This window comes from Pan paniscus, chromosome 9, assembly GCF_029289425.2.
Source record: "Pan paniscus chromosome 9, NHGRI_mPanPan1-v2.0_pri, whole genome shotgun sequence".
Taxonomy (NCBI): Eukaryota; Metazoa; Chordata; class Mammalia; order Primates; family Hominidae; genus Pan; species Pan paniscus.
This window is the reverse complement of record NC_073258.2, coordinates 44,150,341-44,222,429: the sequence shown is the minus strand read 5'-3', so window position 1 is coordinate 44,222,429 and position 72,089 is coordinate 44,150,341.

The following is a 72,089-nucleotide window of genomic DNA, read 5'->3' as shown; positions in this document are numbered from 1 at the left end:
AATAATGATAAACAAATAAAATAAATAGAAGTGTGTAGCATCCCCCCTTTTCTCTCTCCCTCCTGCTCCAGCCCTGTAGGACTTTGCTTCTCCTTCACCTTTCACCATGATTTTAAGGTTCCTGAGACCTCCCCAGCCATGCTTCCTGTACAGCCTGTGGAACCATGAGACAACTAAACCTCTTTTTAAAAATAAATTACCCAGTCTTAGATAGTTCTTTAGAGTAATAAATTACCCAGTCTTAGGTAATTCTTTAGAGCAATGCAAGAATGGACTAATACAGAAAACACTGTTCACTCTTCTGTTCCAAAACACCAACCACAACTAACTCCTAGTGTTGTCAGATTACATCTCTCCACCGGTCAAAACCTCCATTGACTGCTACTGAAGTTAGAATAATATTTACCTTGTTTACTGCTACCATGTCTCAGCTGTCATCTCTAATCCTTCTACCCTGTCTACCATGCCCCAGTCACACCGTTCCTCCCTGGTTTTTACACAGTTCTGCTCTAGCTGCATTCACTCTTCTCTTTGGAGGGAATGTAATCTCTGAGATACCCGCACAGCTATCTTCTTCACTTTCCTCTAGTCTCTTCAAAGGGCTGATTCCAGAAAGGTCTTCTCTGTCTTCTTCTGAAATAGCATGATAATTCCTTTATCAATTCCTGATATTTTATATTTTGGAATGTTCAATGTCTACTCTTACCTACTCCATGCAGAGCCTTCTACCTCTAACTTGCGATTGCTACATGTGCTGCATTTGGGGACAAATACTCATAGATGGCAATGACCCACAGTCACTGGTACTGAAAAACTATTTCTAAAAAAATAACCTGACCTCATTACACTGGTATGACTTTTTAGTTGATGAAAAAAGAAGAGTGTATTTGAATGGAGTTTATAGTTTTCCAGATTGCATAAGTACTAGTATATTCTTCCATTTCATGTTTCATTGAACCTAAACAGTCCTTATATGTTCCCTCTGCACTTGTGATCTATAGAAAGTATTTCCTCCCATAGCTAATAGCTTCTAGCTCATTTTTAGAACAGAGAAAAAAGAGAACCAACATTTATTGCACTCCAACAAACAATCATGTGTTTAATTTACATGCACATGATCTCAATTTTACAAGTGAGGAAACAGTTTCAGAATTGTCAGGTAACTTGCTTAAGGTAAGTGGTAGGTCAAGGTTTGGAATCCACATCTGTATAACTCTAAAACCACTACTATTTAAATTATTCCATCCTTCTTCTTTCTTCCTCATACTTCAGAATCATAACGTGCCTCAAATCAATTCTTAAGATTTACAGGCCAGTTGTTGACATTGTAGTATCCTCTCTTTGAACACTGGAATTGAGCAACTTCAAAGAGTCATTGGACCAAGGTCTTCATGCTTCAAATAAACCTGCATCAAAGAAACCTGGCTAGAAGACAAAGATCATGCTTTATTCCCCCACAAAAGGATTATGTTTAGATTTAATGTTGATGCCTCAGTTAAGTGCTCACTTTGAAAATCAATACAACATCGTGTGCTTGGTTGGCTCAATACCTCTCAGTCAACATTAATAAAAAAACAGCAACAAAACAATGCACTTTGACTCTTTATTGCTTGTCTCTGGATCTTTTGGCCTCCTAAATATTAATCAAGCATACTTATTCCTTATACATAATAGCAACTATGTAGTTCATTCAATAAGTGGGTAAACTGAGGCAAGTTGGCCTATGGCAAGATATACGCATGCACCTTTGTTCTCCCAAAGAAAAAATCAATGTCCAACAGTGAGTGCTAACATAGCTTATGTAACATTGAGCAGAAGTCAGCCCCGGCAGGAGAGTGCTTTTTTTCCTTATTCCCTCTAAGATCATGATTGTAGAGGCAGTAAATGTGAAGAAAAACCATAGGTCAGTAAGAATGTACTTTAATTAGCAACTATCTGTTATCCCAACTTAAAATAAACTTGAACTACAATAGTCCACAAAAACAGAAGCTTGAACACAGAGAATCCCTGATGAACGCAAAAAGAATTGTGTTTCTATTTAAGACAAGTGAAAGGTCAACTCAAATGTGGAGGTAAGATTACTAGAATTGCTTTCTCCATTATGGTTGGATGAGAGTAGCTAGGCTGAAAGAGTGTGGGTGGGGTCCTACACACCATGTTTTGTGTGTGAGTAATTTACCTCACACTCCTGTCAGTTACCATACTTTTTATTTTAGGGTCCTATTGCTTGTAAGGTGCATCACCAACTTAATGACCTTAAGGGGAGAAATAAAAAGGGACAAAGGAACACTAACTCACTAAATGAAAACATTGACTGTCAGGTGAGTCCGAGTTTAGAAAACGTTTTTTAAAATCTGTACATCTCAAAATTAAAGAATGCTGTATCAATGCCTGATTAGCACCTCTTGGAAAGGCTCTTACAAGAAACACTTGGAGGAATGTCATTGTTAACTGTAATTCTTCCTGGATTATAATACCTACATAAAGAGTCATTTTACTCTTGATATTCATATTAGCCTTCTACCATCAATCGAGTATGGTGCGTATTTACTTAAAGTCATCAATGGGTTCTTGTAAACTGTAACTTTAAGCAAAATGACATATAATGAAAATAATTTTACCATAGGCTAATTGATATAAAGAAGAATTAAGTTCCTGCGGCATATTTCTCATCATAAAAACATCACCATACTTCTAAATACAGATGAAAACACTTACAATATTAAACATGGAAATACATGTGAACTATACATACATTTAAAACAATTAATAAAAACAAGTGAGATATTATTTACCTACTTATTCCAGTTAAAAATCATGGATGTCCAGAACCTATCCCAGCAGCTCAGGATGCAAGGTAGAAACCAGCCTTGGACAAGACCCCATTTCTTTGCAGAGTGCAAGCACACACACCCACACTCACTTGGACTGGAACCATTTAGACACAATTAACGTGCACGTTTTGGGGATGTGGGAGGAAACCAGAGCACCCAGAGAAAATCCATGCAGACACGGAGGGAACCACCAGGCTTTACACAGAGAGTGGCCCCTGTTGGTAGCCATTTTTTTTTTCTGTCATCTATATTACAACGAAATGACATTGAATGAAAGGATGTTATTCAAAGATCTCCTATACTTACTGCATGCCTAATACTGCCTAGGCACGATTTAATTTAAGTTAATTTTAAAAGTTATCTTATGTTCATGGGAAAACTGGAGCTTAGGTAGGTCAAGGAATGTCCTGAATATCATATGGTCAGTGACAGAATAAATATACAAATCCAGATGTGGGGATTCAGAAGTCCTTACCTTCACATTACACAAACACTAAGGTCTGTGTTAATTAAAATTGCTTAATTGTATGCAGTAGAAACTGACTAAATCTGACATAAGAAGGAATGGAGTTACCAGAAGGATATGGGAATAGACATAAAGGAGGCTAGAGAACCAGAGAATCTCTGGTCATCCAAATTGAAAAAAATTACTGGCCATCGTCTTTGACTGCTACCATTGCTATGAATTCACTCCAAACATTTTCAGCCTTTTGGTTGCTGTTGTTAAATTTCAAAGAAAGAGAACACAACTGTCCAAACTTAGGCTATCTTCCCATATTTTAGTTGTGGATGAGCAGTGTCCTATGCTTGACTGTTCTTCCAAACTATATCCAGTGGTGAGATGAAAGCGACACCTAGCACATTGCATCATTACAACAAGGAGAGAGAACAGATGCTAGATCGTAAAATATCAAGTGATTATTGGAAAATCTTTGTCAGAGGGTTGCTTTGAAAAGTCAACAAAATTATATTAAACCAGGATAGGAGACAGATTGAAATTGGAACAAAAAAGTTGTTGTGGTATGTTTTGGTCCTGAGTCTTTACGTCATTTTAACTTACCAATACATCACAAGGCCATCCCTCCTGCCCCAGTCCTGACCTTCTTCCCGATCACAAAACAAAGAGGTTTGGCCTTCTGATTTATACCTGGATATCACAGAAGGCATGACCATCTTAATAAAATATCCAAATTGTCATTGCGTCTTCTTTAATTCATTTTTAGAATCAATTAGTAATTGATTATCTACTAGGTGCTAAGCAATGAACTTGATAATAAATACATTTGATCCCTGTTTATGGAGTTTGGATTCTAGAGACATTGGATAAGAAAACCCCAAGTAAATATATAATTTTAAAATTTTAAATTAAATTCAATATGTCAGAAAATCAGAAACCATCTGTGTATGCACATATATATGTGTATTTTTCATTCACGTAAATGCATTTTTATATTAAAGACAATTAGATAGTTATCAGTATCTCAAGAGTTACATTTTAGAAAAAAATGCATATTTTTAAACAACTAAAATGTAACATAAAGCTATTTTCTGAATGAAACCATTGATATTAAATTTGAGTCCATGGCATAAAATGAATTACCATGTCTCATGAAGTGTTTTGTCAAACTTTTGACTAGAGGACTTGTTGAGGTCCCTGAAATGTTATTCTCATTCTACACATTGGAAAATTAGGGTATTAGATCAGTCGACCTTTAAGTTTCCTTGAAGTTTCAGAATTTCATGTCTCATTATATTTATGTAACAAAATGACTCCATAAACTAAATTCCAATGTGATGATATATACAAGAAAATTCTTTAATCTTACAAGCCAGAACAATATAATAGAAAGCACTGTAAACAATAAATGAATTAATCTGTTCAGCAAATGTTTATTCAGTCCTAACTCTTTGCATAGTTTCTCAGGACATGGCACGCATGGACTCACACGTAATACCGAGAGAGGACAATTCTGAAGGAATTAAAGCTGTTCCCTAGCCAATATCCAAATACAAAGTTTCAAGAGAGATTTATATTTCTCTGAGATGTGAATACTAGGTCTGGAGATGCCTGCTCCCTATTTGTTCAAGTGATTTTGATTAATGTTACTTAATTTTTTTATGGCTCTTATCTTTTGGAGGTTGCCCAATAAGTTCTTAAATGTCTCAGGAATGATCTTCTTTCCTTTAAAAGGACACTATAAAATGGAAAGATTAGACTATATATATTTTTATGTTCCAGGCTTCAGTCTGATAATTAGTGAGGAGGTAACAATATAAATGAAGTACTGTGATTTATTATAAAAAAGAATTTGAATTTCTAGTAAAGACAGTAACATGTCTTCAAAAAAATAACAAAACAGAAATTTTTATTCTTTAAGAATGAGATCCTTAGCCATAGTATTCAATATTTTTGCAGTATCTCTAATACAATCTAAAGTAGAACAGATTTTCTTTCCCCTAAAGCTTTGAATAAAAACTTTCCCATGAACAGTATTATTTTCTCTTTGAAAGAATATTACCTATCCCATTTATCTAACTTTTCAGTTAGTATTAATAATAGCATTTAAGCAAGGATAAAAACAAATAAACTCATGGACACAGGAAGGGGAATATCACACTCTGGGGACTGTGGTGGGGAGGGGGGAGGGGGGAGGGATAGCATTGGGAGATATACCTAATGCTAGATGACGAGTTAGTGGGTGCAGCGCACCAGCATGGCACATGTATACATATGTAACTAACCTGCACAATGTGCACATGTACCCTAAAACTTAAAGTATAATAAAAAAATTTAAAAATTAAAAAAATTAAAAAAAAACACAAAAACACAAAAAAACAAATAAACTGCCCCTAAAATAAGCTTTAGTTATCATTAGGTACCTACTGCTGCTTATGTGAGTATCAGAACCAGAGATGGAACCCTGGGGTGCTGGATTCTAGCCATTCTCTTCTTGTTAAATCATAGTTGGCTCTGATATGAATGTAAGATGTTGGGCAGATGTTATCAAATATGCTTCAATGAGAGGGGATCATAAAGCTCTTAAGTCATTTATGCTTCTAAATGTCAAGTAACTAAATTGATATTCCCATCTGCTTGGAACCTTACTGGGGAGAAAGGAAAATGAGGAATGGAAATTCTAATTCTCTTTCAAAATGACTTCAGTGTGTTATCATGCCAGGGACATCTATTTTTGATGTTTCAAGTTTAGAAAAGAGGGATGGATAACTTTAGCGGCTCTTTTAAATTTTATTTCTTTGAAATGCCAAATAATTATGTGCATTCTCCACACCCATGATTGAAAGCAACGGGGTTGTTCTTTAAAGGCAAGAGTGATAAAATGTTAGGTTTAAAACGGCAATGAGTCTGCCATTGTTGTCAATTCTTTACATACTTGCCTGCCTTTCTTTGCTTTTCTTTCTTTCTTTCTTTCTTTCTTTCTTTCTTTCTTTCTTTCTTTTCTTTCTTTCTTTCTTTCTTTCTCTTTCTTTCTTTCTTTCTTTCTTTCTTTCTTTCTTTCTTTCTTTCTTTCTTCCTTCCTTCCTTCCTTCCTTCCTTTCTTTCTTCCTTCCTTCCTTCCTTTCTTTCTTTCTTTCTTTTTCTTTTTCTTTTTTTTTTTCATGATCAAAGCTGAGGGCCCTCTTTTTCTTTGCCTCTGTTCTCCCTACTAGCATGATCTTGATTTTCCTCCCTGGGTGTAAATTCTGTGCTCCATTAACCATTCTCCAAGTTTATGCAATAAATGGCATAGAAATATAGATGTGTAAGACTTTATAGCATTTAAAGGATGAGAAACCAAGTCGCTGAGACCATTATTGTTGTCCTCTAAGAAAGCCCTTATAGCTAATACTTACTAAATAATTGCCATAGCCAAACACTACTCTAAATGATTAAAACATATGGTAACTCTTTTAGTCCCCCGTACTATGAGGTAGCTAGCATTATCATTTCCATTTCACAGATGAGGCAAATGAGACATGGAGTGCTTAAAAATTTCTCCAAAATAACAGAACTAGACAGGGGAAGAACAAGAGGTGGAACCCAGATTTTCTGGCTCTTAGCTTTTGTATGAGTTTCCTATTGCTGATATTATAAATTTAGTTACTGCAAACTTAGTAGCTGAAACAATACAAATGTATTGTCTTACAATTCTGGGGGTGAGAATCTGGCAGTGGTCTCACCGGGGTTATGGCCAAGGCATTTTCAGGGTTGTGTTCCTTCTCAAGGCTCTACTAGAGAATCCGCTCTCTCTTTACAGCTTCCAGAGGCCGCTCACTTTTCTAGGCTCATGCCTTCTTCCTCTGTCTTCAAAGCCAGTAACATCAGGCTGAGTCCCTCTTCTGTTTCCATCTCTCTGGTTTTTACATTTTATTCCCTCTTCCTCTTTTAAAGATCCTTGTGATTACACTGGTCCACATATATAACCCAGGATAATCTGTCTGTTTTAGTCAGCTTATGAGAACCTTAACTCCATCTGCAACTTTAATTCCCCTTTGCCTTGTAATGTCACACATACACAGATTCCGGAGATTAGGATGTGGATATCTTTGGGGAGCATTACACTGCCTGCTACAGCTTTTACATTGTACAACCTTTTCTCACTAGGATTGCCTTAATAGTATTAGCTGTCTCTTAGAGACCAGGTTAGGTGTCTTTATACATGTTTTTACTTGGTTCTCACAGAAGGCAGGCAGCCTTCTCTCTTATTAGCAGATGAGATAGGTTCTGAGAGGTAAGTACCTTATGAAAAGTAAGGGGGTGGAGTTAGAATCTACATTTATCCACTTCAAAACCTTGTTCTTTTTTTGTACTGTGAAATTTTGACTAATTTGCCTATTCTTTTATTAGGATTTTTAATTAATAAAGTACTGAAGAATTGAACAACTCCACCTTTCCCTTTTATAAAGAGGAAAAAAAAAAAAGCCTGTTCCCAGTCTTTCGACAATTCAAGAGCTTATTCCTTGCTTTGGTAAGCATAGTTGGCTGAGTTTGCTATGACCAGCATACTAAAGGCCCTAGATAAGATTATAGTTTCCTTGATGATGCAGGAAGCGACCCAATATCAGGAAAACTGTCAAGGTTCATAGTGATCATAGTATGGTAATGAGAAAATAGCTCCAGAGGCCCAAATACGTCATGTTGTAGTTGTCCTCATCTGTCTTCTGCAGATTTTGGATTTCTTCATCTGTAAAATGGATATGATAACATATACCTTGAATGGTAGTGAGAATTAGAGATAATGCATTTAAGACAAACTATCTCACAAAGAGTTAATCTTAATAAATGGTAGAAATCATTGTGATTTAAAATATATGTCTGATATCTTAGCTTCTTGTAGGTCTGCTTTCAAAAAAAGTGTAACAATAAAAATCCAAGTGTTTGGAAAAATTAATTAGGTTTTAGTTCTTTTTTTATGAATAATGACCACTCAGAAGACTCTGAGGCATCCAGGGAAGCCATGGCAGGGACCATCTTACTCAAGGTTTCCTGAAAATGGCAGAGAACAGCATTGAAGAAAACTGTGGCTCAGGCTCATGCAGACTTCTGTTTGAAGTTCGACCCCAAAGTCTTATGAAACCCTGTAAGTCTAACATCTCCTTTGATTTCTTTTCTATTTTAACCCTCAAAGTACTCTATAAAACATCAAATCTAGGACATCAGTGATTATGAGATGCAACAATTGTGTGTGTAACATTAGAAGAAAAGAAAAAAAAACGCTGAAAGCACCTATTAAATCACAAAATGTGATTGATTGTGCAATAAGAATTTTGGAATTAATTCAAGACAATGCTACATATTTTAATTATTTATTTTGTTTTGGTGTGTGTCCTTACACTATGTGGTAATCTTTATTAGGGTAAGTGTCTCTTTAATGGTGTAATACCATTATTTTCTCAGCATCAAAATCAGTGCCTGGAACACAGTTGATGTTTAATAAACATTTGTTGAATAAATGGCAGGGGGTGCTTCCCAGGGGTATGAGTCATAACCTTACCCTCCAAGAGTTCCTTGTATATTCATATAAATAATAAAATAGAGTACAACAAATAATAAAATATCTTAGCATATAACTTGCATTTTCATAAAGCAACTTGACATACATTGTCTCTTTTGTTTATTACCTGCATTGTGTAACTCAGGTTTAAGAAAGGAAAGCACCTTGCCCATGGCCTGGCTGTGGTCAAGCAAAGACCCAATGCTAACTGAGAGACAATATTTTTTTTCTGTACCATGTTTCAAATTCTTGTAAAAGAGAAGTAAACTGAAGAACTGTTTTGATGAATTTACTAACTGTTGCATTGAATTAGCTGGGTCAATCTGTGGAAGTGTGCCAGTACTGGTGGATTCAGGAGCATGGCTGACTGTATGGTCAGTTGTTTATAAAAGTGTTGACCCTTGTGCTTATATGTCACATAAAAACCAGCTGGTGGCTGAGCGCGGTGGCTCACGCCTGTAATCTCCACACTTTGGGAGGCCAAGGCGGGCAGATCACCTGAGTCCAGGAGTTCAAGACCAGCACGGCCAACATGGCGAAACCCCATCTCTACTAAAAACACACAAAAAATTAGCTGGATGTAGTGGCTCATACCTGCAGTCCCAGCTACTCAGGATGCTGAGGCAGGAGCATCACTTGAACTTTGGAAGTGGAGATTGCAGTGAGCAGAGATCATACCACTGCATTCCAGCCTGGGTGACAGAGTGAGACACTGTCTCTAAACAAACAAAGAAACAAACATACAGCTGGAAAATCAATGAGATATGATGGTCATGAAAATCAGCACATGGCCTAGGGAAAAAATAAGCCAAGTTCAGGCCCAGGCAAAAGAAAAAAAAAAAAAAAGTGGATTGAAAATTAAAAGGTTTTTAAACATTGAACACATAAATAGATAGATGAAAGATGATAGAGATAACACTTGTCTACAGACAGGTATGTTTTACAAATAAACACACAAGTATATGTTATACTATATAAATATGCATACGACAATATTTTTTATACTTAAATGTTTTAAAAAGAGTTTTGTAAAAATAAGTGAAGTGTATAAATTTTTCTAAAGATAAGATCCCTAGAACCTTTTCCTTCCTATCTCTCCAACAGTAGCAACAATCATTAACAATTGGTTGTCATGTTTTTACTCATGTCTAAATCAACTTATACCCATACACACACACAGCTATACAATTGTTTTTCATTTTTAACAAAAATGATATCCTACTATACATACATTTTTCTATAAATAATTTTATTCACTCATTTATCGTATATCCTCTTCCATGAAAATATATACAAATTACACTCCTTTTTAAAAGCTGTATGCTATTAAATAGTATGAATGTGTTGTGATTCATTTAACCAGTATACATTATTTCATGTTTGTACTTCTATAACTGTATGTAATAATCAACTGTTGCATAAATATTTGTTAAATATATTCTCTTTGTTTCCCTTTATTTATTGTTTTCTCATGAAAAGTCTCACACAGATTTCTTTCTTTTTTAAATTGTATATATATTTAGGTATACAACATGATGTTTTGACATACATATATAGTGAAATGATTACCACAGTTGAATAAATTAACATATTCATCATCTCACATAGCTACTTTTTCTTTTTCTTTTTTGGAGGGTGGGATGTGGGGGAAGGACAGCTAAAATCTACTCTCTTAGAAAATTTCCAGTATTCAATACAATACCATTAATCATAGACCCAGTGCTGCACATTAGACCTTTAGACTTATCCTAAACAATGTCAATACTGTACCCTTTGACCTACGTCTAAGGACACTTGTCCTGAGATGGGAAGGAATGATTAGTAAAGGCACTAAAAGGAAAGCAGTCAGCAGTGAGAGTTGTATGCCTTATTTAAGAGCAAATTCCTTTGTTTTTGTTTCTATGCTTGTTTTTCTGTAACTACTTTTTATATATCTGTTTGTTTTAACATTAAGCACATTTCCAAAAGAAAAGAAAAAGAAAAACCAAAACACTGGATAATGAAATCTTAAAGTTGAGAGCTCTGAATTGTTATACAGCCTGACCTCCTACTTCACACAGAACCCTTCTCTGTAGAGCTTCAGGCCTTCCCATAAGCTTCTTTCTCTTCCTGAGATGACCTTCAGCCCCTTCACTTAAACCTCTTTACCTTCCAAAGTTCCGCTTGTGGCCCTGTATTCAAGGACCTTTCTCTTTTGCTCTGAAGGATTAGGATGTCCTTCCTGTGCTCTGAGAGCACACTGTGTTCGCATTTATCAGGATACTTTCCACATGCTACTGTGTTTGCAGATGTGTCTTTCTATTTCCTGTGAGATTATGAGCATCCTCAGGGGAAGGAAATTTTTCATTCACTTTTGTGCTTCCAGTGCATAATATGGTGTCTAGAGAAGTATCATCCCTTCTTTTTGTGATAGAATGATTCAATGTATTAATATATGCATTGCTTTATTTTTTCCCTTTTTTGGCTGATGTATGTGTCTGTGAATTTAATTGACATATGTGCTGTGTCAGCTTTGAGGTTCAGAATGCTGGAAGCATAATAACTAACTTTGGGTAATCTTAAGCAGTAAGAAATTATCTGTGTTCTGGAAGAAAAGAGAGGTGGCTATTTGTGCAAGGATGGCTTGTTTGCTTCAATGTATTGATGGAGAGAGGTAACCTAGGTTATACTGTGTTTGTTGTCTTTATGTGAAATGATGCACATATGCACATATACTGTGTTTGTTGTCTTTATGTGAAATGATGCAGATATCTGCAGTATCTTTTTCTCATTAAAGAGTTGTCTTAAGGAAACAACTCAGCAACTGTCAGGGCAGTGGCAAAATGAGTCATTGATTTGTAGTCAGAATAGCCAACTCTATGCTAATAGATTTGCCAATTTTTCAGGGCCTCTTTTAGAGTTCACCTTCCTGTCACACAGCATAGCACTTGGTTTGCTACTTTGAAGTGAGGAATGTCCCTTCTTGTGACCCAAGCTGTCTGCCCCTCTGTCACCAGATACTAGCTTCTAGAGTAAGTTTGTACCTTTCACTCAAATAAATGCCACTAGAGCTTAAGGTGAAAAGATTCACCTCAATGTTTTTTCCAGATAAATTGTGATGCTAAAGACATTCTCAGGTGGAAAGCTGAGGTTCCATTTATGTGGGGAAATATGAGCCCCCTCTCCCAAATTCCACGTAGTCCAACAGAATTCAAAATGATAGTTATTTCTTGACTATGAAAATGGCCAAGCAGCCTGAGAAACAATTTAGTCTTACTTCATTGGAAACTGAAGCCAAAATTTCTGAGTGCCTGTGGTTTCCCAGAAAGAAACTGACTGAAACAAGACTCAAATGCAAGTCTGACGACCATGCCACATGGCTAGAAATGCATCCTCCCTTTTTCTTCTCTGCTATAGGCTGGCACTAGAGGTGTGTATTATTGATTGGTGGACAGTCAGGATGTTGTGTTGAATGGTTATGGCAGTTCTTATAAAAGCCATGCTGGGTCTTCATTTTCCTCTTCTCCTATTTCCAAAATCAATGTAGCATATCGTTTCAGTGTAGAGGCCCTTAAGCCAAGCCACACTGGTTAGGACTCAAAATTTACCTCTAAGTAGCTACAATAAATAAATGAGTTGGTTAAGTGACTTAATTTCTCTGTGCTTCAGTGTCTTCAGTAACAAAGTTGGATAGCCATGATACCTCCCATGATATGAGCAAGTTAAAAGAGTTAACCAAAGTCCAGTACCTGGAATAGTGACTGGCACATGCTGAGCACTCAAGCAACCTTACGTGTGCTTAGTCATAGGAGTGTGTAGGAATGACTTGAGCGCTGATGTCTTCCTACTTCCCCCTTTTTATTTAGAATTGGAGTGAGATCCTTATTTTGCTGTATATTACTCACGGTCTCAACTCTATCTCATTTGTTTCAGTATATTCTTAGATCTTCTGCTTATATTTGAACTGTGAAAAAATAAAGACAGAATGGTATAGAGGCTAAGAACACGGGTTTGGGAGTCAGTCATACCACATTTTGGCAAGACTGGAATCAGCCCACATGTTTTCCTTTCCTGCCTTCAAAATCTCAGCCAGAGCCACTATCTAAGGCATATGGAATGTTTTATGTATCAACACAAGCTCCAATGTAATGTCACATAGAACCAAGGGACCCACTTTATAGCAAGGGCAGTGTTAAATTATAGATATGCTTATGGAATCCACTTGTTCTTTTATATATATATCACACCACCCAGAAACTGCTGGCCTAATAGAGCAATAGAACCAAGCTGTTGAAGACACAGCTGAGGCACCAACTTGCAGACAATACCCTGTGAAGATGGGGCATCATCTTCTAGGACACCACACACACCTTATATGAACATCCACTAGATGACATTGTGTCTCCAATGGGTAAAATATATAGGTCTGGAAAGCAGTAGGTAGAGCCAAGAAGGTCTGTGCTTTCCATTATTTTCAGTGCTCTACTTGATAAATGTGCGGTCCACACCCCTCAACTTTGTGTTCTTTGTGGTTAGAAGATATGATTTTCAAAAGGGAAATGTGTCCACCAAGATATGCACTGAACTTTAGTCTAAGACTTACTCAAGTGCCATGGGCTTCTTCTGCCAAGGGATCACCTGGGTGGAATACAATTCACAATCCTGGTAGGTGTAATTCACCCAGATCTTTACAAGGGGGAAGAGCTGTTGTCCCGTTATGGAGAGAGGGGCCAATATGTTTGAAATTCAAGTTATCAACTTGGATATGTCTTAGTTCTCCCTTGCCTAATGTTGATGATATGAGGATAAGTTTAATGGCTGATGCTTCAAAATAACATGGGAACCAGGGGTACAGACTACTCAGGAATGAGGATCTTGTCCACACCACAAGGTGAGCCACCAGGATCAGTAGAGGGGCTAAGTAAAGGGAAGGGGTTTTTAGAGTGGATAGTAATAGATGAAGGTCATAATTAGCTGTGGCTGCAACACCAGTTATGGCAGTGGGACTGCAGTTCATCCTACGAATCTACCACTATCTTGCATTTTTTCTAGCAAAAGAAGCCCACCAGAACTTTTGATATGATGCAAATATATTAAACTGACATAAAGGGTAAACTATCATATATTCTGTACTGTGCTATATCAATCTCTCTTTTAGGATTGATATAGTCACCCAACTGCTGATTAGATTGCCGCTAAAAACTTGTGGTTTTCAGATGAAGAAGGTTGACTAGCCCCAAAGTCCTCCTTTGCAGTACATCTTGTATGTAATTACTGATTGCTACAGTGGTGTGAAGGCCTGGAGTCCTCACCTTAACTTGTGACAACTCTGAAGGGCCATCCTAGCTCCAGAGCTCCTTATAGCATTGGTTGCAGCCTTCCTGTAATACTGCATCAGAACCTGACGTGTCCCTTTGTTCAATCCTGCTTTCTTTCTTTTTCCTCATGAATGAGGAAATCATTTACTAATTTTTACTAAAATTACTAATTTTACTAAATTTTACTAATTTTTACTTACTAATGTTTACTAAAGTTTACTAATGAGAACAATCATTAATAAACTTTTTGCACGTGAAGCTTTATCTCATATTTCCTGAGGACTTCAACCTATGTTGTCACCTGAATATACACCTACCCAAGTAGGAAATGACATACACAGAAGTTATCTAGTTCAGCACCACTCCAAAGGACAAGGTTTCATGAGCAAGACTAAACTGTCCTTTAAATAAACTATGGTATCCTCACAATGCAATATCGCACAACTTTCAAACACTAAGGAAAATCTCTATGAAGTATATGGAGATAATCTCATGATATATTATAAAGTAAAAAAATGAAATAAAAAAGCTTCAGAGTAATATAATAATATGTGACTTTTATGTATGAAAAAACAGAAAATAAAAATAGAAAATATATGCATATATCTATTTTGGCCTAATAAACAATAAAGTAATAAATGAAAATAGCTTTATATAGGGATGGGTGTGAGTAAAATGGATAGGAAGGAGCTGAAACTAGAATTCTTTGGAATTTAAAGTACTGTTGACCTTTGAAACATGTAAATATTTCACATAATCAAAACATAAAAATAAAATTTTAAAGAAAATATAGTAAACCTTAATATTGAATCCAAATAGCAACATATAAACATACAATGACAACATAAATACATAAGGGCAGCAATCATTTCAGAACCTGTGAAACACGACTCTGACTATATATCCTTAATAAGATATTTCCTAAGGGCAAAAAAAAAAAAGAGTCTGAAAAGAATTTAGTTTTTACTTCCTAGGATTATTGCCAATTGCAACTTCTATTTTGTAATTTGAGTTTTTTATGTATGTTGTAAAATTGAGAAAATAATTTAAGATTTTTATACCATTAAGAACAGTGGAAAGAATACAAAACATAAAATAACAAAAGTTTTCTTTCTTTTTTTTTTTTTTTTGAGATGGAGTCTTGCTCTGTTTCCAGGCTAGAGCGCAGTGGCACAATCTTGGCTCACTGCAACCTCTGCATCCTGGGTTCAAGTGATTCTCCTGCCTCAGCCTCCCAAATAGCTGGGACTACAGGCACACACACCACCATGCCCGGCTACTTTTTGTATTTTTAGTCGAGACGGGGTTTCACCATGTTGGCCAGGCTGGTCTCGAACTCCTGATGAACCCGTGATCCACCCGCCTAGGCCTCCCAAAGTGCTGGGATTATAGGTGTGAGCCATCATGCTTGGCCCAAAAGATATTTTAAAAAGCTCTGTAATGTTAAGTTTGAATAGGGAATATCTGGTAGATCAGATTGCAAATACACAGATACACACACCACAAACCAATGATCACTGAATTTGTGGTGGTGCTAAAGCAATACATATTCAGTAGAAACTGTATTTTGAGTACCTATACAACCATTCTGTTTTTAACTTTCACTACAGTATTTAATAAATTACATAAGACAGTCAACACTTTATCATAAAATAGGCTTTGTGTTAGATGATGTTGCCTAATTATGCACTCATGTAAGTCTTCTGGGCACATTTAAGGTAGGCTAGGCTAAATTATGATATTCAGTAGGTTAAGTGTGTTATAAATAAAGTTTCAGTGCCGCAAAAGAAATAGCACTCAAATATAAAATTTTCTTTTTAATTCTCAGCAAGGCAATGTACTTCTATAGAAGGGTGCACCCTTACAGATGGAGCAATGGTGAGTGCACACTTGGACAAGGGAGGGGAACGGGTTCTTATCCCTGACACATGTGGCCCCTGCTGCTGTGCCACTCCCCTATTGTCTAGGGTTATCCAGCATAGGCTAAACTAATTCCAATTGGCTAATTTAAAGAGAGTGACAATTGTGAGTGATTTGGTGGGAAAAATGGTTATGGCAGAGCAGGAAATTGGAATGAGTCAGGATGCAGAATGAGCAGGTAATTGGAATGAGTCAGGGTGGAGAATGAGTCAGGATGGAGAATGAGTCAGGGTGGAGCAGGTGATTGGAATGAGTTAGGGTGGAGCAGGTAATCGAAAAATGTTGCTTTACAAGGAAGTTTAAAACTAGAAGGCAAAGAATTTAACATACTGACATATTGATTCTTTGAAAAGAAATTTAGCACTCATATCTAACAAGTGTATTAAATGCATGTTTATGAGGCCATAACCCCATTGTAAGTTCAGGAGCATCTATATAGATAATATTTCTACAAAATTCTACTTTACATAATATATCTACAAAAATCAGGACTCACAAACATTTCCAATTCAAATTTAGCCTTCATTCAATATTAATGATTTTTTAAATTATTAAATTATTCACATGGTGTCAAAGCACCATGGAAATTTATCTTTACATAGGAGAAGGATTAGTGTTACCTTGTGGTGGGCAGATTCTAAGGTGACTCCCATGATCCTTGCTTCTTGGTGCTCATGTCCTTGCACAATCTCCCCTTGAGTGTGGACAGAACTATTAGCTTGCTTCTTAACAAACAGAATGTGGCAAAAGTAACAGGATGTACACTATTACCTGTATTTTACTAGGTTACATGACATTGTAATATCTGTTGTACGAGCAACTCTTTCCCTTGCTGGCTTTAAGGCCACAGTTGCTGTGGTTTGAACAGACCTATTAAAGGCCTTGTGCCTTGGTAAGTAATTGAGAGCTGTGTCCAGTAACTAGGCCAAGACACTGAGGCCGTAAATCTGGAAGCCCAAAAGAAGCTCAATGCTGCAAATAACCACATGGGCTTGAAAGTGGCTCCTTTCCCAACTGACTTTCAGATGAGACCATAGCCTGTCTTGATTTCTCCATGTGAAATTCTGAAGATGAGGACCAAGCTAACTATGTTTGGACTCTTGATCCAGAGGAAATGGAAGATAATAAGTGAGTGCTGTTTAAATCTACTAAATTTGTGGCAATATTGTTAAGCAACAATACAATACTAATCAATGTACCCCTGGACCAACTGATAAATATTAACAGCTTGGGATTAAAAATCAACATCTTGTAACAATATTTGTCTCCTGTTGTACTTTCATGTAAGTTTTCTAATATCACTTGTGAGGCAAGTACTCTCCCCAAACATATTTATCTCAAAACTCGTCTAGTCCTTAGACCTAAATATATATATATATATATATATATATATATATATATATATATATATGTATACAGAGAGAAGGAGAGAGAGAGAAAGGCAAAATACATGCAATCCTAAGAAAAGAGTCAGAGCAGCCCTGAATGTTAGACATTCTTTATTTCAGCTGGCGTGGACTCTTGAAAAACGAAGGGGTGATGGAAAGCTAGTCTAAGGAAATGAAAGGGACAAAATGGTCAAAACATAAAGTATGAACTTTTTTGTTATTTTCCTGGGTTAAAACAATGAAAATAAGAAAGTAGACCATGGAAAACACTTGCTGGACAATTGGCAAAAATCTAGGTATCAACTAGAGATTTGATGATATCAACTAGAGATCAACAAGTGCTTGGGCGCTTTCTTAATGATGGTACCATTTTTGTGATTATGTAATAAAATTTCCTTACTATTAGGAATTAGAAGTTATTAAGCATGAAGTGTCATGATAATTATATTTGTTTTCAAAAATATGTGTGTATAAAAAGTGAGAAAAAGAGAAAGACATACATACACAGAGAAACAGAGAGAGGATCTTAGCAATTGTTAAATAGAGAGTGTGAGTATGTAGTTTGCTACACTTTCAATTTATTTCTGTGTTAGAAATGTATAAAACAAAGTGGTTTGGGGGAAAATACATGAATTGTTGATGTTTAAGCCTGCTATCAGAAGTTCAGTTTGGTTAGCTAAGAATGATGAAGGTTTGAATTATTTCTGCTTGTAAGTAGTTTATTCTTTTGGATCAGTTCACACACTTTAGAAAGTTATTTTCTCTAACACTTCCAGATCAGTGACTTTTTTTAATGCTTAGCAATCATTTTGATGTATTGATTATAGTAATTATCACTGTCCATCTTATCTGGAAAAGTGAAATGCTTAGGTTTGCTTTTGAAGTTCCAAAATTGCAGCCAAATCTAACATTTTTATTTTACATTAGGCATCAGTATACAAAAAAACAAAGTTAGTAGGGAAGCTAAAACCACTTGTTAGGGTATTTGTTCTGCCTGGGTAGGATGATCTTATAATATACCTATAGAGGTTACTTGCCAATTTCTCCTGAGGAATGGGTTTAGAAGAATTCACAGATGACAAATGACTATAATATATTAATAAAATGCAAGAATTTCAGGTGGATCTAAAAGTAGGGGCTGATGATTCACTAATCAATACAGGGTGCATGCACTGTAAAAAATTTAATAGATAGAATGCCACTAAAAGATGGAGTTTATCATTCCCACTCATGAAATAAAAGTACCTTCTCTGTTTCTGCCTCTTTGTTTTTCTCTGTCTCTTTCTCCCTCCCTCCACTCTAAAATCCTCCAATCTTCCCCTGAATAAATCAGTCTCAAGTTAACATTTTTACTTCAATCCTTACCTTAATTTCTTTTTCAGGTTAAAGTAGAATGAATGCATAATTTTTTCTCTTTTGTTTGGAGAAGAAAACCTGATCTTCTCCATTTATTATTTATAGTTTATAGATTGAGAGCTGATTGTAAAAAAGGCATCACTCAAAACTGAACCAGTATAAGTTGTGTAATGAAAAGAACATTTGTTAATGGTAATAAATAAAAATCATTTTTAAATGAAATAATCATTCCAAAGTTTGACATTTTGTAATGGACTTTCAAAATTTCACTGACCCAGGAGGAAATGTAAATAATTCTGGACTTTTCATCCTAAAATGAAAATGACTTGAGATATGGTTAGATCATAAATGTACAATGGTTGTAAGTCTATTTGTGAAATGAGAAACAGAAACACAAATAAAATTATTTTAATCATTTAAAAAAACATAATTAATACAGTATTAACCTGGCTGAGTTCTAGCCCCAACGTAGTAACTATTTAGTTTTGCCTAGGCCTATTCTGCAGTCCCCCAGCTGTGACAACCTCTGACTCCTACAAAGGTAGGTGTCTCCATTATATATACATATATATATTTATATATAAATATATATATTTATATATAAATATATATATTTATATATAAATGTATATATTTATATATAAATGTATATATATATAATATTATATATATATATTTTGAGATGGAGTTTTTTGCTCTTGTTGACCAGGCTGGAGTGCAATGGCACAATCTTGGCTCACCGCAACCTCTGCCTTCTGGGTTCAAGCAATTCTCCTGCCTCAGCCTCCCGAGTAGCTGACATTACAGGCCCATGCCACCATGCCTGACTAATTTTTGTATTATTAGTAGAGATGGGGTTTCACCACGTTAGTCAGGCTGGTCTTGAACTCCTGACCTAAGGTGATCCAACCGCCTTGGCCTCCCAAAGTGCTGGGATTAGAGGCGTGAGCCACTGTACCCGGCAGGTGTCTCCATTTTAAATAATCAGACACCTGGTCAGGCAGGGCAGCCTGAAGCACACTGATTAAAGTGCCTGGCACCTAATGATTGGATAGCAGATGGGAACAGGCTTCCATAAACAAAAAATATATATATATACCTTTTTTCTCTACTGCTGGATTCTTTCATAATCACAGTTTATTGAATGCTTTTGTGTCAGGTAATTAACATTTTTCTAATAATAGTAGACAATATTTTAGTAACATAAGTAACAATATAGGTAATATACTGCTAATAGTATAGGTAATATTTTCCTATTTTATAAATAGGGAAAATGAAAGATATAATTAGTGCATTAACATCTTCAATATTTCGGGACAGCAAATATTTGTTGGGTACATATAATAGCAAGCTCCAAACCAAGACTATTTTATTACTTCAAGAAAATAACCTGAGGAAAAAGGAATTTTTAACCTTAATTCAATTGTGTTGGTTCCCTTTGATACAAAATCACTAGCACAAACACTTCACAGGTTCCATATGACATTATTGCTCTGAAATATAAGAATGATGACAAGAAGAAACAAATAAATATTGCATATGATACTTGCATTAGTGTAGATATATTAAGGAGTTCTAGTAATTCTTTTGAAATTTGGTTTCTTGCCTTGTAGATCTCTCACCAAAATCAAGTATGAGTAATTCAAGGTATGCATGCAATCATAGCATTTTAGAACTAAAAGGACTTTGGGGACACCGTCCAGTTCAGTGATTCAAAGCCTAGTAGAGTGTGATGTTTCTTTTTTAATGTCAACCCACTGACTTCGTAGGATTCGCACTTTTATTGTATGGTCCTATGAAAGTGTAAAATACAGGTAGTCGACCCAATCCAAGGGGACATGAAAGACTTTCTAAAATGTGGCACATATACACCATGGAATACTATGCAGCCATAAAAAATGATTGAGTTCACGTCCTTTGTGGGGACATGGATGAAATTGGAAATCATCATCCTCAGTAAACTATCGCAAGAACAAAAAATCAAATACCGCATATTCTCACTCATAGGTGGGAATTGAACAATGAGAACACATGGACACAGGAAGGGGAACGTCACACTCTGGGGACTGTTGTGGGGTGGGGGGAGGGGAGAGGGATAGCATTGGGAGATATACCTAATGCTAGATGAAGAGTTAGTGGGTGCAGCGCACCAGCATGGCACATGTATACATATGTAACTAACCTGTACGTTGTGCACATGTACCCTAAAACTTAAAGTATAATAATAATAAATTAAAAAAAAAAAGAAATTCCAGGTGGAGCTGATTTACCTATGACTGAGGGAAAAAAAAAATCAAATTTTACTGATAATAGTAATGCTCCAAATGAATTAATGACACATCTGGTCAATAACTAAAGAGCTTAAATAAACAAAACATAAGAAATCTGAGCAACAAAATTTGCGGTCTTTACTTTTGAATAGCTACCCAAGAAAAGGTTTTAAAGGTAAAAGTTATGAGTAATGTCATCACAATAAGCTCTTGTTTAAAATTATTTTCTTTTATGTATAATTAGGTTTATGTTTCATGTCTTTTTAAAGCCTTATAAAAGATTTAATTATCACATCTATTCTTCAATGTGGAAATATTAAATATTGTTGGTTGTAAAATAAAAAAAAAAAAGAAAGTGTAAAATACAGGTAGTCGACCCAATCCAAGGGGACATGAAAGACTTTCTAGAAGTGTACTTGATCTGAAATAGTAAATTGAAGAGTAAGAGGTAACCAACCAAAGGCAGGGTGAGGGAGGTGATCAAGAGAATTTCAGGCAGACAAACAGAAGGCCCTCCTGAGGAGAGTAAGTAAAGCATATCTAAACAATGGGAAGTACCAAATGACTAAGACAAAGAGATGCCAATGTGAAGCTCAAGTGCTGAGACACTGTAGCCACCACCAAAAACAATATACAGAATATTTCTATCACCCTCCCACACTTTTCTTATAATCTTTGTAGTCTATCCGCTACATCCTGGCCTAAGATGACCAATTGTCTTCTTTCCACCACTATAGACTAGTTTTGACTATTCTAGAATTTCATGTGTGGAATTATGCTGTATGTAATCTTTTGTATTGTCCTTCTCAGAATAAATTTTTTGAGTAGCATTCATGTTGCCACATGTATCCGTTTTTTAAACAATTTATAAATATTATTACATGGTATATTATAATGTATTTATTCATCTCTTGGTAGACATTAGGCTTTCTTTCTAGTTTAGATCTATTATGGATAAAAATTCTATAAGAATTTGGATACAATTTGTTTTGTGAGCATATGTTTTTATTTCTCATATATCTGAGAGTGGAATTACTGGATTGTGGGTTAGTATAAGAATTATTTTCTTTCCTACTAGCTACTACTGATAATTCCTCCAGTTGTTCAACATCCTTCCCAACAATTGGTATTGTCCTTCTTTTTCAATTTTAGCCATTTCAGTGGAAGTATATGCTGTTTCTAATTGTGAGTTTAACACGGATTTATCTAATGACTAATGAGGGTTAGCATTTTTACATGTGTTAACTGGTCTTCTGTATTTCTTATTTTGTGCTTTTTTTCATTTTAATTCAGTTTTGTCATCTTACTATAGTGGTAGGAGTTCTTTAAATATTTTGAATAAAACTCACTGTTAGATAAATGGATTAAAAATATTTTCTCTCCAGTCTATAAAATGCCTTTTAGTTTCATAAAGTTGTATTTTGAAGAACAACAGATTTTCATAAAGCCCAATTTACCAATATTTTCTCATTAGCTGGTACTACTTTTACCTTATCTGAGACATTGTTGCTTACCTCAAGGACACTCACACTTTTTTCCTACATTTTCTTTAAGCAATTTTGTAGTTATCTAATTTACACTAAGATTTGTTTCCATCTTGACTTAATTTTTGTTAATATTATGAAGCAAAGGTTGTGAATACTTTTTTCTAGATAAATATTGTTTTAAACACCATTTGTTAACAAGACAATACTTTACATGGGCATATTTTTCAAAAATTTGACCAAATGAATGTATATTTTGGAACTCTATTTAACATCATTTATCTTTACAGCTACCTTTATGCTAAACTGTACTATTGTAACTATTATAAATTCAAGTAGTATAAGTTAGCCAATTTTGAAATTTTCATCTATTCCAGGTCCTTTTGCATTTCTATATAAACTTTTGAATGAACTTAGAATATACTTGTTTTTTTAATTACAATAATATTGATTGTTATTGAATTAAATCTACAGAGCAATTTGAGAAGCATCAATATTTTAATAATATTGAATCTTAAAATCCATGAATATGAATGCATGTCTCTTTTTACTATAGATCATCTTTAATTCCTCTTAGCAATATGTTCTAACTTTAAGTCTGTATGTTTTTACGTTTTATTTTAAACTTATCAGAATTCCATGTATTTAGATGTTGTTATAAATTATGTATGCTTTAATAAGAAATAATTTATTATTAAAATATATAATTCTATAAGTTTTGAAAAACAATATATTCATGAAATAACCATCACTATATGAAAATATGTAACAGTTTCCTCTCCCCAAATAATTCCTTCATGCCTTTTATATCAAGTGCTTTTTCTACGCACAGAACCTAGAAGCAAGTCATCTGTTCCCTGAATCTATAATTTGCCTTTTCAGAATATCATATGAATGAAATGGTATGATATGAAACCTTTTGATTTTGGCTTCTTTCATTTGGCATAATACACTTTAGATCCACCCATGGTGTTGAGTATGTATCGGTAATTCATTCCTTTTTATTATTGCATAATATTCCATTGTATGTATAATAAGCCTCAAGATCCCCCAGCTAAATTGGGAACCCAGTCCCAGAGCAGCTAGAAACCCTGCCCTAACATGAAATGAAGGGCAGCTGGGCATGAGTGTTTAAGTGTGCTCTTCATGGCAACCTTTTTTTGTCTGTCCAATTCATGACTGTCTGGCCACCGCTCTGGTGCTGAGAGCCTGCACTTGTGTCCTCCAGGCATCGTGGAGAAAATCCAGCCTCAGCCATCCTTTGGTTCTTCAGATGGAAAGATCAAATCAATACATCATCACAATAGAAAATAAGGCTAATTTGTGAGAACAATCTTCTGTCTTCAGGTCACAAAAACAGGAGTGAATAGTCAAGCAGAGAGAGGAAGAGAGAGAGGCAACTCACCGTGTGTATTTTTTGGGGAATAAGTTTGTGGGTAATGTCTGAATTGTCCATTTAAAGGAAGTAGTGGAAAAATGGGCAGCCACATCTGCTAGACAGAAGAGTTGCCTCTAAGTTCTTTTCTGGCCACAGGCTTGTACCATCTGGGTGTGATGTTCTACTTCTAATGCCTAGACTGCAACCTTTGCAGTTACAACAAACCACGTTTATCCACTTACTCGTAGAAGAATATTTGAGATAGTTCATTTTAAAAATCATATATAATGTCATTATAACATTCATATACAGGTGGTTCTGTGAATATACATTTTGACTTGTCTTGGGGTAAATATTTAGAAGTGAGATTTCTGTTGTTGTTGGATATGTTCAACTTTATTAAACACTCCAAAATTATTTTTCAAAGTAGCTATACCAGTTAACATGTTCATCGCAGTGTGTAAGAGTCACAGTTGCTCCTTCTGGTATGTCGTTTTGCAAGTATTCATCAATTATAGTATATGTGTACTTGTATCTGATGTGGTTTTTAATTTGCATTTTTCTAATGACTAGTGATGTTAAGCATCTTTTCATGTTCATATTTGCCTTCTAAACATCTTGTTTTGATAAAGTATTCACATTTTTTCACATTTTATAATAGGTTGTTTGCTTTTTGCTGAGTTTTAAGGTTATATTTGGGTTTACATAAAGAGTTTTTTTATATTTCCAGGATATAAGGTTTTTTATCATATATGTGCTTTGCAAATATTTCCTCCTAGTCTGTGGCATTCCTTTTCATTTGCTAAAGTATTTTCCCAGCAGATTTCAATTTCAATAAAGTTCACTTTAGTTTTTTTTCATTAATCATGCTTTTGATGTCCTATCTGATAGTTTCCCAATTCAATTGTACAAACTTTGTTATGCATTGTTCCAGAAATTTTACAGTTTTAACTTTTGTATTTGCTTCTATGACCCATTTTGAGTTCTTTTTTAAATGGTATGAGATAGGATATACATATTTGGAGCTCATTGTTACAACACCACTGGTTGGAAAGGTTACCTTTCTTTCATTAAATGGCCTCTGCGCCTTTATCAAAATCAAATGAATATCCAGCCATTTAGTAATGAATACATGTATGGATGTATATACATGTATTTTCTGGGTTATTTATTCGGTTTTATTGGTCAATGAGTCTAAACTTTCACCAATGACACATTATCTTGATTACTATTGGGTTTTCTTTTTGTGGTAAGTCTTAAGTCAGGTAGTCCTCCAACTTTGTTCTTTTTAAAAATTATTTAGGCAATTCTTGATTCTATGTCTTCCCCTATGAAAGTTAGAATAACATTGTCAGTTTCTACAAACAAATTCTGTTGTAATATTTTATTTGGAGTGTAATTAATATGCAGATCAGTTCAGAAAGTGTTAACATCTAAACTAGATTGAATCCTTCAAGTCAGTACAGCTTTCCATTGATTAATTTTTATTTATTTCATTGGTGTTTTGCAGTTTTCAGTAATAAAATTTTGCACAGATTTTGTACATTTTTCCTTAATATTTTTAGGTTTTCTTTACTGTTATTTTAATTGGTATTTTTAATTCAGTTTACTCTATAAGAATACAATTGTAGGTGTTTATTAGCCTTGTACTCTTGCAACTTTGTTAGACAAGTAACTTTTTTTGTAAAGTCCTTGGGATTTACTATGTAGATAATTTCGTGATCTGCAAATACAGACTATTTTATTTTCCTCTTTTCAATCTATAGGCTTTATATTTTTTCTTTCCTCTTTGACTAGCTGGGACCTCCTGCATAATATTGAATAAAGGTGGTGAGAACAAACATCTTGTTTTGTTCCCAATAATAAGGGGAAAACATTCAGCTTTCACCAATAGGTATGAAGTTAATTGAAGTTTCTTAAGAAGATGCTCACTTCAGGTTAAGGAGTTCTCTTTTATTCTTAGGGTGCTAATATGGATTGATATTTTCTCTTGCAAAAGGAGTTTTTGAATCTATTAAGAACATGGTGTTTTATTTACTCCTTAGTCCGTTGGTATGACAAACCATACTAATTCAGTTCCAAATGCTGATCCAACCTTGAATTCTCAATATAAATAGTGCTTGATAACTATAGTGAGCGAATTAGTAAACTTGATGAGGTTGAGAAAATAACTGGTTAACTTGAAATGTCAATAGCACTTACCAAAATTGAAACACAAAGAGAAAAGGGTAGAGAAAAAAAGGAGAGTTCATTCAAAATTGTGAGACAATAGCAAATAATATAACATTTGTAATTAGAATTTCAGAAGAAGAGAGGGTATATGGAAGAAAAAAGAATTAAAGAGATAATAACAGATACATTTCCAAAAATTGTAAAAGACATTATACCATCATCCAAAAAGCTCAGAAAAACAGAAGCAGAGAAAAATAGCAAGAACTAAAAGTAAATACATCTAAACACATTACATTTAAAATACTGGAAATCAAGATAAGTAAGATAATCTTGAGGAAAAAAAATCCAAAGAAAAAAGTCACATTACATACTGAGGAATAAAGATAAGTATTACAAAAAAACTTTTCCTCAGAAGATACATAAATTAAAACATAATGTAGTATCATCTTAAAAGTTCAAGAAAAATAAAACTATCAATCCAGAATTATGTACTCAGTAAAACATCTTTCAAAATATAGAAAGTGTGTTTTGACCAATATAAACCAATTTATTTTCAGTAGATTTGAACAACAAAAATGTTCAAAAACTTTTTCAGGTAGAAGAAGTATGATACTATACAAAAAATAGAATCCATACAAAAATTTATATTGATGTGTTTGTCTTATTGTTGTGCTGTAGTAACTTTTAATACGTTCTGGTTATAATTCTTTGTTATATATATATAATATATATAATATATACATATAGTATATATAATATATACATATATTATATATACATATATTATATATAATATATACATATATTATATATACTATATACATATATTATATATATTATATATACACATATATTATATATAATATATACACACACATCAAAAAATTAAATTATGAAATGTAATATGTACACATACATGTATATATATATGTTTATATATATGTATATATACATTGAAAAAACTATGTATGTACCTATATATACATTCTTTGTTATATATATACACATATCTATAATTGAAACGTAAAACAAAAAAATAGTATGTCAATGAAAAAGAAAGAAAGGAGAATGATTATGATCTGATATGTGGTATAATAGGCTGAATAACGGTGCCCAAAGATATCGTGGTCCTAATCCCCTGGAACCTGTAAATGTTACCTTATATGGAAAAACATTTTATGCAGAAACAATCAAATTAAGGATTTTTTTTTTTTGAGATGGAGTCTTGCTGTCGCCCAGTCTGGAGTGCAGTGGTGCAATCTCGGCTCACTGCAGGCTCCGCCTCCCGGGGTTCACGCCATTCTCTTGCCTCAGCCTCCCGAGTAGCTGGGACTACAGGTGCCCGCCACCATGCCCGGCTAATTTTTTGTATTTTTAGTAGAGACGGGGTTTCACTGTTAGCCAGGATGGTCTCGATCTCCTGACCTGGTGATCCGCCCGCCTCGGCCTCCCAAAGTGCTGGGATTACAGGCGTGAGCCACAGCGCCCGGTCAAATTAAGGATTTTGAAGTGGGGAAATTAGCTTGGATTATTTAGCTGAGTCTAAATCTAATCACAATTATCCTTACAAATGGGAGTTGGGGGAGATTTTACAGTGAAGACAAGAAGACAATGTGATCTTAGAGGTAGACTGAAATTATGTTGCCGCTCTGTTTGAATGCAGGAAATGCAACTTCAGATGTTGGAAAAAGCAAGTAACTGTTTCTTTCCTAGAGCCTCTGGAGGAAATATGAGCCTTCAGAAAGGTAGATTTTGGCTCAACACGAATGATTTTGGACTTCTGGCTCCAGAGCTATAAGAAAATATATGTAAGTATCGCTTTAAGCCACCAAGTTTATAGTAATTCTCATAGCGCACAGTAAACTCATATATATGGAACTTCAAAACATCCATAATAGCTAAGACATTTGTAAAGAAGTTGATCATATTGGGATTATTTGCTTTACCAAATATTAAGATTTACTATAAAGTTACAGTTTATAAAATCATGATATTAGTGTAAGGCTAGATAAATAATCAAATGGCACAGAATAGAAAATCCTCCAAAATAACCAACTGCATAAGGAAATTTCATATATAATAAACTTATGAAATTTGCAGTGCAAAACAATAGGGATAATATGGCCTTTTCCATAAATGGTGCTATGGAAAATAATGAAGTACAACCATACACCATATACAAACACAATTCTAAGTAGATTATAGAACTGAAGTCAAAGACAAAACTGTAAAGAAATTATAATAGAGACATTATAATGAAGTTAGGGTAGGGAAATTTTTTTGTTAGGAAACAGAAAGCATTAATCATAAAGAAAAAGGTTGATAAATTAATTTAGTTTACATATAAGTATGTTCATCAGCAAAAGTCACCAATAAGACAGTAAAAACTCAAACTACAGAGAAGTATTTGCAACACTTTAAGCATGCAAAGCCTTGTAACTTTGTGTGATGCTCAAACCTACTAAGCACTAATAAAAAGCAAGAAAAATTAGTAGAATCATGGTCAATTTCCTTAAGCAGGCTTTTATCAAAAAAGCATTTTCAAAGTGTTCCAAATACATAAATCCCCTCAATCATATTAGTCATAAAGAAAATGCAAATTAAAATCATAACAAAATACCAGTTTATACCCATGAGGATAGCTAATTTTTTGAAAGTCTTATAACACCAAGTATTGAAAACGATTTAAATAGAATGGAAATTCTCATATATTACTGAGGGAACTATAAATTAGTACAAATATTTTGTAAAGAGTTTGGTATTATCTAGTACATTCCATATTATGTATAACCTGCAACTCCTTATCAATGTATATTACCAAAAAAAAAAAGTTACTTAGCATGTGGGCTCCAAAGGATAAGTTCAAACATTATTTTAGCATCTTTTATAGTAGCCCTAAACTAGAACTAATCCAAATGTTCATCAAAAATTTAACGGATAAGTACACTGTGGTATGTTCATAAAATTGAGTTTTAGACAGTAACTAAAGTGAATAAACTATGCCTTACATGACAATATAGATGGATTTCAAAAACATAATGTTGAGAAAAAAATCCAAACATGAAATAATTCCTATTGAATAATGTATTTAATATAGAGTTCAAAGATGAAGAACTAACCTATGGTCTTAAAGGATATACACACATGTGCTAAAATAATGAAACAAAGCAAGAGGTTGATTACATTACATGTCAGTAAAGTAATGATGGTTAGCAGGATAGCAAGGAGCTGTGATTGGGGAGAGGCTTAGGAGGATGTAGCTATGAAATGTTGGCAATGCTTTGCCCACTTTTTGATGGGGTTGTTTGATTTTTTTCTTGTAAATTTGTGTAAATTCTTTGTAGATTCTGGATATTAGCCCTTTGTCAGATGAGTAGATTGCAAAAATTTTCTCCCATTCTGTAGGTTGACTGTTCACTCTGATGGTAGTTTCTTCTGCTGTGCAGAACCTCTTTAGTTTAGTTAGATCCCATTGTCTATTTTGGCTTTTGTTGTCATTGCTTTTGGTGTTTTAGTCATGAAGTCCTTGCCCATGCCTATGTTCTGAATGATATTGCCTAGGTTTTCTTCTAGGGTTTTTATGGTTTTAGAACTAACATTTAAGTCTTTAATCCATCTTGAATTAATTTTTGTATAAGGTGTAAAGAAGGGATGCAGTTTTAGCTTTTTCAGTTGTCCCAGTACCATTTATTAAATAGGGAATCCTTTCCCCATTTCTTGTTTTTGTCAAGTTTGTCAAAGATCAGATAATTGTAGATGTATGGTATTATTTCTGAGGACTCTGTTCTGTTCCATTGGTCTATATCTCTGTTTTGGTACCAGTACTATGCTGTTTTGGTTACTGTAGCCTTGTAGTATAGTTTGAAGTCAGGTAGTGTGATGCCTCCAGCTTTGTTCTTTTGGCTTAGGATTGTCTTGGCAATGCAGGCTCTTTTTTGGTTCCATATGAATTTTAAAGTAGTTTTTTCCAATTCTGTGAAGAAAGTCATTGGTAGCTTGATGGGGATGGCATTGAATCTATAATTTACCTTGGGCAGTGCGGCCATTTTCACGATATTGATTCTTCCTATCCATGAGCATGGAATGTTCTTCCATTTGTTTGTATCCTCTTTTATTTCGTTGAGCAGTGGTTTGTAGTTCTCCTTGAAGAGGTCCTTCACATCCCTTGTAAAGTGGATTCCTAGGTATTTTATTCTCTTTGAAGCAATTGTGAATGGGAGTTCATTCATGATTTGGCTGTCTCTATTTGTCTGTTATTGGGGCCTGTAATGGGGTGGGGAGAGGGGGGAGAGATGGCATTAGGAGGAATACCTAATGTAAATGATGAGTTAATGGGTGCAGCACAACAACATGGCACATGTATACATATGCAACAAACCTGCACGTTGTGCATGTGTACCTCAAAACCTAAAGTATAATAATAATAATAATAATAATAATAATAAAAAGGAATGTTGGCAATGCTTGATTTCTTAAACTGAGTGTTGGCTGTGTAAGTATTGTATTTATGATGATATGGCATGTTATACATTTGCATATTTCCTGTGTGTGTGTGCCAGTTCATAATTTAAATTTTTATTTCATATTAAAACATAAATATAGGAAGACTAGTTAAAGGCTACTGTAATTCTCTAAGGAAAAGAGGATGGTGGATTGAAGAAGATTAGAAGTAAAAGGCTTTAAGGGATATCAAGAGATAGTTGTAGGGAATAAGTATTTGGAAGGAAATGCTATTGTTCTTCATCATGAAAGTAGCAAATACTTACAGAGTGGTTACTATCTGTATATGGTTTGCTGTGTAGGTCAAGTATCATTTTCTCCATATGGATAACCTATTAGCCTACTGTCTTTTATTAATAAGTATTTAAACTTCATATAAACCCTATTTATTATTATGCTGGTAAAGAAATTTAGGCAAAGGACGACTAAACAACTTTCAAAAGCGCAAGACAGCATAAGAGCCAAGCTTTTACTTTCAATTTCACCTAAAGACTAACAGTAATGATGATTAGCATAAACATTATTACAACATGACCACTGTTTGTCAGTATAACTAATAACAGTGTGTCAAAGCATGACATAAGTGCCTTAAATGCACAGTCTCATTTAGCCATCCAACAAACCTGAGTAGGAGTACCTACAATTATCTCTTTTTACGTATGAGGAAACTAAGTCTTACAGACATGAAGAGCAAATTACTGGTAAGGGATGAATCAAGGTCTGAAAGCACAGATCTCTCCAAAACTCAGGCTCTAAATTATTCATCTCAATTGCTTTAGAAATATGTTAAAAATGAACATAGATTTGAAATTTTAATTTTTACTTTTCAATGACAAAGCAATGGAAATTGTAAAGATTTTTATTGGGGTGTTTCAACATAGACAACCCTTGCTTCAAATCTCATCACAAAGGGAAGAGATAGGTTGAAAACAATCTAAAAACCCCAAATTTGTATTATTTCCATTCATTCATCAGCTTTTCATATTCCATCTGTAACACTGACAGTTATCACCATGTGGGTATTTTAGTATTAAACTTATCTGAACTTTTTAATTCCAATTTCTTGCTTTGCTGCAGAATTCTCTATCATAATTTGAGATGCAAATTTAAATGTAGCAGTTAACTAAGAAGTCACTCTATGCTGTAGCTACAAAAGAAAATGTTATGCACAGCAAGGCTCTACTGCTTTGTATTTCCTGTTTCACTGGTTTTGTTTTATAACTCTGCATCTTTGGCTCTTTCTTTTGTAATAAATCCCTGGCATTCTGAAAACTTGCCAATATTAATTCTTTGTCATTAAATAAGTTTTATTTCCCTAGTGACGTTTCTCCTCCTGGAACTCTGACCTTTGAGACTCTGCTGAAATAATTATTATTGCCAGTAGCAGACATTCAACCCTCATCAGAATGCTCTGACAGACACTTCCTTTTTTTGTTTGACATCAGACATTTCACTTTCTGACATCTACAATTTTGTTACAATTTCGGCAGCTGCCTCAAGACTGCATTTCATCCCTACTGATGGCATCAATGTGAAGCATGCAAAAATGAGTCTGTATCATTAATGCATTAACCTACCTGTTAAATAATGTTTTTGGTGGTGATATTTGATGAAACCAAATAATTTTATGTAATTGTGCCACCAAATCCAAAGTCCTAGATTATTTTTCCAAAGTGTCTGTTTATATACAATCTTTGGGTTGTACATGTCTCCTCGACCTACATTTATTTATTTACATACTTATTTCTTCAGCAAACATTTATTGAGCACCTGTTACATATATCATAAAAAGTACAAGAATGGAATAGTAACGAAGAATAAAATGGTGCTTGATAAAAAACTAGTTGCTCTGAAAACATTTGTTGAATAAATGAAAAAAATGAATGAATGAACACAATAACATAGACACTGGATATTGCATACCTTCCCAAGAGTTTGCCTAACCTTCTCATGGGAGAAACCCAGAATTCCATCATCTCAGGGAGATTACTGGCACAGGCAGGGAAATGGGCACGTCTCACCTCTGGTTCTAGAGTAAGAAGCAAAGGGAATAATATCGGAACAACTATTGAGAGTAAACTTCAATGTCTAAACTGAAGAAGTGGAAAGAAAATAAGAAAACAGTTTACTTAAAGAATGGAAAGAAATAGAAAGAGAACACGTAAACAAACATTCTGAAACTACTTCATGATGCTAAGGTATGCAGAGATGGTATTAGTGGTTGAACAGGTGGAAAAAGAGCGTCTGTCATTTGCAACAATGTGGTTGAACCTAAAAGACATTATGGTATGTGAAATAAACCAGGTACAGAAAGACAAATGAATAATAATCTCACTTAAATGTGGAATCTACAAAAGTCAAAATTATTCAGAATCAGAGAGTAGAATGGTGGATACCACAGACTGAGGAATAGGGGAATTGGGGAAATGTTGATCAAAGGATACAAAATTTCAGTTAGGAGAAAAAATGTCAAGAGATCCATTGTACACCATGGTGACTATAGTTAATAACAATATATTGTATACTTGACAATTGCCAAGAGAGTGGATTTTAAGTGTCCTTTCCATGCACACACACAAAAGTAAGTATATGAAGTAATACATATGTTTATTAGCTTGATTTAGCCATTACACAAAATGTACATAAACATCATGTTTTGATCAACACCATAAACATATACGATTTTTACTTGTCATTTGAAAGATGAAATGACAGAGCTTTGGGAGGCTGAACTGGGTGGATCACTTGAGGCCAAGAGCTGAAGACCATCTTGGACAACACAGAGATCCCGCCTCTACAAAAATTTTAAAAACAGCCAGACTTGGTGGTGCAGCCTGTAGTCCTAGCTACTTGGGAGACTGAGATGGGAGGATTGTTTGAGCCCAGGAATTAAAGATTACAGTAAGCTATGATTACACCGCTGCACTCCAACCTGGGTGACAGAGTAAGACCTTATCTCATAAAATAAAGGAAATAAAAATTTTGAAGCATATGATACTGGTTTAGAAAAGGGTAGCCAGTTCCATGTTCCGTGCAGTTCCCAATTATAATTACGTGACATGCAATCCTCTTTCTTGGTTTATATTATTACAGAGAGAATGAGCTATTATTGAGAGGTCTGAAAGCTACAAATTTGAAGATACAACTAGAATCAAATAAGAACTCACAAAGTATAGTTGATCAGTGTACAATACAGTGGCATGAATTACTAATATTTAAGGCATTTGAGGTCCATCACCATTAATGATTCTTCCCACAAGAGAGTCTGAGCATAGTAATCACCTCTGAGAAATAGCACCAATGGCCTATGAGTTGATGAAAATGAAATTTTTTATCTGACCATTCTAGAATTTCATTAATAGGGAGAATATGTATTTACTACTTATGATACTTCCTCTGGTTGCATCCACTTCTTACCCATAACATCTAGCTTCTGATCCCAATACTCTGCAGAAACAACCTTCATAAAAGGTTTTAATAAGGTGTCTCACACCTGTAATCCCAGCATTTTGGGAGGCCCAGGTGGGTGGATCATGAGGTCAGGAGATCCAGACCATCCTGGCTAACATGGTGAAACCCCGTCTCTATTAAAAACATAAAAAAATTAGCCAGGCATGGTTGGGGAGTGCCTGTAGTCCCAGTTACTCTGGAGGCTGAGGCAGGAGAATAGCATGAACCCGGGAGGCAGAGGTTGCAGTGAGCCGAGATCGCGCCACTGCACTCCAGCCTGGGGGACAGAGTGAGACTCCGTCTCAAAAAAAAAAAAAAAAAAAAAAAAAAAGGTTTTAATAACTTTCTATTAGCACAATTCAAAAGCATCAACTCAGTTCTTGCACATTTGGCCTCTGCAACACTTGACACTACTGACCATTTCATTTTTCTTAAAACTTTCACTTTCTTTGGCTGCAATGCATATTCATCATTTTTTGGTTGTTTTAACATCCGATTCCTCTTTCAATTTCCAACTTTTATTTTAAGTTCAGGAGTACCTATGCAGGTTGTTATGTAGGTAAACTGCGGATCAATGGGGGTTTGGGGTACAGGTTGTTTCATTGCCCAGGTAATAGACATAGTATCTGATGTGTAGTTTTTTGTTTCTCTGCCTCTTCCCACCCTCCACCCTGAAGTATGCCCAGGGTGTCTGTTGTTCCCCTCTTTGTGTCCATGTGTTTTCATTATTCAGTTTTGACCTATAAGTGAGAACATGTGGTATTTGGTTATCTGTTCCTGAAGTTCTTGAAACTTTGCTGAAGTTGTTTATCAAATCAAGGAACTTTTGGGCAAAGACTATGGGGTTTTCTAGGTATGTATTCGTATCATCTGCAAACAGGGATAGTTTGACTTTCTTCCTATTAGGATGCCTTGTATTTCTTTTTGTTTTTGTTTTTGAGATGGAGTCTTGCTCTTTCACCCAGGCTAGAGTGCAGTGGCGTGCAAACTGCGCCTCCCAGGTACAAGCAATTCTCCTGCCCCAGCCTCCCGAGTAGCTCGGGACTACAGACGCGTACCACCACACCCGGCTAAGTTTTATATTTTTAGTAGAGACAGGGTTTCGCCATGTTGGCCAGGCTGGTCTCAAAATCCTGACCTCAAGTGATCTGCCCATCTTGGCCTCCCAAAGCACTGGTATTACAGGCATGAGTCACCGTGCCCAGCCTGATGCCTTGTATTTCTTTCTCTTGCCTGATTGTTCTAGCCAGGACTTTCTAATATTATATTGAACAGGAGTGGTGAGAGAGGGCATCCTTTTCTTGTTTTGGTTTTCAAGGGGAATGCTTACAGCTTTTGCCCATTCAGTATGATGTTGGCTGTGGGTTTGTCATAGATGGCTCTTATTATTGTGAAGAATTTTCCTTCAATGCATAGTTTGTTGAGAGTCTTTAACACAAAAGGATGTTGAAGTTTACCGAAAGCCTTTTCTGCGTCTCTTGAAATGATCATGGTGTTTTTGCTTTTTATTTTGTTTACATGGTGGAACCCCTTTTTTTTATTTATGTATATTGAACCAACGTTGCATCCTAAGGAAAAACCCTACTTGATTTTGGTGGATTAGCTTTTTCATGTGCTGCTGGATTTATTTTGCTAGCATTTTGTTGCGGAGTTTTGCATCTATTCTCATCAAGGATATTGACCTGAAGTTGTATTACCCCTTTTTTGTTGTATTGATGCCAGGTTTTGGTATCAGGATGAGGCTAGCCTCACAGAATAATTCAAGGAGGTGTTCCCCTGCCATGATTTTTTGGAATCATTTCAGTAGGGATGGTACCAACTCTTCTTGATACATGTGGCAGAATGCGGTTGTATATATATATACATACATATATATATATATATATATATATATATATGTATGTGTGTATATATATGTGTGTGTGTGTGTGTATATATATATATATATATCTGGTCCGGGGATTTTTTTTGTTTGTTTTTGGTTGTAGGCTTTCTGATAGTGATTCAATTTTGGAATTCATTATTGTTCTTTTTGGCAATTCAGTTTATGCCTGGATCAGTCTTGGGAGGTTGTTTGTATCCAGGAGTTTAACCATTTCTTCTAGATTTTCTAGTTCTTGTGTATAGAGGTGTTCATAGTGTTTTTTAAGGGTTTTTTGTTTGTTTTTGTTTTTTTTCTGTGGGGTCATTGATAACTTCCCCTTTGTCATTTCTGATGCTGGTTTTGGATCTTCCCTCTTGTTTTCTTTATTAGTCTAGCTAGTGCTCTATATATGTTATTACTTTTTTCAAAGAACCAAGTCCTGGAATCATTGATGTTTGTATGTTTTTTGGCATCTCAATTTCCTTCAGTTCAGTTTTGATTTTGGTTATTTCTTGTCTTCTGCTAGCTATAGAGTTGGTTTGCTTTTGTTTCTCTAGTTCCTCTACTTCTGAAGTTAGGATGTTAATTTTAAATCTTTGTAACCTTTTTATGTGGGAGTTTAGTGCTATAAGCTTGCCTCATAACACCACCTAAGGTTCATATCAGTATGTGTGGATTTGATCCTGTCATCATGGTCTTAGCTGGTTATTATGCAGACTTGTTTGTGTTGTTTCTTTCAAGAGTCAATGGTCTGTGTACTTAATTATGTTTTTGTAGTGGCTGGTAAAGGTCTTTTCTTTCCATATTTAGTACTCTTTTCAGAACCTTGTGTAAGATAGGTCTGGTTGTAATGAGTTCTCAGAGCATTTGCTTTTCTAAAAAGGATCTTATTTTTCCTTCACTTATGAATCTTAGTTTGGCTGGATATGAAATTCTTTGTTGGAAGTTCTTTTCCTTAAGAACGCTGACTGTATCCCATGATTTCTTCTGGCTGTTCTCCTAATGGGGTTCCCTTTGTAGGTATCCTGCCCCTTTTCTCTAACTGCCTTTAACAATTTTTTTCTGTCAGTTCAACCTTGGAGAAGCTGATGATTATATGTGTTGGGGATTCTCTTCTTGTTTAGTATCTCATAGGGATTCTCTACATTTCCAGAATTTGAATGTTGGCCTCTCTAGCAAGCTTAGGGAAGTTTTCATGAACAATATCCTGAAACATGTTTCCCAAGTTGCTTGCTTTCTCCCCATCTCTTTCAGGGATGTCAGTGAGTCATAAATTTGGTGTCTTTACATAATCCCATATTTCTTGGAGGTTTTGTTCATTCTTATTTATTCATCTTTCTTTAGTTTTGTCTGATTGAATTAGTTTGGAGGACCAGTCCCAGGCTCTGATATGTTTTTCCTCACTTTGTTCTAGTCTGCTGTTAATATTGCAATTGCATTATGCAATTCTTGTAGATTATTTTTCAACTCTCTCAGATCAGTTTGGTTCTTTCTTATAATGGCCATTTTGTCTATCAGCTCTAGTATTGTCTTATTGTAACTCTTAGATTCCTTGAATCAGGTTTCAGCTTTGTTCTGAATCTTGATGACTTTTTTTAGCTATCCATATCCTGAATTCTATTTCTGTCATTTCGTTCATTTCGGCTTTGTTAAGAACCCAAGCTGGGAGACTAGCGTATTCATTTGGAATAAAGAAGACACTCTGGCCTTTTGAGTTGCCAAAGTTCTTGTACTCATTCTTTCTCATCTGTACGGGCTGATGTTCCTTTAACTGCAGTGTAATTTGAAGAAAGTCAGTAGACTTCTGGATGTTTTCAGAGGGCCAAGACTTTCTTCAAGGTCTTTATTTGCAGCTGAATTATTGTCTTTGGTTTCACACGGGGCTATATTAGCAAAGTATTTTTGATGTTGAAGTTTAGGCTGTAATCCAGTAGATGGCACTTAAGAATAATAGAATAATATCCCCTATGTAGGCTCTTGCTCAGGCGCGTGCCTCCTCTATATGTCCTCACAATTGCATCTGTGCTTTTTCTCAGTTGTCTCAAAGTGTGGGCTCTTCTCCCACTTGAGTGTTGGCTGCAGATCTCAGCTTGGCACTCTCAGGCTGCACACCACAGCTCTGGGGTGAGCTCAGGCTTTATATTCCTTCCGCAGCTTGGAAGCAGCACAGTAAGGTACCTTGGGAATGGTTGTGGCAGAGGGCCTTTCACTTGTCACTTGGGACTCCACCCTAGAGAGATGCAGAGCTGCTATCAATCAGTGCAGTCTGCCTGGGGTGGGGCAGCTGTGCTGTGGGCTCAAGCTGGGGGAGCCCTGCCTTGTAGAGAGCAGGAAGGGTTAGGGGGTCATGGAGGAGATAGACTAGCCTCCTCTCCTCAGGGCAACTGCAGCTTGCTGGAGGTCAGGATAAAGCACTCAGGGTCTGTGTTCCTTATTCATTCAGAGGGTGGCAAGAGCAGTACCACTGCAGTGGCAGTGGCAGAGGAGCTCTTGATTGTCTCTGGGAACAGTAGCTCAGAGAAATATGGGGCTGCTGCTACTAGGAATGTTCAGCCAGTGGGGAGGATGGTTGTACTGCTGGCCTGAGCTGGGGGCTCCGCTTCATTAGGGCTCACAGGGAGGAAAGAATGGGCTCTTCTCTGTATGGTGACTGTGGTGTGCTGAAAGCAAGGGCGAAACCCTCAGCCTCTTTGATTTTTCCCCAGAACAAGGACAGCAGTGACACAGGGGCTCTCAGTTGCTCTGAGAGCGCCCCTCCCCAGAGAAACACAGAGCCACTACCAGTAGGTATGCTCAGCTGAGGACCAGGCAGCTGTTCTGTGGTCCTGAGCCAGGGGGCCCTGCCTGGTAAGGAGTGGGGAGTGGAGAGCTCAAAGGAAAGAGAGACTGGGCTCCTTACCATATGATGACTGTGGTGTGCTGGAGGTGTAGTGACCAGGCTCTTTGTTCCTTCCACAGTCTGAGGGTGCTTAGGGTGGTACTGCCGCAGCTGCAATGGTGGAGGGGCTGTGGGCTGCCTCTGGTTTTTCCTCCTTGGAGAAATACAGATCTGCCTCTAAGTGTTCAGATGGGGGCACAGAACCTGTGGTGAAGTCCCAGGTTGGGAGACCCCACCCAGTGAGGAGAATCAGGAACAGGGACTCATGTGGAAAATAGTCTGGCTCTTTTTCCTTGAGGCCACAGCTTTGTACTGGAGATCCTCCCAACTCCCTAATCACCACACACTCTCCAGAGCCTGAGGGCAACAGGAGCTAGAGCTGCAAAATAGCAAAATTGTGGCCTGCCGCTCCTGGGAGCTGCAAACCTACTACCTGCTAGGGAAGTGCAGACCGGCTACCAGCCCCAGAGCCCAGACAGGGCTAGTGTGGCCACGCTAGCACCCCAAGCCAATGGGCCTTGTCCTGTGAGATGCAGTGCAGGTGAGGCCTGCATTTTATTGCAGCTCTGTCTCCTGGATTCAGACCCTTTCCTGGGATCTTCTGAAGGAGCTTGACCTCCCCCGTTGCCAGAGCTGCAGTTGCTAATGCAGGGATGCCCAATGATCCAAGGCTCCCAGGACTCCATGTATGCCTGAGCGGCAGCTGCACCCAGACTCCACGTAGCTCTCTGTGTCAGTCTAGAGGCCCCGGTGGGGAGGTTCACAGGGGGTCTGCTGAGCCAGGGTTGCAAAGGTCCATGGCAGAAGTATGGATCCCCAGGGACTCTCACCATTTCCCAGGGTGAGGGTGCCTCCCCTGGCTCTGTGCCACTCCCAGGTGGGCAGCCATCCCGTCTTACCCCTGTCCATTCTCCATGGGTCCAGTTGTTTCCTTGATGAACCTCAATGTGTCCATCTGGATGTTTCAGTTGAAGACCAGTGTTTATTCACCAATCTTTCTTCTCTCCATGAAAACAATGCATAATAGCTTCTTCTACTCAGCCATATTACAAAACTTCCCTCTTCCTCTTTTTAGTTAAGGCCCACTGTTGTGAAGTACAACTTTTCCTTCATTTTAGAAACTGAAAATGCCAGAGACTTATTTTATCAGCCTCCCTGGCAAATAGAAACAAGAGTATATCTAATTCCCACAGTCAGACATATCTTCCCTGGACTTTAAATCAGAATTGGCAAGGCAAAAGAGATCAGAATACACAGAATCACTGTAAGAGACAAAGAGCAGCAGAACTGGTCTCTATATGAAAGTTCCAGATGCAGAAATTGCAGAATTTTTGGTGGTAGAATCCAGTGTCCCATGCTGGGATTTTACTGATACAAACTGTGGTGACTATGCCCGGCAGGATTTTCATTATGTCATCACTAGAACAGTTTGATATAATTGTAATTGTTCTTTATGTCTTTACTTACCAAGTCACATGTTGTGTGTCACACATTATCTTAATTGACTCTGCCTCAAGAATAATAGAGCATATTAACACAGGAATATAATTGCATCTAATATTCTGCTCAAAGAAAGCAAAATTTCCTGTTCTTTCTGCTCTCTTCCTCTTCCTTCCCCTCTCTCATTAAACATTTTAACTGTTAAGATTTAGATGATAAATATGAAATGGTCAATTATGCTTTAGTTAATATTTCATTAAAGTAGGGGTTACGGATCTAGTTTCGGTTTGGGTTGTATCAACTTAATTCCACAGTTATAAAAAAACTTAAATTAATTTTAATTCCATGGTGCATTTGATGGTTAAATCCCCTATAATACTTCTGACATGTCATAATCTGCCCTTTGTGCAAACACCTTAATTATTATATTTATGATTAAAATTTTAGACCAGGAAGTGACCCTAAAGAGCTTTTCCAACACCACACTATTGCAAAAGAAGAAAACCAAGGCCAAGAGAGGATAAATGACCAGCTTATGGCTGCATAATCATTAGTGGCTGATCCCTCTCTCTGGGTTCAGTGGTTTATTTCCTGTACCTCTCTGCTTACTCTTGAGGTATGTATAGATGATCCTGACATTAGAACATTTTTCCTTATAATGAGTTCAAATTTATCTTTCTGAAACGTTCTTGCTTCATAGATTCCTAAAAATTAGAGACATGAAGGATGATATTAATCCTTCTTTGAAAAGACCACTATTAATTCCTTTCTCAGTTTCTGAAAAGTCTGCTCCAGAATGAGGTTTTTCCTAATTCATTCAACTTGGTCCTCATGTTGTCACTCTCTGAGTCACCCTCACCATTCTTGGCAGTCTCCTGGGCACACTCCAATTTATTTTATCAAGTAGTAGCTAGAAATGTTCATAATACTTATGTTGTACTCTCACCAGCTTAGAATTAGTTTTGTTAGTTCCCATGAATAGTGAAATGTCTGAATCTGACATGACTCATGGTCTTAGAAGGAATCTTGGTATGTTGGAGGTGGTTTGGTACAAATAATGAAAGGAGAACTGTCTCCAAAGAAGACTGGTGGATGCCACCCTGTAAATACCAATTGTCTGAGGTCTATAAGAAACCCTTTTCTAACAACCTGTGGAACTTAGGGTAGTCATTTAAATCCTTTGAGCCAGTGTCTGAACATGTGTAAAATAAGCTATATGACTAAAGTGATCACTAAGGATTTAGCAAATTTGCTCTAGTGGAAAGAACATCAGGGCTTTGATTATGGGAATCCTATTCATTCATGTCTTCACTCTGTTATTCACAAACTGTGTGAATTTGGGCCAGTAACTCCTGTATCTCTCTGGTTTATTCCTCTTTAAAATGGATATGTGGATATGGGAACTGAAACAGAAGGATGCTATTGGAGTTTTATTGCATTTACTATTACATTTCAACCAGCCAACAGATAACATCTCCTTTAATTGTGCTATGCTGCATCACAAGTCCTACTCAAATATGGTATTTGGAAAGTCAGAGATGCCACTTCAGGTAGAAGAACTGAAGTCCTGGTTTTATGAAAAGACATCTTTTTGTTCACAGGTATTTTGTTCTTCCTTGGTTTAATTAGTCCTTGATGGGTACTGATGGATTCATATATTATGTAGCATTTCAGCAAGCTTAGAGATTCCCTGGAGCTCCTGTCATAAAAAGCCAGTGGCCAAGACTTCTCAACATGATCTCTCCCAGTAATGAGTTGTTTCTAACTTTATCCACATCACAGGCACTCAGCTCATTAGCTGGTTTTGAAGAGCAGGTTGGGCTACCAAAGACTATTATATGTGATTATTGATTTTTCTAAAACTGCATCTGGGGATTATCAACCCAGCAAGTGGCAAGTATACTAACGGTGGATGTCTTTTTTCAACTGAATATCAGGATGACCTAGATTTTGTCAGTCTCAGTCAGCTGAAAGAGAGTGTTTTTGTATTTTTTAAACAATCCAAAGTAATCTTCTCCCAACTACCTCAAATTAGCTGCTGTGCAGTGGGATGGTCCATGAATTATTTACAAAAAAAAAAGCACCTGCTCCCTACGCATCTTTTTCTTCAGCTGTGACTTGTCATGCTCCTTCCTAGAAGTCAGAAGATGAGCAGGTTTAACAATCTTGCATAATAATGTCCTCCATGGACTGCCTCATTCCTTTTTCCCTCTGAGAAAGTTGACCAGATAGCTAAAGCTTTGCCAAATATTGCCTTACTGACGTCCAGTTGCAAGAAGATCTCTAACAAGGCAGTAGTTTCACTGATGGCTAGTGCACTTATATACTTCTTTGGGAAAAGAAAAAAAAAAACCAACAATAAAGAAAGAAATCTCATGGAGATTAAGCTATGCATGCTAGGCATCAATTCTTCAGTAATCACAATTATTGTAAAATGAGAACTGACATAAATTCAGCAGAGAATATGTACCTGGCACTGTGCTAGTTCTGCTCCATGTTACTCATCCAGTCTCCACAACCCCAGTCTCACAACCAAGTACTTTTTATTCCCATTTTAAAGACAATAGAATAATACCATGGAGGCTATCCAGCATATCATCAGGGCCTAGTATTTTTACAAATTGCTTAAAAACAAATGATCAAGTATAATTATTTTACAGAGTCGATAATGAAAGCTTTAATGCCTCCATTTTAGAAATGAGCAGGCTGGGCATGGTGGCTCACGCCTGTAATACCAGCACTTTGGGAGACGGAGGCAGGTTTGATCAACTGAGGTCAGGAGTTCGAGACAAGCCCAGCCAACATGGTGAAACCCCGTCTCTACTAAAAATATTAAAATTAGCCAGGCGTGGTGGTGTGCGCCTGTAATCCCAGCTATTGGGGAAGCTGAGGCAGGATAATTGCTTGAATCCGGGAGGAGGAGGTTGCAGAGAGCAGAGATGGCGCCATTGCACTCCAGCCCGGGCAACAAGAGCAAAACTCTGTCTCAGGAAAAAAAAAGAAAAAAAGAAGAAATAAGCAAACCAAAACTGAGAGAAGTTTGGCCTTAGATAACGACTCTGCCTAGGCACCTCTGATTAAATGCTTTAATGATCATTTGTGGAGAACCTTCCATCTATCACAAATTGTTCTAAGTGCTTTACTTATGGTATTTCATTGCCCTTCCCAACAATTATGCAAAGAAAGTATTCTTATCTCAATGATTACGAATAAGAATATGGAGTCTTAAAAAGATTAGACTTTTTTTCTCAAGGTTATCCAACTAATATATTGTTGAACTAGGATTCCAATTCAGGTAGTTTGCCTTGATGCACATAGTCTTTCTTGAAAACTACTTTCCATCTCAGTGTAGGTAATCATGCACTCTGGCTTCATCCCTGGCTAAATCCTTTGAGGTTAATGACACCTTTCTTTTAGCTGTGTGCCACATTCTCATTCTGCTGATATATGGAATGAGATAAGGATACTATCAACTGCATGGGACTGTTATGAGAATTAAATGAGTTCATATGCCTAAAGCCCTTAGAACAGAGCCTGGCACATGAAATTATAAAATGAATGCTAGCTATTGTTTTGCCATTGCTATTGTTACTGTTTTTACTTTTCTTGTAGTCTCCCTCTGTCACCCAGGCTGGAGTGCAGTGGTGCGATCTCTGGTCACTGTAACCTCCGCCTCCCAGGTTCAAGCGATTCTTCTGCCTCAACCTCCAGAGTAGCTGGGACTATAGATGTGCACCACCACGCCCGGCTAAGTTTTGTATTTTTAGTAGAGATGGGGTTTCACCATATTGGCTGGGCTGCTCTCAAATTCAACCTCGTGATCCGCCACTTCAGCCTCCCAAAGAGCTGGGATTACCAGCGTGAGTCACCGTGCCCGGCCTGTTTTTACTTTTCTAAAAGGAACATAGTCTATAATAAAAATCTCATTTTCTAAAACCTTTCCATAACTATGGCAGGACTTTTTGGGAGGTGTACATGTTTCATATGCGGTATAGAAACATATTCTTAGGGGAAATGCTGGGAAAGCGAAGCACATCATCCCGCTTCCTTTGTGGTATTTCCTAGGTGCTCAAAGCATAGGACTTCTCAAGGTGTCCTTGTTATCTGCTACTCTTCTTTTCTGCAGCTCCTTCCTGAGCATTTAGTTGTCACAGCGACACTGACAAGCACTGACAGGCTTGTAGGCTTCCCCCGGGAGTCTCTGTAGCCAGCTTGGCTCTACCATTAACAATCACTGTGTGAGCGCTGTGCTGTGGCTGTTGCCTGCTGGTTACAAGTCAGTCAGGTCTTTGCCTGGCAGCCAGTCATTCCCTGGGGTCTGAAAACTGACACAACAGAGCAGAATCTTCTCTTTTGCCATAGCCCAATCAAGCCAAAGGCCGTAAATATTAAATTAGGATTCCTCAGGCCTTCAGCAGAACTCATTTTTCTCTGTTCACTCTAGGGCATTGACCTGCCTGCCACATTCATCTGCATATGATAGTTTCACTTACATGTCAGGGAGATTTTTAGGGGAGATTCTTTGACTCTCTTAGCTGAGTCAAACTGAGGGGAAAGAAGGTGAATCTTTGGGATGGTAATAGTCAAATTGAAATCTCATTTATCCAGGAGGAGCAGGTTTTGCTCTTAAAATCTTGAAGCCTCCTGTCTAAACTGATGGCTGTTGATGACCTCAAGCACTTCATGCATTATGACCTGGGCAACATGATGTGTCAAATAATGTCAGTCTAAATAGAAAACGCAATATCTTCACTAGAAATAGTTGAAAAAACTTTCTGTGGCAGCTTAATCCATGCTGTGCAATGGTTCTTTCTATCTGCACCTCACCTGCAAAGAGTTTAAGTTTTAGCATAGACCAATCTGAACTTGAATCCCAGTTTTACCACTCACAACACTGTAATCTTTGGTCAGATATTTTGGTCCTCCAAGACTTATTTCTTATTCCAATGTGGATAACTCTCATCTTCAAAGGTTATTTTGAGACTAAAAAGTGGTGATGATTTCAAAAAAGTTAGTAAATACTATATCCTCACATAATTGGCTCAAATAACCCCCTCTTAGGAAAGCCTTCACTGACCCAACCTCATGCCCCTTCCCCTCTCTCGTGTTATTTCTGATTTCTCTGTTCATGTATTTCATAGAACCTATTGCTATCTGAAATAATCTTATTGTTGTTTTGCTCATTTTTCTCCTCACTTAGCCCCCTTCTCTCTCTTTTCCTGGTGTTCAGAGCAGCCCCTGGCAAAAATAGGCAATAAATTAAAATTGTGAATGGCTAAATGACTATGTTAGCTTTTCATGGTGGCTGTAACAAATTACCACATACTTAATGGTGTACAACACCGCAAATTCATTCCCTTAGAGTTCCCCAGGCCAGAAGGCCAGAATTAATATCACTAAGACAAAATCAAAGCTTAGATAGGGCTGTGCTTCCTCAGAGCCTCTAGAATGACGGCCTTCCTCGGCTTGTGGATACATTATTCTCATCTCTGCCTCCATGATTACAACACCCCTCCCTCCTCTGTCTGTGTCAAATCTCTATCTGCCTCTCACTCATAAAGATACATGGGATTGCATTTCGGGTCCACCCAGTTACTCAAGGATATTCTCCCCATCTCAAGATCCTTAACATAATCATTTCTGCAAAGTCCTTTTCAGCCATAAGACAACATTCATAGGCTCCAGGGATTAGGATGTGAACATTCAGCCTACTAGACTATTTTGTCTTTTTTACTATTTTTTAATAACACTTTCTTCTATCCTTTGAATTCCATATTACCAACTTTCCTGCGATCAGTACTTATCATCTCTCTTCTTCCCTGCCCCCCTTTTTTCTACTCTGCCCTACATCTGTCCTTCTCTGCTTTTCTTTCTTTCCTCCTTATTCTTTCTCAGAGGAACCACTGAATGTAAATAATTAACTCAAGGTCCTATTGGCTTTCAGTATTTTCCCACATGCTATGTAAAATATAACAAAATGCAATATGTCCAAGCAAAGACCTCACTAAATTTGAGGAGAGCTATGTGGAACTTATTTTATTTCTTTTGATTTTAGACTATAATTACCATTTGTTTTCAACCTTTAACAGTCCCCCTCTTAATAATGCTCAGTGAATCTGTAAGTAATTATCAAGGACAATCTGTGTTTTGGTGAAGAGGGCCAAAATAATTATAACTAATCTAAGATGGCAATTGCTAGGTAGTTATTCAGCTACTATCTGATAATTAACCTGTTTTACCTGTATGATCAACTGGCTAACATTTCAATTAGAACCTGATGTAAGTTACTTAATGTCCTTGAAAGCTAGAGAAAAAAAATTAAAAACCCATCTACCCACAAAGAGTAATAATTTTTACTAATAATTTAGTAAAATAATAAATTTTACTAATAATTAATTGATTAATCATATTGAATTTGACTTACAGGACTCCAAGTCATTTGGATGGTAAGTATCTCAGATGATTTTAATTCATTTAGCACATTTTTAAGCTTAGGTAAACACAACAACGAAGTGGAATGTAATCACCATTATAAGAGGAAATATGGCAAACTCTGAGCTATCTTTTGCATTCAGAGTATTCAGGCATTTTCCTCTAAGGAAGAATGGCAAGGGACTCCTACAAAGGAATCTGAATGGTCCCCATGTGAGTGTTGATCACACTTTTGTGTGTCCTCTGGCCAGTATTTCTGAAAAGGTGGCATTATTTGATTGCAGATAATTAAGGCTGCAAAAGTTTCCAAAAGGCAACTTAGTGTCACTCAACAAAAGTAAGCTGAATCGGATTTGTCTTGTCTAAACAAAGGGCTGGAAATGAAAGTGCTCATCTGGCATCTTTCAGGAAAGCACCTCTTTCTTCTGTTTATTTTTGTCTATGGGAAAATAGCACTCCAAAAGCAAAACCGAAAAATTGTCATTCCTTGATGAAATGTCAGGGTCCCTGAAGCTGCTCTCCTGTTAATCCAGTGGGCTTATTTCTATCATGAGAAACTTACTTGGGAACAGCAGGCAATGAGAATGGGCAGCATGTAAAATAAACTTTATTTAACGTGGGTTCCTTGAACGCAGAAGAAATGGAGGCTTTGAGTGTGCTGAGACAGAACTCTGGGAAGGATGGGACAACTACATTTTAGCTTGTTCCTGATTATGGCCTTTGATCAAAGAGTGAGAGGAAATGCATAATTAAGGTTATAGAGGGTTCTAAGGAAAATGTGAACTTCAGTTTGTTATCCTGGCAGTTCAGGCCAATTTTGCCCTTAAATAATATAAATTAAAACTGTTTAATTTCATTTCTCTTTCTGGCCGCACATGTTTTCTTCGAATAATAGCTAGCGATACGGGAGTGCTGGGAAGGAAAGAGCGTGGTCCCTTTAAATGATACAGAAGCGGGGACAGGGGAATGCTGGGTAGAGAGGGTCTGGTCCCTGCCTAGGTCTGCACCCCCATGGACCTAGGTGAGGACAGGCACTCCTGCCTTACCGCCCAAATGTTATATTTTCCAAGACCACCCTGGCCTGCCACGCCCCCATGTTGTGCCTTTAGAAACCCGAGACCCTAGCAGGCATACACAGAAGCGGCTGGACGTCATGAGGAACACATTAACTGAAGAGCATGCCGACAGGCACCCGCAGGCCAGCAGGCCATCAGCTGGCTGAACGACGCAGAGTTTGGCAGAGCAGTTGAAGAGGAATGGCCGCTGGGTGGCCGGACTCCAGGGGAAAACCATCTCCCTTCTGGCTGCCTTATCTGTTGAGAGCTACTTCCACTCAATAAAACCTTGCACTCATTCTCCAAGCCCACGTGTGATCTGATTCTTCTGGTACACCAAGGCAAGAAACCCTGGAATACAGAAATCCCTCTGTCCTCCTAATAAGGAAGGGTGTCTAATTGAGCTGGTTAACACAAGCTGCCTATAGACGGCAAACTAAAAGAGCACCCTGTAACACCTGCCCACTGGGACGTCAGTTGTAAACATGCACCCCTAGACACTGCCATGGCATCGAAGCCCCACAGCCTTGCCTGTCTGTATGCTCCCCTAGAGATTTGAGCAGCGGGGTGCTGAAGAAGCGAGCGACACCCCATCACATGCCCTGTGAGGGGGACAAGGGAACCTTTTCTGTTTCACTAGGATGACGAGTGTCTCCTCAACAAAACAAACACCAATAACAAAATGAATAAGACTATAGTTAAACATATCTAGACTCTGGACCCAGAAATCAAGACCAGAAAGATAATTTTGTGCATATTGTACAACATCTCTGAGGCTCAGTTTCCCAAACATGGATTCTACAAGTGGAGTATTGAGTTCAAATTCCAGTTCTTCTTACCAATTGTGTGACCTTGTAGTTTAACCTTGTGGTTTCCTCATTTATAAAATTCAGGCAACACTAGCACCTATCTCACTAGTTACTGTGGTAAGTAAATTAGTCCATGTATGGAAACTTAATACATAGGACCCAGTTAGAAAAGAGTCTCAAAAAGTGCTCAGTACATGTTCACTGTTTTGTTGCTATCATTGTTGTTATTATTTTCTCATCTGTCAAAGAAGAAACAACAATTCCTACTTCCCTGAACTGTGACATGTGTAAGTATTATCGATCCACATATCTGTCATAGAATAAGGGCTTAATCCATGACATGCTATGTTTCCCAAGAGTTCAATTGTCCCTTCCCACTGCATGCACCTTTCGCCTGGCTTTGCACCTTCAGTCAGGAAGTCCATTCCTGAAGAGTGTGTGAGTCATTCTATGATCAAAAGTATATGTATAGCTATAGTGCTTTTCTAGTTCTCTTCCCCTTTCCTGAAAGAGTTTAGCCATATAAGCTTACCAGAAAAGATAGCTGAATGCAGTGATTTGGAGCCACCTTAGTATTTCTGAGGATGTAAGACATTATGTTGTAGCAGCAATGTCTACCTTTTTAGTTGAGATTGAAGACAGAGAGAAGTTAAACATAGATTCTCAGTTCCTCTTCTCAAAAGCCGTAACTCCAGTTCTACACAGCATTCCACATTGCAACTCCCATTTGCCCTCCAAAAAGAGTTACTGATGGACTGGGAAAGCAGATTGGAAAAAATAAAAATAAAAAAGAAAGACAGAGGTGATCCATCCCTCTCTGTTTGCTACTGTTCAAAAAGCATGATGACTTCCCCAGCCCTCAGGACTAGTTTTGAAAGAGGCATTAAAGAGTTGTGGAGACCAGGAAGAGATTTGAAGTCTGTCTGGGAGAGGAAGAAACGAGATGATGTTTGAACTAGTCTTGGATAATCCAAGTTTAGAAGAGTGGGATATACAATAATTTGGTGGTGAGAATAACATCTTCAAACCATGGAAGGTACAATGATGCCTTTCTTTATTCCATCTTGATCTTGGAGAACTTATTGTTACTATATTTTTAAATGAAGTGGGAAAGAAGGAGGAAATGGTCAGATGTTCCCAAAAGGAAGTCCTTTTGGCTTTTACAAATGCCATTGGATTACATAGATTCCTTGGAATACAATTTATACACAGCCCCACTCTTAAGGCACTTGCATCTAACACTGAGTACAAATAGATAAAAAAAGAAGAGTCATAGGTGATAAGAGTTAAAATAAATAAAATACAGCATACCAGGAGGACAAACCTAGCTTAAAAGTCAGACAAAACCTTTTTGAAACAATTTGTTTAAGTTGAGACTTAAAGAAAAAGAATTAAAGAAAACCTTGGTCTCCTATTGATCAGCTTGAAAGACACTTATATGTACTTAGTTAAAACTTAGACATTATGAGTTACTATATGAATGTATATAAATATATATATATACACAAATAATTTTTAAAAATTAGATAAGTGAGTTCCACCTAATACATTCAATTTTGGTAGACAATACTCTAAAAATTTAGCATTCTTTAAAAGCTAAAAGTGAACCTTACTGACGTGCCAATTTTAAATCACAGAAATACAAGTTTCCCAAAGATTTTTCCAATACTAAAATTCTATAATTCCTTAATTAGTACATAAAATGCAATAATCATTTATGTGCATTTATGCATGATTTTATAAGAAGTACCTCCAGTTTTTTTGCTCAATTATTTCTTGAAATCCTCTTACCATTAGTACAAACTACTGCTAAATTTTAGCGACTAACCAACAACTGTTCACTGAAACAAATAGAGATAGTATAGTAAATTCACTCAGCATATCACTCTAGGGTAAGTTTGCATGGGTTTGGATCCAGGCTCAGACACATTTTTATAAAGCCTTTAAGCCTCCATTACCTCATCTATATAAAGAAAACAGACATATAGACAACGGTAAGATAATTCACATAGAATTCTTAATCTAGTGCCTGGCATATAGTTAGCAATTATGACTTAATATCCATACCAAGTCTGAACTAAGCGTATCTCTCTTCCCCAGATGAGAAAACTGAGTGTCGTAAGTTTAAGGTAAACAATTTGTTTAAAGACAGGGAATTAAATAAATCGGATACAAAATTAGGTATTTGGGTCCAAATGAATAGGTACTTCCATAGAAGAATAGTTCTGCCTATCACAGAGTTATGGTGGTGTCTGATAAGCTTGGGGGCATAGGCATCCCCAGCATGGTTCCCGCTGCATGATCCTCACTCGGCAGCAGTATACTGAATTGGAGATAAAGAAGAAGAACCTGTTTACTTGCCTTGCAACATTAAAAACCCAACCAAGTTCTCAGCTACCACATCATGACACAATAGTATGCCTTGATCTACTGTGAGGTAGATCCAAATAATTTGTTACAGCTAATAACCAGAATGGGAAAGTTTGTGAATATCCTGCATTGTTTTAAAGAAAGCAGATTCAAGGTTATCTCTATAATAACCTCTCTTTCCCTCATTTACATTCAGATACACTTTCTTGAGTGGTTGGAGAAGTGGTGTTTGAGCTAATTCGGGAAATTGCAAATGAGTGCCATACATGCAAATGTCATCTGTCAGGTGTGTCTGATGAGAAAAAAAGTAAGTGCAGCTGCTTTAAATAGTGGTGAGAGTACAGCCAATCTCTTAGCAGCTAGGCTATTGCCCATGAAACACTTGTCAGGACTTTTATTTGCTCTTCAGAATTAGTGCCCACTCCTTTTTTTCATAGTTGCTGGGTTAATACAAATCCTTAGGAAAGCCATGGCCTGGGGCTGCTTACTCTGATCAGGCTGCTGCTGCATCCTACCAGAACATTGTCCCTGTCAAGGTTCACCTAGATGGGCACTCCCCCAGGACTGGTAATCCTGGCACTGCTTAGCTCTCCTGCATGCCCAGCCTGCAATGGCAGAAGCCTCTGGAAAAACAGTGGTGGGAAGAAAGGGAGGAAAGCAGAGGGTTATGCAATATGCACCAAGTCAACTCCTTGAAATCCTGCTCACAGGTTTCCAGAACAAGATTGAAGTGACAGAAGGAGGCTGCTCTGACATGTCTCTGGGAGGTGCTTTGATGGTGACTGACAGCTTGTTACGCAGAGGTCTAATTGAACCCAACGGCCTCATAAGTGAATGCCAAGTGCTCTAAGCCAAAGGGAAAGGAAGTGACTGTTGGGCTTACTGTCCGCATTTCCCCAACAGTGGCGTACAAATTACCGTTTTGCTGGGGCACCTCTTGCCAATGGGTTTCCTGAGTTTTGCTGTTTTTATAATTAATTGCTGACCCTGGAGTGTGTGTCATATACTAACCAAGGTTTCCAGCAAGAGGCAGATTATTCTACATAAGGCAATAGGGCATTGACTGCAGCTGCTTTAAAGAAGTATGAACAACAAATAACCAGATGAAGAAGACATTCCAGCTTCAGGAACCAGAGCCTTCCTGCAGAGGGAACTCTTAGAAATTAGAAGATTGCAGGAAAATGGGAGCAATTTTTTCCTTTCTAACAAAAAGCTATTCAACCTTTATTAAATAATCATCATAATTGTGTTAAGTGCTTTACATGCATGATTTCCTTTCTATCACAAAACTGATAAACCCCATTTTACAGATGAAGAAACTCACACATAGCTTAGATACCCAAGGATACGTATTCAAGAATAGTGAGTATTGGGGTAGGGACTTGATCTCACATCTGAGTTCCAAAATCGTGCAATTTGTGCTGTAACGAATTGGTAGTATTTCTAAAATACCTGCTCTGGACTGAGGATTCTGGAATTGTGTTAACAGGGACTCCAGTGATCAAGTCAGTATTAACAATTGTAGTGAGGAGGATGAGTATAATGATAATGACAATGACAATAGCATAATGTTTTGAGATAGCAACTCATGTTTGTTTGTTTTTCTCTTCCTGAATTTCTCTTTCCTTAACCTCTATTCCAGCGGAGACTACCTCCCGTAGTTTTTTCCTCAGTCAAGGTGGCTGCAGTGCTTGAAAGCATAACAATTTGCATTTGATTTTTTTTTTTTTTTTGAGATGGAGTCTCACTCTGTTGCCCAGGCAGGAGTGGTGCGATCTTGGCTCACTGCAAGCTCCACCTCCCAGGTTCATGCCATTCTCCTGCCTCGGCCTCCGGAGTAGCTGGGACTACAGGCGCCCGCCACCACGCCGGCTAATTTTTTTGTATTTTTAGTAGAGATGGGGTTTCACCATGTCAGCCAGGATGGTCTCGATCTCCTGACCTCGTGATCCGCCCATCTTGGCCTCCCAAAGTCCTGGGATTACAGGCGTGAGCCACTGTGCCCAGCCGCATTTGATTTTTAAAAGCCAAGTAGCAGAGAGAGGAGAGGATTCAGGATATAGACAAAATGTTTTAGACACAAGTGGGGAGAATGAAATTACTCCCTGATATGAGAAAGGAAAAAAGAGTGTCACTGTTTTAGGATGGTGTCATGGGAGTGGGAGTGGAACTGAGTGGCATTGGAACCCAGAGCGGAAATGGCCACTTGGAGCATTTATTTGGTGGGAAAATATCACCCTTTAAAAGAATTCCATGCTCAAGAGTGACATGGACATTGTAGAGAGTAAAGAGGCATAGAAATGGCATAATGGGTGTCTCGCTTTTAAATTTTTCATTTTAAGTTCTGGGGTACATGTGCAGGATTGTTACATAGGTAAACGTGTGTCACAGAGTTTTGTTGTCCAGATTACTTTGTCACCCAGGTGTTAATCCTAGTAGCATAGTTATTTTTCCTGATCATCTTCCTCCCCACACCCTTCACTCTCAGATGGACCCCCAGTGTCTGTTGTTCCCCTCCATGTGTCCATGTGTTCTCATCATTCAGCTCCCACTTATAAGTGAGAACATGTGGTACTTGGTTTTGTATTCGCGCATTATTATAGTTTGCCAAAGATAATGGTTTCTAGCTTCATGCATGTTCCTGCAAAGGACATGATCTCATTCTTTTTTATGACCGCATAGTAATACATGGTGTATATGTACCCCATTGTCTTTATCCTGTCTACCGTTGATGGTCATTTGGGTTGATTCCATGTTTTTGCAATTGTGAATAGTGCCACAATTAATGTTAAGTGTGCATGTCTTTATAATAGAATGATATATATTCCTCTGGGTATATACCCAGTAGTGGGATTGCTGGTTCAAATGGTAGTTCTGTTTTTCAGTCTTTGAGGAATCGCCACACTGCTTTCCATGATGGTTGAATTAATTTATCCTCCCACCAACAGTGTATAAGTGTTCCCTTGTCTCTACAACCTCAACCAGCATCTGTCTTTTTTTTTTTTTAACTTTTTAATAATAGCCATTCTGATTGGTGAGAGATGGTATCCCATTGTGGTTTTCATTTGCATTACTCTCATAATCAATGCTGTTGAGCTTTTTTTCACATGCTTGTTGGCTGCACGTTATGTTTCTTTTAAAAAGTTTCTGTTTATGTCCTTTGCCCACTTTTTAATGGGGTTGTTTTTTTGCTTGAAAATTTAAGTTCCTTACAGAGTCTGAATATTAGACCTTTGTCAGATGCATAGTTTGTAAATGTTTTCTACCATTCTGTAGGTTGTATATTTACTCTGTTGATTGTTTCTCTTGCTATGCAGAAATTCTTTATAGTTTAATGGTATTGCCTAGATTATCTTCTAGGATTTTTAGTGTTAGATTTATATTTAAGGCTTTAATTTTTCTAGAGTTGATTTTTGTATATGGTATAAAGAAGGGGTCTAGTTTTAATCTTCTGCATATGACTAGCCAGTTATCCCAGTACCATTTATTGAATAGGGAATCCTTTTCCCATTGCTTGTTTTTGTCAGCTTTGTCAAATATCAGATGGTTGTAGGTGTGTGGCCTTATTTCTGGGCTCTCTATTTTGTTCCATGGGTCTATGTGTCTGTTTTTGTACCAGTACCATGCTGTTTTGGTTACTGCAGCCCTGTAGTATAGTTTGAAGTCAGGTATTGTTCTTTTTTCTTATAACTGCCTTGGAGATTTGGGCTCCTTTTTTGTTCCATATGATTTTTAAATAGTTGTTTTCTAGTTCTATGAAGAATGTCATTGGTAGTTTGATAGGAATAGCATTGAATCTGTAAATTGCTTTGGCCAGTATGGTCATTTTAGCAATACTGATTGTTTCTATTAATGAACATGCAATGTTTTTCCATTTCTTTGTGTAATCTCTGATTTCTTTGAACAACATTCCATAGTTCTCATTGTAGAGATGTTTTGGAACATGAAAAGCTCTCTCTTTCTAAGTAAAATTCCGTAGAAAGAAAGCAATGATGTCTCCACTAAGCAATAATTGTGAGCATTAATTTCATTTACTATGTAGACATTCAGAACAGGAAGAACTCAGAGAAAAGTGTTATCATAAAGACTTGAAGTATAAAAGATTAAGACACTCTTTAAGATTCCATTTCTTCATCCCCAAAATAGAAATAATCACAATATCTACTTTATAGGAGAGATTATTACATTTATTTCATAAGTATTTATTAAACACCAATATTTCTTGTTTGGCCAGTTTCTGTGAAATATGTTGAGGATACCATGGTGGAAATAAAAGAGAAGCATTTTTCATCTCATGTACCATATTGTCTGGCCACCTTAACAATATTTATAAAACCAAATATTCACAATAATTAAATACATGCATAACTAAAAATTTCAAAAGTGTTTTAGAAATTAAAAGAAATATTACATATGATGTGTTTATCTCAGTGCTAAATTATTAACATTATTACTTATCAATTATCAACAAAAGAGGTTAAGGTGATATGGCAGTTATGATCATCAGGGTGAAAATTCTCAGATTTTTCAGTACAAGTTCTCCTGGGCTTGGATTTTTCTCTTTGTCTTTTCATTCTCTGTCTCTTTTTCTCTCCCTGCTCTGTCTCTCTCTCCAACACACACATGCTGTCTCTCTCTCTCTCTCTCTCTTTGTTTGCATAAATGTAAGCATTGGCCATTGGCCACACTGAACAGGTTTCTAAAGTGATGGTAAGCTAATAATAAGTACACGGTCCTACGTGATCTTAAAAATCAGGTATGTCTTTCCTAATGTCTCACTAAGAGCTCCTGTACCAGGCAAAATGATGGTCTTCAGAAAGAAGGCATCTGTATAAGAACATCCAGACTGCTTTTACATTCTGGCCTTAGGAATCAGTAAGAAAGGAGGCAGTTTGGGAGCAGCATATTGTCCACAACGTCTCTAAAATTTCCTTGCCATTTGTGTTTAATGAAACCTAGTGGGTTTCTAGTAGATGCTTCCAACAGTCTCTTGGAATATGGATTATACTGAAATATCTTGGTCTGATAATTTAATATATTATAATGGAGGGGCATTTCAAAAGAGCAATGGGATGCTTAGATTTTAAGGTCCTGTTTCTAACCTCACTTTTTATTCATAGGTTACTCTCTCTGGTTAAATCACTTAATATTGCTAGACTTTGTTTTTCTCACCTGCAGTTTAACAATGTTGAAGGCTAGATAAACAGGTATTGTCCATGTCCAACCATCTATGATTATATGATTATTTTAATAACTTCTGAAATATCTCTCTCTGTCTTTCTCTCTCTATATATATATATATGTGTGTGTGTGCGTGTGTGTATCTGTATCTATCTATCTGTCTGTCTATCTATCTATCTAAAGATAGGCAGGGACCCTAAAACTCACACATTATGCTTTTCCAATGGATTTTGCCATGAAAGCTTTGTTTTACATGATGACATGATATTAAAATTTCTCAAAGGATAAAGCTTTGAGTTCAACCTTCTATTTTAAATCTAAGACTACATACACATATACTATAGAAAATACATTTCTGCAGTAGCTGAACTTCCAAGTCTAAAATCAATGAGGCAAAGCTGCTTTATTGAGTTATTCCAATAATACCTATCTGCTTTTAAAGGGGCCTTTGTCTAATGATAGTCAGAATTGTAGAGCCAAGAAGAATAATAGACTTCATCAGATCTAAACCATTATTTCACAAATGAGAACATTTTTATCTCATTTTATCGTTATGCCAGCTTGGATTTGGTTTAACCTGAGATCATCTCACTGTATTGCTGTCACTATTATTACAGGATGTAGGGAACAAGCATATATTGACCACATACTATGTTAAACACTGTGATAGACAATTGCACACCATTACCTTTGTACTTCCCAGTTTCAAAGCAAGGTAGATATTAATATCACCTTTTACAGAGAAAGGAATCAAAGCCTACAGTTTACATAAGTTAGACAAGCACTGTTAGTGGCAGAATCAGGATTTGAAACCATCTTTGTTTATTTGAACTCCAAACCCAAGGCTCTTTCCACAATGCTAGTTCATACCCTAGGACCTATACATTGGCATAAAAAACTCTAAAACTTCCTGGAATTGTTTGTATAGTTTTGTATGTAGACACACACACACACACACACACACACACACACACACACATATACATATGTATATATTATTTCCTCTTTGGAGAAAGTTTTAGCTTTGATTAAATTTTCAAAGGGAGACATAATCCTCAAAATATTGAAGACCCCCAAAAGTCTATTCGTATCATTATTTAAAATCTGCCTTACTGCAAAATTAATTTGGGAAAATTTACCACATGCATCAGTTAGCCCAGGCTGGATGGCATCCACCACGTCTCAGTGGGTAAAAATGCCAAAGGTTCATTTCACACCCAGACTCCATGACCATGTGAGGTAGTTAGGGTGGTAGCTTCTGGGTGGCCCACATTCAATGAGCTGGGATGATGAAGTCTCCTCTATCTGGAAAGTCCTGTGACATGTCAAAGACAGGGAAAATGGAGAATCAGCCGGGCGCGGTGGCTCACGCCTGAAATCCCAGCACTTTGGGAGGCCAAGGCAGGTGGATTACAAGGTCAGGAGATCGTGTCCATCCTGGCTAACACACTGAAACCCCGTCTCTACTAAAAATACAAAGAAATTAGCCGGGCGTGGTGGCAGACGCCTGTAGTCCCAGTTACTCGGGAGGCTGAGGCAGGAGAATGGTGTGAACCCAGGAAGCGGAGCTTGCAGTGAGCCGAGATCGCGCCACTGCATTCCAGCCTGGGCGACAGAGTGAGACGCCATCAAAAAAAAAAGAAAAAAGAAAAAAAAAAAACAAGAAAATGGAGAATCAGAATCAGTGACTGGCTCCTATGTGTACCCGTAATATCTGTTCATGTTTAGTTAGCCAAAGTTAGCAACATGACCATCTAAAGACAAGGGGTGAGAAGCATCATCTTTTGGGATGCCCAAAGCAGAAGAGCAAACATTTTTCATAAAAGGCTAAGAGGTAGAAATTTTCAGCTTTGTGGGCCATTCTGTCACAACTGCTCAGTCCTATTTTTGTAGAGTGAAAACAGCTATAGAAAATAAGCAAATGGGCATGGCTGTGTATCATTTGGTCCTGAGGGCTGAAGTTTATGAATTCCTCACCTATATGATCAACATGCATTGGTTGCTTAGCAACAGCAAAGCTTTTTTGTGAGTTAAGGTTAAAGACAAATTTGTCCATTGGCTACTCAAACTAGAACTTTAGTGATGAAGTGAACATTTTCAACAAAATTCCTATAACCTATGTATAATTGTATTCTAAAAAGTTGTATGACTATTTCTAAATGAAAGCTAAGGCATATTATAATTCTACAAGGTGAAAAAAATGCTTAAATTTAAACCTCTCTCATAGCATGATTTTATCTATGAAAAATATTTGAAATAAATAAAAGATTTATAGATTATCCTTAATCAATCATAGATCAATATTATTTTTCATCATTTTATTTTTGATTTTTTTTATAAGTAGCTGATACTTGGCAAGAATATCACATTCTGAATACAGATATTCCATGTATCACAGTAACATAGACTTAAAAAATTGAGATTTCCTGAAAAAAGTGAGCTAACCTGCCTTGAAGAAAATTAAAGAAACAAACCAAGATTCTTTTCTTATCTTTATCGCCTATTGCAGATGGGAGAACAGGAGCTGAAAGTGACCAAAGCGACTCAAATATTAGTTGGAAAGTGTTGAGACTAGAACCTAGGTCTTCTTCCTCCCAGGATGGGCTCGTTTCTACTCAGGCCATGAACTTTTTACTCATGGGACTGCATGTAATAGAATAAAATAGCAATGTTTAAGAGCTTGATATCTGGAAGAAAGCCATACTGTCATGCTTTGTTTTTATTTTAAATCCCCCACTTACTTGCCCCAGGACCTTGGGCAAGTTATTACACCTTTATAAGTCCCAATTTCCTCATTTAGAAAATTAGAATACTAGGACCTTCTGCATAAGATTGTTCATAGAATTCAATATTATAGGCTTGTAAAATGCTCAGCACAATTTCTTGCATATAGTAACTGCTCAACAAAGTATAGCTATCATTTTTACTCTAATTATTAACTTCATTATATTCAGCCTTATACAATAGCATGCATTTACCTGTTAGGATGGTTATTAGTTTAATAAAAATATATGTCCTTGAATATCAGAGAAATTGGAACCCTTCTACACTGTTGGTGGGAATGTAAAATGGTGCAGTCATTATGGAGGTTCTTCAAAAAATTAAAAATAGAACCACCATATGATCCAGCAAGCCCACTTTTGGATATTCACCCAAAAGGATTGATTCATGACCTTGAAGAGATAAATGTGCTCTTACATCCATTGCAGCATTATTCAGAGTAGCCAAGATATGGAAACAACAAAAATGTGCATCAACAGATAAATAGTAAAGAATATGTGTTATATACATACAATGGAATACTACTCAGCCCTCAAAAAGGAAGAAATCTCACCATTTGCAACAACATGTATACAGCTGGAGGACATAATTTTAAGTGAAATAAGCAGGCTACAGGTGGACAAATACTAGATGATTCCAGTTACATGAAGTATCTAAAATAGATTCATAGAAGCAGAGAATAGAATGGTTGTTGCCAGAGGTTCAGAGTAGAGATGTTGCTCAATGGGTATAATGTTTCAATTTTGCAAGATAAAAAAGTTCTGGATATTTGCTGTACATCATAGTGCTTACATTATGGTATTGTGCACTTAAAAAATTTTAAGAGGACAGATCTCATGTTAAATGTTCTCACCACAAAACCAAAACAAAACCAAGGATAAAACAAAACAAATAAAGCAAACATAAAGGAGTTACCTGGTATAATGCCAACATGCCATAGCTGAATTTCTATCCTGTCCTAACTCTGCTTATTTTTAAAAAACCAGGGCACTGGTGATAAAAAGTTCCCTTAGTAACCAGACCAGCTGAGACTGGTAAGAACCAAGAAAGCCAACAAAATGATTTCTAAAAGACCTCAGGCTTCATATAATCCATTTTCATGCTAAATGACTCTCCCACCATTGCCATAATGTTGATAATCACTATGACAATGACCAGAAGAAGTCATTAAAGAACAAAAAGGAAAGCAGTACTCTGGTTCCAGAAAGCTCACCTCCCACTGCCAGAAAAGGCATGAGTATTCCTCCCCTCACTTTAATGTCCAACCCCTTTATTAAAGAAAGACTATATTTTAATTCCCTCACCCCTCACCCGTTGAGAAGTTGATTTGTAGGCCATGCTTCCACCTCTCAATTCTATGGCCATCAAACAAAGCCTGTACTGCTTGACACTCACTTTTGGTTTCATGTATTGGCTCTGTGATGCTAAACAAGGAAAGACCCCATCTTTCGGGGACCAGCTTTATCAAAGGGACACAAGGAAACTTTCGAAAGCAAAGGATATATTTATTACCTTGAATGCGGTGATATTATTATGAGTATATGCATATGTCAAACTTATCAAAATGTGTGTATTAAATGCGAAGTTTTCATTGTATATAGACTATAGTAAAGCTGTTTAAAAATAGTGTTTGTTCGATTATGATCTGTTTGATTACAATCTGTTTGCAAACTCTCTGCACCTCACTTGTGGAAAATTGACTACCCCTCACATAAACAAGATCCATTTGTGTGTTAAGTATATGCACTCTTTGCTGCCTGGATTTTGAGGTAAAGTATTTTTTAATGAAATAGTGAATAGTCTTCCTTAAACGCACTTTATCTCTGGCCAGAGACAGCAGAGCAGCCCAAAACATTTTGTCGCCGCACTTTTATGAGTAAATGGGTAACATTAACATGAGTGTGAATTTTTGTTTCTCAGCTCGGCATGTATCACCAGCTTAAAATCTCTCTGAGAAAACACAGCTTTGCACTGACATGCACACAAGCTCATGTGCATACCCAGAGCACTGAGGTCAGAGAAGTGATTCTGAACCCTGAAGTCTACTCAAATGCACAGTGGCACAGCCTTGACTTAGCTTAAACATCTGAAGAGCAGTTAATGGACACTGTCCACTTTGTGGCTACCCAGGAGGTTAGAAGAACCTTCCATTTATTATCCCTTATTCTTGAGTTTTTGTGAGTTTATATATAAATGTTAAACGAAGACTATTGTGGAAAAGAGACAAAGTGCTCCAATATTGCACACAGAAATATATGATCACATTTTTCTCTGTCCCAACAATGGTTTAATTACTTTCCGAGTACAAAATGTAATCAGACACACAAAGCAAACTTTAAAAGGTGTCTTTGCCAAACACCATTGTGTAGGAACAAGGTGAAAGCCATCTTCCTCCTTCTCTTCCTTGTTTCCTTCTTTCCTCCCTTTATTTTAGAAAAATAAGATGTGGAGATTTAAATTATTTCTAAGCCCTCCATAATATCACCTCCACCTACTTTTTACAGTTATTGCCCATTGCTCCTCCTTGTGAAGCTTTCTATCTTACAATTCTGAACCATTTCTTATTCCTTTGTTTTGTTGCTTAAGTCTCCTTATCATTTATTACTCCCTTCTTTGACCCCTATCACCACCTGAATAGATCCTATACACATTTAAGTGTGGGTTAGAATGAAACAAATAGTCACTGAGCAATTACAAAACTAGATATACAGGGGTTGAATAAATCAGATGTTTTACTCTTTTTTTCACAATATGTATAAGTACTTAATAGTTGTTGGAGGATGTAAAATAACAGTCTCAGAAAGTTCAACACTTACATTCAGAAAGTAGAACCTTTGATTTAAACCTAAATTTTAGGGAGCCACTTTTTTTAAGGGGTAAGGGAGGATTCAATTGGGCCAAAGAGAAATATTCTCTTAAGTCATATTTCAAACTGCCCTAAACCCACTGCTTCAAGGGCCTCTTTCCTAAGTCTGTTATCCTCAGAGGACTACATTGCTGATGTGTTCATCTGGACTCAAGGAGTGACCAGGAACCTGCTGTTTACAGAAAGCATGGATGGAGCTTGATAGGAAGGTGGGGTGTCCACATGCGGCAGGGTATAATCAGGTGTAGGAAGGAAGGCAACATGAGACTCTAGGAGTCAATCATTCTGAATTAAATTCTGGCTTTCCATGTTGTGGTGAAAATGTCGCCTTGTATTCTTGCCCCAGGCCTGCAAACATTAGGCATGGACAGGAACTACATGGCCTGTTCTCTATGGGGCCTTCCTTAATCCTCTCAGCCACTCCTGAACTTCTGTTTTACTGGCTCTAGGCCTTGTCTGCTCCATAGATCACTTTTAGTTGTGAAGTAGTTATATTTATGAACAGACATTTTCATTATCAGCTTATAAACCTCTTGAAATCAGACTCTGTATGAAAGATGCATATTGGTGGTTTCAATATACCTATAACAGTGTATCTTCCAAGTTATGGATAATTGATAATTTTTGTTGAGTTAGTAGAAAGATAAAGAAGTTTTTTAAAAATGTAGATTTTTTTCCCTCTTCTAGAATGTGCCAGATACATGACAGTTGGCTCTTGTCAAGGTCATTTGGTTATAACAAACACATTCAGGTTAATGGAGAATTCAAGGAGACCCTTAAGATCTGGTGGGGATAAAGTAGAACTGAGACTCATAGGCACTAAAACTGAGGGTTTAAGAACGTGACTGTCTTGTTTTTTCTAGGATGACAAGACTGTGAATTGCCACTTCTCTGATACTGGTTTCCTCTGCCTACCAGGTTTCTGCTCCATTTACTGTGATTCAGTCTTGCCTGGTCTTTTGTTTTACTGGAACACTGTCTGTGTCAGTCAGCATTCAACCAGAGGAACAGAGCCAGTAGGAGGTACATATTAAGAGATTTATTGAAAGGAATTGTCTTATGTGATTGTGGGGGCTGACTAGGCAAGTCCAAAATCTGTAAAGCAGGTACTTAGGAAGGGCAGGCTGAAGTTCTCAGGTCGGGGCTGAAGCTTCTGTCCACAGGTAGAATTTCGTCTTTCTCAGGTAAGCCTTGGTTCTGCTCTTATAGCCTTTCAACTGATTAAATTGTACCTCCCCAGATTATATACAATATTCTCTCTTACCTAAAGTCAACTGATTTTGCACCTTAATCACAGCTACAAAATGTCATTACAGCAACACCTAGATTCATGTTTGGATGAGTACATATTCTAACTAAGTTGACACAGAAAGGAAGCTATCACACTGTCTCTGGCCTCTATTTAGCCAGACCCTTTGTTTGGCTTCCCACACTTAGATAGCCTCATTTTATTTTAGTTAAAATATTCAAAATAAAAGCTCATGTTATTTGTTGGCAATCAATGTTTTCTATCCCTGGTGAGATAAATGGGGCCAAGATAGAATATGTAGATCTGCTCCTTCCAGAGACTGTGGTGGAAAGTTTCTCTAGAACCTGTAGGCATGGTTAGCCAAGAAGCCCATCTTGCAGAATATCTACATTTCCTTGGCTCTCTTCCTTAATATTGTGGAAGTAAGGGATCAGGCCATGAGAGGTAAGGCACATTCTCAGTCCCTTAATTTTACAATAAACAGTCTCATCTGAAAGGAAGTTTTATATGGATGAAGTAAGTTTGAAGCATATACCAAGAAAACATTCATCAGAATTTTGCTCATTTACAACTGTATTAAATATAGAGGCAAACCAATAAAATGCAGTATGGCCATAAAACTCATAATTTGTTTCAAATGTAATAATAGTAATAAAATACCTGAGTGAATCTTCTGCAATTTTTTCCCTGTGTGTTACTAACGTAGCTTAATTCTGTCAGCTTTTATCATTCAGACTTGTATTCATTTGCAGGGTAAATATCTACTCTGTTTCATAATTTTGCAAATGTGTAACTTTGATGGAGATTATAAAATTTTACTCACCAATGGCAGCTCTTTCCTTCGGTATATCCAATTAAGTTTTCATCCTAAAGCAAAGTCTTACAGATCACAGCAGAAACAAACAATTGTCATGGGCTATGGCTGGGCTAAATGCTAATCGTGGCTGGCTTCCTTCTGCCCACAAAATTTGTGTTTTACAGTGAAATTCAGAATAGTATACATGAGCTATAAATTGCATTTTCATTCTCCAGCCTCCATCATACAAATTCTGTAAGTGAGTTATGCATCTTATATGGTTTGCTTTTGATACCACAGATTGCTGTGTCCTGTGGTTTTATGTACCCAACCTCTCTTGCTGATAAGCACATTTGCCCTAAGTGAAAGAGAGAAAAAAATGAAGGTGCAAAGGACTGAACTATTGAAGGCACTTAAAGGAGATCTGTAAGACAGAATATTTAAGATGTAGGTTCAGTATATTCACTTATGGGCTAATTTGTGAAAAGCCTCTATTTTATAAATGACACACTGTGTTCGGTACTCTGGATATTGTCCCACATATATACATGTATGTGGGTGTGTATCTATCTATCTATCTCTCTATCTATACGAGAGGCAGCTCAAGTTCCAAAATCTCTCTCTCTCTCTCTGGTCTCTAAATAAGAAAGGTACAGGGAGTATTGTGATGTGATTAAAACAAGTCTAATCACAGACAAAGTGTGCACTGCTTTATGAATGTTCCATGGAGGAGCAGATTGCATCCAGCAGAAATAAGACATAACTTCATGAAGGAGTTTTGAAAGACATTAAAGATGGATTTGTTGACAGTACAGAATTAGGAAATCATATGAGCAATGGCAAAGTGCAGGGAAGCAGAAGGTGTATTTGGGTACAGGAAGTCATCCTATGTGAGTGCAGAGGAGGGCACTGCCAAAACGATATGGCTGAACCCAGATTATGGAAGATTTTCAATATGAGAATAAATTGTGTACTTATTTCCGAGGAATGTAACAGATAATTCTGTGAACAAATGTAATAAAGATGTTAAGGCAGAAACATCCAGGCAAAAACTTGCCTTCTTAAGAATCCCTAACCAGCACTCCTTAGAATGTGGTCCTTGTCTGTTTGCTACTGGTTCACACTGAGATAAATGCAAACAATAAAATTAAATATACAAAAATTTTCTAAAAACCTGTTATAACCATCCAAATGCATGACTTTGTATTTTTCAATCCATGATGGATTGAAAAAAGAATTGATCTTCACTGCAAATAATCTGAGAGGTACCCCAGTGCCTACTCAACATGATGCCTAGCATATAGATATATTCACTTTGCAACTGGAGTTGGAATTTTTGTGTCTGTCTTTCTCTTGTTCTTAATTACCTTTATCTCACTGGCCATGTTACTTTTTGATCTTGACATTTTGATATTGCATATTTATCTTGACCTGTTGAAAGGCAATAATATCAGGCCATATAAATTAATCCCATGTAATTCAGAGCAAGGGTCAGCAAATTATGACCTATGGGCCAAATTCAGTTATCTTTTTTGTAAATTGAATTTTATTTGAACAAAACCATGCTCATTTGTTTACATTTTATCTATGGTTGTTTTCATGCCATAACAGCAGAGCTGAATAGGTGTCACAAAGATTGTACTGACAGCAAATCCTAAAATATTTACAAATGGTTCCTTTATAGTAAAAGTTTATGTGAAAAGTGATTGAGTCTTATATGGAAGCTACTCATCACATACGTAAGGTTCTTATTTTTAGGCATGAAAGGAAGCTCAGAGAACATGCTACATTAACTAATTTCTCACACCAAGTTTTTAGTTCAGCCCAGAATAGAACGCAAGCTAATGACATTTGATGAGAAAAATCTGATTCTTGTCACTGGTTCCAAAGGACTATATCAGGTGCGTATATCCTAGAGACAATAACACCCACATAAAGGTTATGTGGGGAAGTTGAAGTCATTTCAGGTAACAACTACTTTAAATTTCTTCATGTATCATTTTTTGCTTTGGCTTCTAACAGCATCGGGGTAATCAAAAGATTTTTTCCTGGAAGTAGTAGTTTCTTGAATTGGTATGGAATTATATAAAAAGGTAAGGCTGGGGGCGGTGGCTCATGCATCCCAGCACTTTGGAAGGCCGAGGTGGGTGGATCATCTAAGGTCAGGAGTTCGAGACCAGCCTGACCAACATGGTGAAACCCCGTCTGTCTACTACAGATAAAATAAACTAGCTGGGCATGGTGGCGGGCGCCTATAATCCTGGCTACTCAGGAGACTGAGGCAGGAGAATTGCTTGAACCTGGGAAGTGGAGGTTGCAGTGAGTCGAGATTGTGCCATTATACTCTAGGCTGGGCAACAAGAGTGAAACTCCACCAAAAAGAAACAAAGTAAAGATATTAAGTAAAACCATTTTCTCTTCTCCTTATATACCTTCTTATATATTTGTGTCATAGTAATCATTGTGGAACACAACCACTGCAACATTATTTGCTATACTGGACCCATTTCCATATCTAGCTATATCCTCAGAAGCAAAATAATTGAGGGATCGAGAATAGAAGGGAAGAGAGGCATTAATTCTTTGCTTTAATTTTTGTAAGACAAAGAAGGGCATATTATCAATCTATAGATAAACTTATGTGATATATATTACCCCATTTTACAGTGAAGAAACTAAGATTTAGAGAAGTTGTATAACTTGCCAGTGTTGCATAGCTAGTAAGTGAAGGAAACTGCATTTCAGCGTAAGCCTATTCTTCTCACTCTCCCAGCTGAAGTATGAAAAAAATAATGCCATGTCAGAATATAAATCTAGGTGGAAAAAGGAAAATGAGCAAGATCAAGATCCATAGTGATTAAAAAGTTCTCAGCTTGGCTGGGCATGGTGTCTCATGCCCGTAATCCCAGCATTTTGGGAGGCCAAGGCAGGTGTATCACCTGAGATTGGGAGTTCAAGACCATCCTGGCTAACACGGTGAAACCCCGTCTCTACTAAAAATACAAAAAATTAGCCGGGCGTGGTAGCGGGCGCCTGTAGTCCCAGCTACTCGGGAGGCTGAGGCAGGAGAATGGCGTGAACCTGGGAGGCGGAGCTTGCAGTGAGCCGAGATCGCGCCACTGCACTCCAGCCTGGGCGACAGAGCGAGACTCCGTCTCAAAAAAAAATAAAAAATAATAATAATAATAATAATAATAGAATATTATGAACAATTCTACTCCCACAAAATTGATTACCTAGATAAAACAAACCCTTTCCTTGAAATACACAATGTTCCAAAACTCACAGAAGAAGAAATAAACATTTTGAATTGGCCTATATCTATTAAATAAACTTAGTCAATAATTAATCACCTTCTCAAACAGAAAAAATGATGCTCAGTGGGTTTACTGGTGAATTCTACCATACATTTAAATAAACTGGACCAATTCTCTACTTTCTCTTTCAGAGGACAGAACTGGAGAGAATACTTTCTAAGTTGTTCTAGGAGATCAGCATTACCCTAATACTAAAACCAGATAAAGGCATTGCAAGTAAAGAAAACTACAGACCATTATCTCTGGGTGACTTGGGTATGGTGGTGACTTTCAGATATCATAACAAAGATATGATTTGTGAAAGAAAAATGGATAGGCTGGACTTCATTAAAACTTAAAATTTCTGCTTTGCAAAAGACAGTGTCAAGAGAATGAGAAGACAAGACACAGACTTGGAGAAAATATTTGCAAAGAATATCTGATAAAGGATTGTTAAAATATACAAAAATGTCATAAAACTAAACAATAACAAAATGAACAACCTGATTTTTTTAAAAATTTGTAAATGACCTCACCAAAGACCCTACATTGATTGCAAGTAAACATATGAAAAGATGCCCTACCTCATGTAGTTGAAGAATTGCAAATTAAAACAATAAGATACCACTACAGAACTATTAAAATTGTCAAAATGCAAAACACTGACAACAGAAAGTATTGTCAAGATGTGGAGAAACAGAAACTCTCATTCATTGATGGTAGAAATGCAAAATTGTACAGCCACTTTGAAAGACAGTTTTGCAGTTTCCTATAAATCTAAAGCTACTTTTACCACAATATCCAGAAATCATGCTCTTTGATATTTACCCAAAGCAGCTGAAAACCTATGTCTACACAAAACCATACATACAGATGTTTATAGCAGCTTTATTCATGATTGCCAAAACTTAAAAGCAACTAAGACGTCTTTCAGTATGTGAATGGTTAAGGAAACTGCGGTACATGAAGACAATGAAATATAATTTATTGCTAAAAAAACGAGTATCAGTTTATAAAAAGACAGGGAGGAATCTTGAGTGCATACTACTAACTAAAAAACAAACTAATTGCAAAATGCTACATGCTATATTATTTCAATTATATGACATTCTGGAAAAGGAAAAACTACAGAGACTGGTTAAAAAAAAAAAAAAAATCAGTGGTTACCAGGACTTAGTGGAGAGGGAGCGATGAATAGGTAGAACACAGAAGATTTTTATGACAGTAAAGTCTCCTCAGTATGACAGTATAATGGTGGATGCATGTCGTTATGCATTTGTCCAAACCCATAGAGTGTACTACACCAAAGTGAACCTTAATGTAAGCTACAGACTTTGGGTGATAATGATATATTGACGTAGTTTCATTAATGTAATAAATGCATCAGTCTGCTGTGGGATTTTCTTATTGGAGGAGGCTATGTCTATGTTGGGGAAAAAGGTATATGGGAAATCTATCTTCTCTCTCAATTTTTATATGACACTAAAATTGTTCTAAAAAGTAAAGCCTATTAAAAATAAACAGCTAAATAAATAAATATAATAGTTAAAATGAAAAACACAAAAATGGAATGAAGAGCAGAGTGGTTACAGTGGTGAATGAATTAGTGAATTTAAAGGTACAAATGAGAACTGTCCCAAAAGATAACAGGATGTAAAAATGAAATGGCAGGGCACGGGAAAAATTAAGAAACCCAGAAAATACAAATAGAAGTTGCCATTTCTGAATGATAAGATTTTCAGAAAAGGAGAAAAAAATACATATATAAATATTTATGTATCTGTGTGTATATGTACATTTGTACATGTACATACACTTAAATGTATATGTAATATGCACATACATGTATGTGTGAATTTATAAATACATGTGCAATTCACACACATATGACAAAAAGAAAAATATTGAAGAAGTAATGAGTATATATTTTATAGAAATAAGGAAAAATGAAAGGCCCCAAACTAAAAAGATTCATCAGAAGTTAAATAGTATAGATAAGAAAAATTCCTCACCCAGACATATTTTAGTAAAATTTAAAGACATCAAAATGAAAATACAATTATTAACAGTCCCCAGAGAGAGATCACATCTAAAAGAATAAAAATCAGAATGACAGTGGACACCTAACAGTGATATTTCTGATGATGAATTAATATTTTAAAACATTGAAAGTAAAAGATTTTGAACCCAGATTCTACATCTGCACTAATTATTAATTAAATATAAAGAGTCAATGCATATATATTCAAATGTGTTATATCTCAAAAAAATTGCTACACAAAGCCTTTTTTGTCAGAAACAATTTTAAAGACAGAAGTATAGCCAGTGGATTCCACAGAAGGGCATAATTCCATAGGATCCAGTCTTTGGGAATAATACAAAAATGAAACAAAGAGAATTTTATTTCAATTTTCCACTGAATTTTTATTGAATGTTAAAATACACACCCCCTCCCAGTTTCACTATGGGATTATTTGAGCAAAAACAAAATCTTTAAGTGTTAACCTCAGCCTGCCTGAAGTTGTTAACATATGTGCAGAAGGTTGTATTAATAACTGCACAGACTCCATCTTGTTTAGCTAGTAAATAATTCAACACTAGTCTGTTATTGAGAACTACATTTCCCAAAGAGTCTAAAGATTATTTAATTCCCTTTAGTGCCCACCTGTGTTGGTGGCTAAGGATTCCAGGGTTTGAGTCAAGTTCTTTAGTGTTGACTCATGGTGGAAAAAGCTACCCCAGAGTGCCACTAGTGTTGTTGCTGCCCCAATTCCCACCAGAGTTAATCCTATTACTCACTTAATTCTGGTGTTGCTGGACCCTTCTGGGTTTTACACTGTGACCCCTTAGGGGGCAAGGGTGGCCAGTATGCATTCACCCGTGTTCCTCATTTTTGATATACAAGGGAAAACTACTCCTAAAATAACAGGTAGCTCCCTGGGGAGTTGGGAATGGTTATGGAGTGTGTTTTTCCCACTCACAGCCACAAATAAAAATGAGCCCAGTTGGAGCACAAATAGAGGACCTACAGGGTATAATGTCTACCCTTTTGTGTCAAGTTGGAACTATAGAAATATTCTTCTCAAATGGTGGTGGCCAAACAATCTTTGTTTTCTAAAAAGGAGCAGTACTCCCACCTTCCCAGATTAGGCAGTCGTTTTTCCCCTGTATGTTTTGTTTTTGGAGAAGCCATTATATATGGTGTCCTTGATTACAAGTAGAATCCCATTTACCTCTCTGTGGCCCTGGGAACTTGTCAACTAGAGATGGATCAGAGCATCACAGGGAAACTTCTGCCTTTTTGTCATTAACACAAAAGTGGGTGCAAAAGATAGAATCATGAGTGCACTGGAGATATAGATACACAACTTCCCAGCTCCAGGTAATAGTAGCAGGGATGGGGAGTTGCATGGAATCCATTAGGTAAGGGAGAGTTCCACTTAAAAAGTAGGGGTTTGGGTACTTTGGGATTGCTAGTTAAGAGGTCTGGGGAGATGGCCGTGAAAATTTCTAGATAAGCCAGGAGGTAAAGCTCTCTGTCCTGGGGATATTAATGACTAATCTAGTGACCATAAAAATGATTTCCTAGTGCTATAACTTTTGAAATATTTACTATAGAATTTTGTTTCCTCCCACACTGGATCAGGGTAATTGGGAGAGAAAACAACATGAACAGTGGCAGCACAGTGTCCAGATGGGCTTTAGAGTGGCCTCTACATCCCACAAGGAAAAAAAAAGGTGTTTCCCAGGAGGAGGTGGTTGGCAAATTTGATAGAAAAGAAGTATTATAATCAAGAAGAAGAGAAAAATTGATGTTTCTATTACTATCCACACCATCACATTACCACTTTTGGCTGAGTGTTGATTTTTTAAAATAAGTATCAGAAGTTTTCCAAAGGTTCATAGGTGCGGACCATGGTGTCCTCCTTTTGTGACTGCAACTCATAAAAAACAGGTTTAATCCTGGACAGGGGTACCCAACTAGTGATTTCCTGAAGATTAACAGAAGTGGGGGTACTTAATAATAGCAAATAAGGGCTCTTTCATTTTGGTTGTAATTGATCTTTGGGGAATCTTTCTTTAAAGTTTTTACAAAGATTAAGTCTTCTAGGAGAAGGCAATACTTTATTTTTGTATTTTTGAAGGGCTTTGTGAACCTAGCCTAAATTTTAAAGGAGTCATAGGTGTGTCTAACCCCATGAATTTTGTAATGGCTTGAGTTAGCTTTTCAGGGATTTGGGGGATTTCCTTTGTCCAAGGGACTTAGTGTCAAAAGACTTATATTTAATTAAACATTCTAGGCCAGACAGGAATGGATATGGGCAGATACTCATTAGCCCTTAAATTATTTTTAAGCAATATGAGTCAAAAACTAAAAGCCAGAAATAAGATTATATGTCAATAAGAGACCAGAGTATAGAATCAGGCTATATTGAGAGAAAACACTGCTCCCACAGAGTTTTAAGTAAAAACACTTTAGCATCTGGCCATAATGGTAGTCAGAACAGGAAGAGAAAAAGTCATGGGAGCTGACAAAAAGCTAAAGGAGAGAGTTACATGAATCTGAGAAGCTCTTAAAAGAAATAGGTTACAGGATTGTAAAGCAAAATTTCTGGTAATTTTGCAAATTAATATCTTAAGAAAATTTGGTTTTAACGGGTAGAATATTTTTAGGAAGTCTATTATAAATAATTTTCTTTTAATTACAGCTAAAATTGAATCGCAGAAATTTCTTTCATATATTTCCCTTCATGAATCTTATTATAACCCACACAGATCATCTACAACATGCTTGGACTTTATGACTTGTTTTACATTATCTCTTTCCTAAATAACCAACTTTTTTTTTTTTTAGGACAAAAACTTACCATATAAGATTATTTTTTATACAATATTACTCTTTTTTATACTCTTCCTTGCCAAAAAATATATTTTCTCTCTGTAACATTCTTTACATCTCTTTTGTTCTACTCATTGGTTCCATTATATTTTGAACCTCTCTTTTAATAATTTCTGAATTAGACAGAAAT